This window comes from Artibeus jamaicensis, unplaced genomic scaffold, assembly GCF_021234435.1.
Source record: "Artibeus jamaicensis isolate MK-2021 breed Jamaican fruit bat unplaced genomic scaffold, CSHL_Jam_final contig_444, whole genome shotgun sequence".
Taxonomy (NCBI): Eukaryota; Metazoa; Chordata; class Mammalia; order Chiroptera; family Phyllostomidae; genus Artibeus; species Artibeus jamaicensis.
This window is the reverse complement of record NW_026521831.1, coordinates 9,127,792-9,185,750: the sequence shown is the minus strand read 5'-3', so window position 1 is coordinate 9,185,750 and position 57,959 is coordinate 9,127,792. Positions and strand designations below refer to the sequence as shown.

Below are 57,959 nucleotides of genomic sequence, written 5' to 3'. Positions count from 1 at the left end.
ATGAAAGTAAGGTACTCCCCCATAACAAAAAGATGCAGTCAGCCGAGGCGCTTGCTGAGGGCAGAGAAAATAAGGAATGGGTAGAAGAAAGTAGTTATAAATAGTGACCATGTGACCAGCGGTAGAGATGAGGACTATTTAATACTCAGGAGTATTTCCTCCATATTTTAATAAGAATATTTGTGTGTATGTGTATCTCAAGTATTTTTGTGGCTTTCTCCCTGTCATCCTCTTGTCTTCCAACATGTGTTTATCAGAAGACGGTAGTCACTCAAGGACTTGGTGTTCTTCTTTGGGGAAGGGTTAGCCTGTTCTGTTGTACATGGGACAGTGGTACCATGTCAGGCAGAAGTGTGATTTGGTTACTGCCCGTTCATGGACATTAAGGACAAGATGGGCAGATGTTTATGGCTGCCGAGTTGACAAGGGGTAGACTGTGATAGTTCTGGGATGTGTCAGCACGGCTACCTTCCCCAGAATTCCTGTTCTAGCACACTCCTCATGAAGCTGGGCTTGCTAGAGGAAGCCCCTCTTGAGCTGGAGGGCCAACGGGGAGGCAGGTCCCCTTTTGTGGAATCCACATACCTTCTCCCAGTTATTCAACCACAGATCCAGGTGCTGCCATGAAGGGATTTAGTAGGTGCCATCAAAGACCTTAAGCAGGTGACCTTGAATTAATGAATGAGAGATTGTCCTGGGTGCACATAACTTAGTTCAGAGACTTCAAGCTCTAGCTTATGCTCCCGGGTCCCAGCCTGCTGGGATCTCCTTTTTCTGATCATCTACCCCACAGACTCGGGGCTCACTCAGCCAGCCCAACTGCATGAGCCGCTTCCAGACAAGCAAACTAGTGAGTGCGTGCATGCGCACACACATATACTCGTACGTCTATATACACACATCGGTAGGTAGATGATTGATCCATAGATGATAGAGACGTAGACGTAAGTTGGATGTCCTACGGGCTCTGCTTCTCTTGAACCCTGATACAGTCATAACATTTGGGCAGCTTTAAAAAAAGAAACATTCTTTTCCCCACTGCAGACAACATAGATTAGTAAGAGGTAGGAACTCGGTAGTTAGATTTCCTGGATTCTTATTCTTGTGGTCTTCGTTAACTTTGAAAAAGTTACTGAGCCTCTGTAATGCTGTTTCTGAAAACTTGGGTTAACCGTAGTGCCTCTCCCACACTGTGTTACGTGTGTGCATTTACACACATATACTTTCTCTCATTTAAAGGAGCTTACTGTGCACCCTGTTATCTCTTGAACGCAACAATACATCTTTGGAGCCTTTTCCTTACCTCTGCCCCTTTCTTTGTTAGTGGCTGCCTCTTATCCCACTGGGTGGATGTACATAATTTGTATAACCAGCCACCTATGTTGGCACGCGTTTCAGTCATTCCCAATCTCTTTCTGTCACAAAGAGTATTTTCATCCACTCCTCACGTCACACATGGGTAAGCGTGGCAAGACACATTTCTGGGGAAGACGTTGCTAGGTTGAAGGGGAGGTTTCAGTGTCTCAAACCGCTGGTCGCTGCTGTCGTAGAAGCACACGCTCTCACCGGCGGCCTGGGAGTGCCGTCCTGGTCCGCCTCTGCCCCGGCTGGAGCTTTGCACTGTCACTGCGTTTGAGTTCCTCCTACTACACACGCCCCTTTCTCCATAAGTGTTCATTCACAGGGTTTGCCATTTCTTCCGGATTGTCGCTATTTTCTTATTGACTTGCAAGCACTTTTTCCATTTACTCATTTTAGAGAGAGGAAGGGAGGGAGGGAGGAAGGGAGAAAAAAAGAGAGACCGATTTGTTCATTTACTGATGTATGCATTCATTGGTTGATTCTTATATGCGCCCAGACCAGGGGTCCAACCCCCAACCTTGGTGCATTGGGATGACACTCTAACTAACTGAGCTGCCTGGGGAGGGCAAGCATTTTTATATGTTGAGGAAAGTAGCCCTTGGCCTCTGATGTGAATTGCAAAAAAAAAAAAAAAAAAAATGTCCTCAATCTGTCCTTTGTCATTTGACTTTTTATGGTGATGTGATTTTTTATAGTCAAATAAATGGGGTTTTCTCTTTTATCTTGGTAATTTATGGTTTCACTTTTCATGTGACTTCTTCAATTCACCTGGAATGATTCATTTTGGTATGATCTGTGAAGCAGAGATCCGACTTGTTTTTTTCAGGTGGCTGCCCAGTTGTCCTGACACCGTTTGCTAAGAAATCTTTTCCTTCACTGTTATTTACTGAAACGACCTTTATCTAATTGCTGTGCATATTTGGGTTTGTTTCTGGGTTTTCTACGTTGTTCCTTTGAATTTTTCATCCATTCATGCACAGTACCTCACTATTTTCGTTACTGCAAAAAAAAAGATTTTATATTTAGTACGAAGCTAGTGCCGTTTCATTTAGTACATTTAATATAGGTAGTGCCCTCTTTTCAGTCTTCACCTGGTAATTATCTCTTTCTTTGACCACGTGGCTTTTAGAAGCAGCATGTCCAATTCCAAACAAAAACCAAAAACGTCCTGTTACAGGTTGGGGTCAGTTAGATTAACTTAAGGAGAATTGATATTATGATGCTGAATTTTCCAACCCAAATGTGGCAACGCCTTTACATTTCTTAAATCTTTCTCTGCGGTGTTTTACAATTTTCCTCATATAGATTTGGCACGTTGCACGCTAAGTGAATTCCTTTCTTTTCGTCTTTTCAAACCTGTACGATGGGGTGTCTTCTGTCTCTGCTTCTAACTGGCTGCTGTTTGAATACACGAAGGTTTATTTCTGTGCCTTCTGTCTCGATGACCTTGCTCACTTATCCCACCACTTAGCCTCTCCATTGATTCCAGGGGTCTGCAAATATTGGTCTAATCTTCTTCCTTTAAAATTGTGTTTACTCTTTATTTTTTGCTTCAGTCTAATTGCCATGGCCAGTGCCTCCAGAACGAAGATGATTACGATGAACTCGCCCTGATCTCATTCCTGCCTGTAACGGGGGTGCTTCCAGTGCTTCCTCGTTAAACACGATGCCTCACAGGTCTTCTGCAGCCTGCAGTTGATTTTGCAGTGACTGATCTGTTTACATCATTCCATTTGAATGGGTTCAGTTCATCTTGGCTCATTGCACCCCAGGACACTGATTTTAATCTAGGCTCTCAGAGAGGGAAAGACTTGGTGGGGAGTGAGCGGCTCAGTGGAATGGTGTGGGTAGCAGAAGATCTCTTAGAGTAGGCACAAGTGCAGAAGGCTGCAAACTTTGAAAAATGGAATACAAAAACGGTATCAGGGGGAAGCAGTGATAGAATCATTGTAAAATAAAAATGAAAATAAAGTTTTATACATGGGGCACGATTCCTTGTTATTTAAACTAAAACAAGATGATTATTATAAAAATTACTGGCTGGCATATTTCTAGTAATTTCTAGAGCTTCTCAATCAGTTTAATTTCAGTTCTTACGAAGAACTTGGAAGTAACTGGATAAAAAGATTACCTACAAAGAAATACTGAATTTTGCCATATATAATGCACACTATTCTGCCAAAATTTTTGAGGGAAAAATAAGGATGCACATTATACATGGGTAGTACTAATTCCATATCTATATAAATTTTTAACTATTTTATTTATATAAATGTTTTAAATTTTTTTATTCATGGTTAGGCATTAAAAGTGTAACTCTAGAAAGCAATAATGATATCCATATGCAAAATAATACCCTGGAATATAATAATCAGTTTTTTCTCTAAATATAAAATTTAAAAATTGAATTAAAACATTAGAACAAAAGATTCTTTTCCTGAGAGTTTGGGCCAAAAACATTGGTGGGCATTGTACACAGGAGCACATTATACACAGCAAAATACAGTAGCTAGAAAGACAAGTGACTTTAGGGATAATGAAAGCTAGGAGACAAGGGAAAGACCTTCAAAGTGTTGAGAAGAATAACTGTCAGCTTATAATCATGTACCCAGCATAATTATCTTTCAAGAATGAGGGTGAAATAGTCATTAGCAGACAGAAAGAGTACGTTTACTATCACTAGTTCCACACTAATAGTATCTATAGTATGGACTTTAAGAATGAAAAGGACCCCAAGAAGATTTTTATAAGCCCAAGAAAGAATGGGGGTGTTAAGAGGACATAAGGGGAAAGAAGTCAAAGTGAAAACCTATGGTCTGACTCACAGAACTGCTGGCAGGGTTCAGAGGCGCCAAGGCCGCCGCTAAGTCTCATGCCACAGAAGACATGGGGGGGGGGGCGGCACATTGTTGCTGCTGCGACGGAAACCACCAAACACCTACTGCTTACCACGCACCCTCCCCCGGCACTGAGTGCCGGCTGTGGCCTCTGCAAACTGGATGTTGCTGAGGTGCTCTGCCCTTTGCACTCACTGAATAATACATGAGTAATGGGGTAGGAGGAAGGACAGAAAGAAAATAGGTCCAAGATGAGAAAACTACAGCTAACACAGCGATTTTCTGCGATACGGCAAAACAAGAATCAGAAACTCTAGTCTTGCAGTCTCCAAGCCATTACACACTTATCGCAAACCAGATTCCGGATCACACGGCTCCTTTGGAGATGAAAACGGGCCCCTGTGAAGAAGTCGCCGGGTGCTGGGGGCCGGGGCTGGGGCATTCCAGTACACGGCAGTGGGACTGGCTGCAGGGCAGGTCACACTCGGATGTCAATCCACAACCAGCCCTTCAGGGAAACTGGCCCTTCACATCAGGTCACTCTCCTGCTCACACGGCCGAAGGGTGGAAACGTAACACGTTCAAGTACTCAGAGCAGATACTGTCGGCCCTGTGCCCGCATCCACTGGGATTCGCTGACCTTCCCTGCAGGCTGCTCCTGGGTGCTCCCCGTGTCTCTGCCGGCTGACTGCCCAGGCTGCCAAAGGCCACTGTGCCCGATGGCCTGAAGTTCCCAGGGATTCATGCTTCCCCAAGGGCCACCCTGAAGCCCAGGGCTCTCAACTGGGGGCAGTGCTGACCTCCAGGGGTCAGAATGTCTAGAGGCACTTTTGGCTGTCCCCACTGGGAAGGGTCTGGGATGCTGGCATCTAGCAGGCAGGAGCCAGGGATGCTGCTGAACACCCGACTGTGCCAAGGCTAGACCACCGCAACACGGAACAAAGAACTATTCCCCAAATGGCAGTGGTGTCCGGGTTAATCTATACCACCCTACACAATGACCCACAGGCAGGGGAGCACAAACACTCCAGTTCCCCGGGACCTGATCTGGGTGCTTCTGGGGTGCGCGCTCCAGAGTGTTCTCCTGGGTCAGAGCTAAACTGACCTCCTTGGAAGTGTGCCTGTTCTGCTTCCCTTGTTTAGTTTCCCTCTCTTCCCTGTCCCCCTCCCTGCTGCCCTGCCAATTTGTCCTGAGAACACTTCCTAATAAACCACATTTGGGCAATAACCCATAGCAATAAACACAAATGGATATTCAAGGAGAATAAGATTTTACACACACAGCATGGAGGAGGTTACTAAATGGTTGACGGTGCTTTACAAAACCCACGTAGTTTGACAAGCCCCTAAGCAGGGGTTCAGAGCTCAGGAAACCCAAACCAAGAAAGCATGGCATGGTAGTAAAAACAACTAGTGCCCCGGTGACTAAGGAGTCAGGAAATCTTAAGTAAAGCACAGCACAGAAAAAAAGAGAAAATAAAAATTAGATACTTGCTAGGGTCTTTTATCTAATGTTCTCTTATGTCTTGGAGCAGTGGTTCTCAGCTGGAGACATTTGGCAATGTGTGGAGACATTTTTTGGCTGTCATCCTGGGGTCAGTGTGCTGTTGGCTTCTAGGGAATCAAGGATGCTGCTACATCCTACAATGATCAGTCAAGACCCTCAGTCTCACCACCCCTAACAAAGAATTAGCCAGCCAAAATGTCAACGGTGCTGAGGCTGAGAAACGCTGTCTCCCACGTTAGGTTGGATAGGAGCTACAGGAATCCCTGGTGGCTCAGATTTATGAGCCATCGAAAGGACTGGAGCATGCGTTCCCAATGCACCCGACACGCAGCACAGATGACAAGTGCTCTTCTGCACAAAATTTGGAAGGGCGTATCTGGAACAGATCTTGAAGTGCGAGGTGGCAGAACTAAGCACTCATCCAAGCAGCTAGAGACAGAGGAGAGCAGGGGTCTGAATCTTGGCAAGTTGGACATTATTCTGAAGAATCTACTCTCAGCCTTGTATTGGGATTTAAATACACTATGAGTTCGCATCCTGGAACCCGGCAATTGCCAAAGAAACCCCCCTCATGTGTTCATTAGCCTGTGGACACAACTTTGGGGGCCGAGTTTTCTCCTTGAAACATCTTCCTGAAGCAAAAAAGGAAAAGGTTCCCCCAAATCACATGCCAGTAAGAGAGAAAAGTATTTATAGCTGGCTTATCTGAGTTGATAACAATTTAAATGTACAACCTATTTGCTTATGAATCCGGGTTTGTTGGTGTAACTGGTAGTAAGAGGACACCACACTTAACTTTGACTTCACTTTCCTGTTTGGCGCTGGCCTCTCACGCCCTCACTAAACAAAGTGTTGGCAGTGAAATCCTACATGTCACGCAATTAGCCAACGTCGCATCTTGCTCGGAAAAATTTACACTCCCAACAAGAAATTCTAGGAATGAAAGCATGCTCGGTTTTATTATTAGAAAGGTACCCTGTTCCAGTAACCATAGTAAGTAGGCTAAAATGAAAACATTCATTCCTGGATTGATGATGTCTCTCAAAGGGATTTCAGAACAAATGTACAATTTTTGCCGAAGGCCTGACATAATTCTCTCTCACCTTTGATAATGACATATTGAAATGTGCATCAGAAAATCTTCTAAGGTGCTTAACATTTTGACAGACTAGTGGGGGTCAGTAAAGGTAGGGTGACAGCTGAAATGGAGTCAGAAGTTTTCAGCTGGTTCCTGAGATGGGGGACCTCACCCCGTCCTTCACCAGAGTCTTGCTCCAGGAATCGGGCAATGAGGGGCGTACTCTCCTCTCTCTGGTGTTTTCGGTAGACCCCTGAGTAAGAGATGGGCCTAGATACCATCTTCCACGGCTGACCCCACAAGGCTCTGTGACTACCTGTTATCAACTGACAAACAAATACACGTTTAACCCTTTTTCAGATCCAAGATCTCAAGGTTCAGTATTTGCTCTCAAGCGTATAATTGCCTATATTTTAGTCAGTAGCAAATCAATCATTTTAGGCTGTGATTCACAATGCTTGTAGTGACGAAATGGAAAAATTTTACACTAAATAGCAATGACTTTTTTAACCCATAGATGATCATGCCTTGGGAACATTGTATACCATCGAAGAGAGTGGAATTAACATTAATTGAGATTGAACTCCAGTTGAATTAACATTGACTGAGATTGAACTCCAGTTGAATTAACATTGACTGAGATTCAACTCCAGTTTTTCACTATGGTTAAGAAAAACGCACTTATTCTGAAAAGGGAGGGGCAACTGAGCATACTGATTCAAAGGAAGGCTATTTTATGGCCACTTGTGGCATTTAAGAAATAATAATAAATGTAAAAACAAGGTCTCCTTAATTTCTTCCCAGTTTGACATGTCAATCTTTGCTTGAATTTAGAAATAACAAAAACTCAAAGCACATCCTCATAGCAAGGTATTTTTCCTTTCCAATCATACCAGAGTAAATACATAACTTAACTAGGTAGAACTCTAATTGGTTAAATAATGGTAAATAAACTATATCTAAAGATTCATTCTACTCTAAGATTCTATGATTCTAAGATCAATCAGATAGGCTACATAACTATTACTATTTTAAAATAGGAATTCTAGAGTGAAAGTCTACACTTACGTCACATGTCATCAATTACTGAAAATCAGGATCGGAAGAGGACAGAGAAAATTGGCCTAATAATAGTTCACGAAGAGCTGAAGTCTCGGGGGTCTAATTGCAGATTCAAACAGTGATATAATGTGGCAAAATGAATGTAATTCTGGGTCACATTCATAGAAGTGTTCCAGCTAGACCACAGAAGAGAATAATCTTGTTGCAAGTGCTATACAAACCATTAATGCTGTAGTTCCTTAATTTCATAAAATAAGTCATTTGTAATGCTTCTTTCACAAGCAAAATGGCACCGCACTGCCAATATTGATTCACGCATCCAGAGCCCTAAACTCAAACTTGCGTAAGGCTGAGAAGAGGGATGGTGTGATTGTGAATTTATATGTCGACCAGGAAGGTGTTTTCAGAGAAGAATAACATTTAAATCGGTGGGCTTCAAGTCCAGGAGACTGCCCTCCATAATGTGGATGGATTTCACCCAATCCCTTAAAGGCCTAAACTGGAAAAAAAAAAAAAAAAAGAGCAGCCTCTGTGAGCCAGGGATGAGAACCGCACCACCTGCCCTCCTGGGCCTCGGAGCCTGCCAACCCGCCCTGCAGATGTGGGACTTCCCAGGCTCCGTAAGGGGGAGCCAATTCCTCGTACTGTACACATCTATAATAAATTATTTTGATTACAAATTAAAAAAATTCCTTTGTATTAATATATTCATAAAATATTTTAATTTTATTAAATACATAATTAAAAATATTTTTCTTCCTCCCCCTGCCCCAGCTCAGAGAGAAGATTAAGCGAATCTATCCTAGTCCAAGACAACACTGAAGAATTGCAATACCAGGTCAGACTCTACTTTAATCATGGCATGAAAATATTTTAATGTATGTTTTATAAATAATATTGGTTCTGTTTCTCCAGAGCACTGTAATGCAGAAGGCTTCCAGGAGAAAGTGATTTGAAGCTGAGACTGTCACGCTGCATGGAAACCAGGAAGGTAAAGTGGGGTGGAAAAGGGAAGGCGCTGACCGAAGTGTTTAGGCAATGGAAAAAACAACGCAGACAGAGCTGGAAAGGGCAGGACTGTACACGAGACACGGAAAACCCCAGACCTAAGGTAATGATCCCAGGTTCTGGAATTTCGTCACAGTCTGTGTTTCACTCTGGATCCTGAGAAAAGCATTCCCAGGGGACAGGGATTTACATATCATCAGATTACTTTTCTTTTTCTCAGGACAGACTAGTGTTTCAAGAGATTTCTGGCATGTAATTAATCTCTCCTAGTATTAACTGTTGCTATTTAACTTGAGTCAGATCAGATTGGAAGCTACCCAACTGCTAATGGCCGTCCTGTTACAGCTCAGGCCGGCTCAGCACTTCTTCCTACCCAGAGCTTTCTCACAGACTCGCACGGAGGGCAGCCTACAAACATACGCCAAGCAAATTTAAAACATGAAAGTTTTAAAGGACTGTATATAGACTTAATTATAAAATGGAAAAACAGGATACAGAAATGCAGTCTTCTCTGGATCCCCCATAAACAGACACCCAGTACACACCAGTTGACTTCAGAGCTACATTTACCTGGATCAGTCTTAGGTTACCTAAGATGTACCCACCTAAGATAGGTAGGTTCAGTTACCTAAGGAATTACCTAAGGTAGGTAATATCAGTTACCTAAGATGAACCATGTCTCAGGAGCTTATAGTTTTCCTTGGGGAAGGACATTAATTAACCTCTTCAAATGGGCACGGGGATACTCATGACCAAACTGGCTTGGTGATGGCTCCTGTTTTATCTCCATGCTTACAACTTTGTATGTATTTTCCCTCGTTATTATTATGCCATGATGAAATTATTTGAAGTCTTAACAAACATAGCCTTCTCCATAAGTAAGCTTCCAGCTGGTTTTTATAGATACACTATAGTAACCCTTCCCTCCCACCGAAAAAAAATTATTAATAGTCTCTGTTATTGTGAGCACATCCTACAGGAGCAGGAAGGTTAACCTCGGGTTAAGCAAATTCCTCAGTGGTTTTAGCTCTAGAACTTGCGCCTCTCTAGCAGACACTGCTGTGATATGCTAAAGTGATAATGAATGAGGATGACAAAGGACTTTCAGGTAACTTGGCACCACCAGCCCACCAAAGGGGTCAAGATTTCCCTGGGTGAAGGAATCTCTTCTGTTAATATTTGGTAACATTATCAACTAATGTTCCCATAATGAAGTACTCCTGACACTTGCAGAAAATATTGTGGCAGTGCAGGGAAGATGGGTAAATCTTTCAAACATATATTGTAATATAAAACTACAGTTCTTTCAAAACAGCTGTACACCACACTTGGAATGAAAAGACTGTTTCTCATTACCTTCTTCCTAAGGCAGAAAAATAGACACTGTGACTTTCAGAGAAGCAAACGGAGATGCTGGGCAGCATGAGCAGAACACTTCTAACCCTTTCAAATGACCCTGAGACAAAAATGGAAAACCCTGCTGGAGAGGCGAGGCCCACGTGGAGAGAGAGAGGCAGGTGTTTTCCAGCAACCATTTCCCCGTATCTTTGGAAAACAGATCACCACTTGGAAGCTCTGAGCTCCAGTCATCCAAATCCCAGACGGTTACAGACTCGCATGACCTGCGACGTTCTTCCCCGAGCCCAAGAGGAATGCTGCGCTGATAACCTTCCCTTACCTCCCTGGCGCTGGGAAGCCTCCCAGCCCAGCACAGCGCCTGCCCTGTCTGGCTCCATAACCCTTCCAACACCAGTGCCTTATCACCTGGCACGGCTCCTACAGTGTTAAAGCTATCGCAGCTAATGCAGCGAAAATGAGTCCAAACGTTTCTCAAAAAGGAAGCAAAGTGCTTTGTAATGAACCGTGTCAAATACTTCAAATGCTATCGATAGAACCCAAACTACAAACCTGGAGACTTCATTTGTACATCACTAAACACACATCCGCGAGTTACCAGAGTGGTGGGAACGTCTACACCTGCACCGCGATGACCTGGGTATGTCTGGGAGACGCCATAAAATGTGATTAGAACTGAGCAAGCTGAGACTTCACTGATTAAATGATAACCTGCTGGGCCAAAGAGTCTGTAAATAGGGGGAGACAATTAGAATGAAATACAGCAAAAGTGAAACTCGAAGAGGCGGGATCAGCTGTGTGAGTCCCGTGTTCTCCAGGAGAAAGGCACTAAATATGGGCATCAGACAGTGAGGACCTTCAGCAGTCTCCGGTCTGGGGCAGGATGTTAAACTGTCCGTACCAGATAACTGTCTACAATCCACTTCCCTTTGCTCTGATTTAATGCTCCAAACAATGATTTGGCTTCTAAAATTCAATTTCGTAGGTGCCTTGACACAAAACAGAGATTGGTTGTGAAGGCAGACATAAATATTTCTGTCGTTGGAAGGGACTACCCTCCCTTTGTAAATTAGGAAACCAGTATTGTAGTTTGAACATCAGACTTTGGAAAGTTTTGTTAGCTGAGCCAATTCCCCTAATTTATTAGTGTTCTGAGCAAATGAAAACTCAAGCCCTGCAAAACTGTGGGCCCAGACGCTGTGCTCCCAGACTCCATCCAGGGGAAGCTGTCCTGGGCCGTCTTGGTTGCCCCGAGTTATTTGCACCTCCCCTCTCAAAGAACATCCAGGTTTTTCTTGGGTCTCATGGCAAACAGCAACAAGCACACAAGGTCTGGAAAAGAGTCATTTCTGCACAGGAATAATTTGACTGAATCAGTGTTTTACAAATGTGGCCCAGAGACCAAAAGGTTAACATAACACCTTCCAACATCCTATTTTAAAAACAAAAATAGATGGGTACCTAGTTTACTTTTCTCACTCCTAGGACATGAAAAATATCTAGGCAATAACATTAGAAACAAACACTCCAGGAACCCAAAGGGACAAATTACATTTTAATGTGTGAACTGCCTGAAGATAAAGCTTCAAGGCTGAGGCTTTACAATATTTCCTGGATATAACACCGAAGGCGCAGGCAGGAAAACCAATAGTGGTCAAATTGGACTTCATAAAAATTTTAAAATTTTGTGCATCAGAAGATAATATCAACAGAATAAAAAGGCAGCCCACAGAATGAGAGTATATTTGCAAATGATAAGGGAAGAACATCCATAACATATAGAGAATCCCCAAAACTCAGAAACAACAACCAAAAAACTTCAATCCATAAAAGGACAAAGAACTTGAATAGACATTTCTGTAAGGAAGATGTACAGATGGCCAATAAGCACACGGAAACATATTCAGCATCACTAATCATAAGGAAAATGTAAATCAGAAGTACAAGGCGGTACCACCTCACACCAGTTAGGATGGCTGTTATCACAAAAAACAAAACAGCTGGCCACAATGGAGGTGTAGGTAGACACACTGTGACTCCTTGCACAACCAAAAGAAAGACAACAACAAATTTAAAAACAAAAACCAACCAGAACTGACCCAAAATCAAACTGTATGGAAGTCCACCAACCAAGGAGTTAAAGGAGACACATTCATCCAGACTGGTAAGAGGGGCAGAGATGGGCAGCTGGGCAGAGAGGACTCACAGTAAGGTGGCAGCTTGCAGACCAGGTGGTCCTCACATTTGCACGCAGATAATTCTGGAGGAACAACCAGAGAGCGAGACAGACCCAGCAACCCAGGCTCCCAGGGCCGGGAAATAAAGCCTCAAACCTCTGACTAAAAACACCTGTGGGGGTTGAGGCGGCAGTGGGAGAAACTCCCAGCCCCACAGGAGAGTTTGTTGGAGAGACCCACGGGGTCCTAGAACCTACACAAACCCACCCACGCGGGACTCAGCACCAGAAGGGCCCAATTCGCTTGTGGGCAGCAGGGGAAGTGACTGGAAGTGGGGAGAGAGCTGAGCGAGCAGTACTGTTTTCTCTCGGACCCTCCCCCACGTGCAGCATCATAGCAAAGCCAGGTGGGTTGCCCCGCCCTGGTGAACACCTAAGCCTCCACCACTTACTATGTAACAGGTGGGCTGAGACAAAAAAAAAAAAAATTGGCCCAGATGAAAGAATAGATCAAAACTGATCTTTTGTATGGGCCATTTTTTTGTCTTGACGCGCCTGTCACGTAGTGAGGGGCGGAGCTGTAGGTGTTCACGGGGTGGGGTAACCCAGATGCCGGTTGTGACACTGTATGTGGGGAGGTGTCTGAGAGGGAACAATGGCATTTGCTCCTGTCTCTGCCAGATTTCAGTCACTTCCCCTGATTCCTACAAGCAAATTGGGCCCTTCTGGTGCTGATTCCCAGTGGGTGGGCTTGTGTAGGTTCTAGGACCCAGTGGGTCTCTCCAACAAACCCTCCTGTGAGGCTAGGAGTCTCTCTTGCTGCTGCCCCAAACCCCAGAGGTGTTTTCAATCAGTGATTTGAGGCTTTATTTCCCGGCACTGGGACCCTGGTTTGCATGGTCCACCCTGCTCCCCAGTTTCTCCTGGTTTATCTGCACTGAAATGCAGGACCGCCCAGTCCACAACCCACCACCTCTGTGGGTCCACCAGCTGCCCCTCTGCCGTGACCCCTCTCTGCCTGGCCCGACTCCACCTCTCCTACTGGTCTGAATGAATGTGTCTTTAACTCATTGGTTGTTGGACTTCCACAGAGTTCGATTTTCTGTCAGCTCTAGTTGTTTTTTGTTTTTTAAATTGTTGTTGTCCTTCTTTTGTTGTGCAAGGAGGCACAGTGTGTCTACCCATGCCTCCATCTTGGCCGGAAGTCGTGAAGATGGTAAATTTATGTCATGTATATTTTACCATAAAAATTGATCCCCCCTCCAAGAAACTACATAACTTAGGTATGTGTATGAATTTGACTATGGTCTACATAGTTCATTAATTCCCTAAGGACTATTAACAAAATCACCTAGGGGGCTTTTTTCAAGATTCACCACCTACTTGCAGATTATTACCTCTGTGACTCACTGTTAGTGATGAAAGTGTGTCAGAACCCGCAGGTATGTTGGGGAAGAAAAAAGAAGTCAAAATGATCTTGTTTTATATATCCGGGTAATACTCTTAGGGAAAAAATGAGATTTTTAAAAAACTCTCTCAGCCTCCAAGAAGGAATGAGGAAAAGGAAACCTTGGAGAACTTCTTATTGTCCACACAGCGAGGCGAGAACAGAGGCTGGACACGGGGAGCACCTCTGGCCTGAGAGCTGTGTATTCTAGGCCAAAAGAACAAAGCCATCATTCCTAGCATTTTTCTGTTGCTCTGTTACTTTTTCTGTAACATACTTTCGTTTGGACTGGGAAAGGGAAAGTTTCCCCCTTTGTTTTTTCTCAAGGTTAGTTTTTTCTAGACTGGGAAAAGAAACAAACTTGACTGCAATCAAATCTGTCATAGTATTTCTATCACTCTTCCAACCCGTCTGAATCATTTATTGCCCTCACTTTCAAGAAAACAGATGTTCTTTTTTCTGCAAGACACAGGACATGTGTGTTGTGTGCAGAGATGGGCGCATGTGCATGCGGGGACACGCAGGCACACGTACACACCATAAGCCAAATCCTACCACTGAATGTGACCCGCTTGACCCCTGATCTCACCATTTCCCTGCAGAAGCCCGCTACCTGTAGCCCACCCCTCCTTCTGCCTTGCCCTCATGTTTCAAAAACAATGAAAATATCTTTCAGGAAGAATAAATGAAATGTTTATAGAAAAGTCTCAAGTACTGTTCAGTCTCCCAGAGAAGAACTCTGCTTAGTTCAGAAACAACCTAGTGTTAACATTTTAAGAAAATGTCCCTGACGCCTTTTTTTGTCTTCTGTTTTCTTTCCTTGCAGCCCTAAAAGATAGAAAAGATTTAACACACGTGACGACACTGAGGGGTGGAGCTACGAATACATACAGGAAGAAGGGAAATGCAGAAAATGGGACATATTTTGTCTTTGGCCTTCCCACATACTCTAAAAATAACTGACTACAATGCAGAGATGTCCATGGTCTTTTTTGTCTAAAGTCAATAAAAATAAATGACATTTAGAAAATCAACTTTCTCGGGCGCTCACAATCAAAAACCGGCAAACTTTCGACCCTAAACAAATTTCCACACCGAGGCGAAACCAGCGGCTGGCGGAGCAGGGTTGCGCAGGAAAACTCGGCCAGACACACTCAGGCCCACAGAATCCAGGCGCAGGGTCGGACCTGGTGAGCGATCCAGCGAGCAACCAGGCGAGCGACCTCGGGGGAGACAGCCGGGCCTGGGGCTGCATGTTGACTGAGGTCGCGCATTTGTGCGAGGGTGGACAGGCGAGGGAGTGGGCGGTTGGACCGGGCCAGCAGGTCCCCACGGCAAGCCGCAGTGGAGGGCTCCGCCATTTCCCTGCTCTGGCCACGCCCCCACATACAGCGTCACAACCCAGCGACCTGGGAATCCAAGCCACCGCTTCTCACACTTAAAGGGCCCGAACAGACCAAGAATGGCGCAGGAGGATCTCAGAGCCCCAGAAATAAATCTAAGCGATGAAGAAATAGCAAAACTCACAGACGCACAGTTTAAAAAATTGGTGATCAGGATCCTCACAGAACTGGTTGATTATACGGACAAATTAGACAAATATATGAAGGCGAAACTAATTGAAATGAATGGAATTGCACAGGACACCAATAGCAATGAAAAGGAAACTGGGACTCAAATCAATGGAGTGGACCAGAAGAAAGCAAATAATGGCCAAACAGAAAAGAGTCAAGAAGCAAGAATTCAAAGAAATGAGGAGAGTCTTAGGAACCTCCAGGACATCTTTAAACGCTCCAACATCCGAATTATAGGGGTACCAGAAGGGGGAAAGGCACAGCCACCAGTGGAGAACTTATTTGAACAAATAATAAAGGAGAATTTCCCCAATCTGGCAAAGGGAAATAGACTTCCAGGAAATCCAGGAAGCTCAGAGAGTACCAAAGAAGTTGGACCCAAGAAGGAACACACCAAGGCACATCGTAATTACATTAGCCAAGATTAAATGGAAGGAGAGAATCCTAGAAGCAGACCAAGAGCTAAGGGGACAGTCACCTACACAAAGGAGTCCCCATCAGACTGTCAGCGGATTTCTCAAAAGAGAGACCCATAGGCAAGAAGGGGCTGGAGAAAGAGGTATTCCAAGTCATGAAATCTAAAGAAAATCAACTTTCTCTCTGTCATCTTTTAAAGCCAAGTAAACATTGATTTACAAGTGGGTTGGCCTTAAAAATTGCTTAAGCTTAGAGTAGCTCAAGGAAAATAATGTCTTTAAGTATACATTGTTTGGGGAAAAAACCCTAGATAATAATTCATCAATATAAACAGGAGTATTTGAAATAAACTAAGATATGAGGAAATTAAATGATGACAATTAGTATCACAGGAAAGACCACAGGTTTTCTGATCTCCTATTTGCTCATTCACTGCATAAAACCCAATGTTCTGATATATTCACTATAATATAAGCTGTATGAGGGCAGAGTTGTTGCTTACTAGGTGTATTCCCAGCACCTAAAACAAGAGGCACACAGTAGCTATGGGGTAAATATTTCTTGATAAATATTCCTATATTCTAGGTAGATAGACATGTATGCTAGAGGACTCTTCTAGTCTTTTCCAGATACAACAAAGATTGTATTATAATAGACCACACTAGTTTTCAGATTTTCTACGAAGAAAGAAGAAATTGAGCATGCATTTTGATAAACAGCAGGGAGGGGGAGGGAAAGGGGAAGGAGGCAGAAGGTGTAGCGTAACAATTCTGTACTCATTCCTCTGAGGGAAAGCTGAGTTACGACCAGGTGACTCATGGAAAACTATGCAGTATTAGGACACACATGAGCAACTCACTGAGAGTTCCCTCTACAACGGCCCTGACCTTGCTACTTTGCCACCCTTAACCGCGCTCCGTAAGCTTTTCTCCCTCTGAGAGGCCTCTCTCCTCTCTGGCTGCCGATCTGTTCTTCCCAGGGTTCCTTTTTATTGTAAGAAAACATGACTCGACGGTCCTCCCCACCCTCCTCATCTCCAGGTTCATTCATGACCTGTGAGGCCAAGTCCTCAGTCCCGAGATGTATACGCAGTTAGACTGACTTCTCTACCCCCTCTTTCCCAAGTCCCTCTCTTAAATTCTGCCAGGAAAGGTCTCCAAAATTCTCCTTTTGTCCTTCCAGATAGAACTGTCGCCCAGACCACCTTCTATTTATTCACCTTCCTTTCCACAGACGTCTCATGGATCCTGTTTAAGATGCTAAATACAATAACTTAAATATAAGGCTATTCATATTCGACAGGAACTTTTCAAAGCTGGACACGGTTAAGTATCTCTCCAATTTTATCAAACTTACCTGGCTCCCTGCAAAAAGCAAATGTTTAAAGTAAATTAATATTTTTTTGCGCTTAGTTATACACATATTAAGTTATTAACATGCAATATTAAGGTAAAATCAGATGACTCTCAACAGCAATCTACAAAATTTAGCACTAATTATGTTATGAATACTACTCAGAATATCAGGAAAAATTTTTTCTAGGTCTGTCTTTCCTAGGCCATACCTCATAGTGTGAGGCTACCATGTTTCTCTTTTCTATTATTAAGAAATACGTCAGTGGATTTTTAAAAGCAAATGTACCAAATACATACAATCCAGCATTCTCTCTCAATCAGGAGATACTGTACTGGCCTTTGCCACTTTACTACGCAATAAACCATGACTCACTGTGTTCATTCATTTCTCGGTTTATTCACCGCTGTATCCCTAGTACCCCAAATACTCCTATCAGGTCGATGAATGAAGAAACAAATATTTACTATGTACCTCTAATGTGCCAGGTACTGTGCTACCCTCAGAAATGTAATGATGTGACTCAGCTTATGTAATGACTTAATCACAATTATGATAAATGCTATAAAGGAAAATCACATGACCATTGAATTTAATACTGCCTAAGATGTAAAAAAAAAAAGACTCTTCTCTTGAGAAACATATTTAAGCAACATCTAAAACACAATCAGGATTTAGCAGAGGACAGAATAAAGAGGACAACTACTCCTGTGTGAAGATCCTGAGGACACTCGGGGTGCACTTCCTTCTGAGACCTGAAGAAAGGTCAGCGGGAATAGTCCAAGATGAGGCTGGAATGGAAAGCGGGGCTCGGACCACGCTGGGCCTGGGAAGACCACGTTAAGGATTTTGGGTTTCCCACCAAGAGCAGTCGGAACTAAGGAATGGTAGCCATAGCTACACTTCAAGGGTATCACTCTGGCTGCTGGGTGGAGAATGGATGAGAGAGAACAGGGAGGCAGGAAGACCAGTTTGGGGGCAGGTGCGGTACTGGAGGTGGGAGACGATGCTGTCACTGACAAGGGAAGTTACGGTCAAGTCCACTCAGAGGTGTTTCTGAATAGGGTAATGGATAGAGTGATGAGAGGAAGAGGAATTCCGAAGTGGCTCCTAGGTTGGACAAACAGGTGGGGGATCATCCCTTTTACTTAGATGGAGACCAGTGAAGGCCAAGTTTGTGGAAGGAACACGAAATCAAAAGCTTGGCCTGGGATATGTTCGAGAAATAATGTCCACATCATCCAAGCGACAGTGGAGCTCATTAGCAAGATTTGGGTGAGGACCTGAAGTTGACAGCCTTCTGCTGGCAGACAGCAGGTGAAGTCAGGGGGACAGCAGGTGAAGTCAGGAGAATAGTTGAGATCACCCAGAGAGACGATATAGAGTGAAAAGAAATGTGTGTTTTTGAAATATCCATAATGGCCATAATATAAAAAGTTGAAATTTATTACAAATTTCTGAAATCCTTCACAAATAAGCAATTATTTCATTAAACATACAATGGAAACTGTTGCTGGGAAATACAGTATCAGAGAAATTCATATAATTGAATTCAACCAAAAGGTCAGTTGAGGTTATTTTCAGACCACAATTATACAACATATGTTTAAAATCCCACTGGTTCCTTAACAGTCTGATAAGAGTTGGAACTGATATACTTCGGTGGTAATTTCTCTAGGAGTTACACTAAAGAAATCATGCAAAACTAAATGAAAGCCGAAGAGTGATGTGTTTTGACACAGGCTGCAGCTATTTAACTGTATTCATCTGAAAGCTTCTAAGTAAATACACTGTCAGGGAACAGTACTGTGCAAACGATCCGCTGGCAACACGAACCTTCCGGGGCTTTCTCTGGCCACTCAGCGTTATTTTGGTTCCCTTCTCATTACGAGTGAGCAATGGTCAAGAAATGCCTAAGCAAATACACAGGGAAGTGATTTTTGCACAGTATCTCATATTTTTATGACGGGCTTCTAGTGTTTTCCTCATGAGTAGCTGTGAATGGGACAGGGTATTTCTTTTTCTTTGTCCACATAAATCTTCTAAGAAACAGCCACAATATCTTTACTCAGTACCTCTTCCCCCAAGGAAGGCTGACGTCAACGCTAATGAACACGTTTGGGATCTCGGCTGTGTCAGTACCTGTAACTGAAAGGACTCGTTCTGTTTTTATGGTTCAAGTACAGTTGTCTCCATTTTGCAAATTAAATAATTAAAAGTTGAGTTACATACGTAACTGCAAATAATAAATTTAGGAATTGAAAGCGATAATAGAACACAGAAAAACTGCTCAAAAAAAATCCTAGATTTCTTAAAACAATAAAATCCATGATTTATTATCTAAAAGCCAATACACTTACTTTTCTGGTAGCTATTAAAATAGCTGCATTGGCAGAGGACTTATCAAGTAGTAAAACATGTCATTATGCACTCATCACAACTCACAGAAAACAAGAGTGAATCCTAATGTAAGGTATGGACATCAGGTGATACGGATACATTGATGTAGGTTCATGGATTGTAACAGAGGTACCACTCCGGGGCGAGCTGCTGGTAGCCAGGAAGGCTGCGCATGTCTGGGAGCAGGCGATATAAGAGGATTCTCTGCACCCTCCTCTCAACTTTGGTGAGAACCTAAAACAAAGTCTATTTAAAAAATGTGTTTTAAATAGCTGCCATTTGTCTAAACATTCAAAAGACTACCATACAACGTGATTTATCTTAAAAGTCCATTTGAGAATTGAGCAATGTATCATTTTTCACAAATCTAAAAAAAAAACAACAAAAAACCATTTCAGCCCTGGCTGGATAGTTTGGTTGGTTAGAGTATCGTCCTGATATGTCAAGGTTGTGGGTTCAATCCCCAGTGAGGGCACGTACAAGAATCGATGAATAGACTTCCAGCCAAGATGGACACATAGGTGCAGACATTGTGCCTCCTTGTACAACCAAATTTAAGGACAACAAAGATTCAGAAATAAAAACAAAACCAGAACAAACAAAATTGAACTGTATGAGAGTTCTACAACGATGAGCCATTCATCCAGACCAGTAAGAGGGGCAGAGTCAGCGGTGGCGAAGAGGGGTCCCGGCAGGAAAAAGCGGTGGTTGGTGGACCCGGCAGGCGAGGGACGAAAGCCCAGTAAGGCTTGTAAGGCAGCTGGCTGACCACAGACACACATTCACATGCAGATAAACCAGGCAGGTTTAAAAACGGCCAGTGAGACAGACTGAGCAACCCAGGGCCCCAGCTCCAGGAAATAAAGCCTAAAACCACCAATTGGTAAAACTTTCAGGGGTTGAGGTCCCGGGAGAGGTGCCCAGCCTCACAGGAGAGTTCACTGGAAAGACCCATGGGGTCCTAGAATGTACACAAGCCCACCCACCAGGGAACCAGTGCCAGAAGGGCCCAATTTGCTTGTGGGAAGTGGCAGAGGGGACTGAAATCTGAGAGAAAGTAGAAAAAAACGCTATTGTTCCCTCTCTAACCCTGCCCCCACATACAGCGTCACAACCCAGTGACTGGGTCACCCCGCCCTGGTGAACACCCAAGGCTCTGCCCGTCATAAGTAATGGGCGCAAAGAGACCAAAACATTATGGCTCAAGCAGAAGAACAGCTCAAAGTCCCAGAGCCAATACTTCTAAGTGACCAAGAGATAGCCAACCTATCAGATGCACAGTTCAAAACACTGGTGATCAGGATGCTCATAGAACTGGTTGATTTTAGTCACAAATTAGATGAAAAAATGGAGGCTACACTAAGTAAAATGAAGCAAAATGCACAGGGAACCAATAGTGATGGAAAGAAAACTGGGGCTCAGATCAATGGAGTGGACCAGAAGGAAGAAAGAAACAACCAAACAGAAAAGAATGAAGAAACAAGAATTCCAAAAAAATGAGGAGAGGCTTAGGAACCTCCAGAACATCTTTAAACATTCCAACATCCGAATTATAGGGGTACCAGAAGGGGAAGAGGAACAGCCACAAGTGGAGACCTTATTTGAGCAAATAATAAAGGAGACCTTCCCCAATCTGGCAAAGGCAATAGACTTCCAGGAAATCCAGGAAACTCAGAGAGTCCCAAAGAAGTTGGACCCAAGAAGGAACACACCAAGGCACACCATAATTACATTAGCCAAGATTAAAATGAAGGAGAGAATCCTAGAAGCAGCAAGAGCTAAGGGGACAGTCACCTACAAAGGAGTTCCCATCAGACTGTCAGCAGATTTCTCAAGAGACCTTACAGGCAAGAAGGGGCTGGAAAGAAGTATTCCAAGTCATGAAATCCAAATACCTACAACCAAGATTGCTCTATCCAGTGAAGCTTTCATTTAGAATGGAAGGGCAGATAAAGTGCTTCTCAGATAAGGCCAAGTTCAATGAGTTCATCATCCCCGAGCCCTTATTATATGAAATGTTAAAGGGGCTTATCTAAGAAAAAAAAGATAAAAATATGAACAGGAAAGGACAGTAAACACACATTTATTAACAACCACACTTAAAGCAAAAGCATTGATGGTGGGGGGAAAATAGTGGGAGGGCAAGAGTAGTGTGGGAAATGTAGAAGCTAAAGAACTTATGACACATGGACATGAACTAAATGGGGGGAATGTGGGGAGAGGGGCAGAGTGGAGAAAAATGAAGGAGGGGAATGGGACAACTGTAATGGCATAATCAATAAAATATACTAAAAAATAAAAGTAAAAAATATTTAAATGTATACCAAGCTAATAGGTAGAAAATATATCTCATAAAAAAGAATTAATGAAGAAAGGCATAAGTAAGTAGAACAACAAATCGATATTTCTTTCCTTCTTTCTCTCTTTCCCTTCCCCTTTCTCTGACTCTCTAAAAGTCAATAGAACAAACCGCACAGAGGGTCCCTGTCAACACCACCCATGTACCATAAACTCTAGGCAGCAGGAACAAAGTGCTTGTAAAGTATGTGCATTTTATAGTTTCAAGAGCTAATATCTAGGATAAGGGGAATTAAGTGTTTATTTGGAAAAATCTTAGTAAGTCACACAGAACAGAGGAACCGGAATGAAGAGGGCATGCTTAAGCTAATTCAAAGTATACTTCTGGCCTAAAATATCGCCATCTATTTCCTGGCATGTGTGAGACAAGGTAAGAGAGAAAAAATGGAAGACCGTGAACACAGAGCGCTTGGTCTACTTGTTAGCCAAAGGAAAGTCACATTTCTGCATCCTGAGACAAAATGTGTAGCAAGAAGTAAACAGTGAAATAGAGACACAATCCGTAATGATCACTGCGACAGTGCTCAGTCTTCTAAGTGCGTAACGGCACTAACAGAGACTCGACATACTAGATGAAGAATACCTCAGTAAGACGTTTTTAAAAACCTGTAATATGGCAGTAACTATCCATGGTTGATATTCTTATTGTTTTTTAAATTTATTTGGTTGCCCTAATAATACAACCATTCTATTTTATGGTTTATTTTGGAAGAGTTTTTAAACATTTCCTTTACTTTGGACCTTTGATACAATTCATACCATTTTTTATCAAGTTCAATTTTCTAACAGGTCCATTATATACTGTAATTATGACCCCCATCAATAACTTGAGAAATATATTGATTTGTCTCTTCCCATTGGTAGCAAATTGAGATCACAAGTCTTCTGAAAGGATGTCCAATTCTTCACCAAATAACGTGTGCGGCCTTCAGGATGGATTTAATCTGTGCCACTGGATGACAAGCTTCTCAGGATTTGTAACTGTCTCTCTCCACTGGTTTGCTGCTCCGATGTTGCTGCTGTCTTTGCTGACACAGATCTGTAAAGGAACAGTGCAACCATTTCACTTGACACAGTAATGGCAAGTTCAGGTCATTAATCTTATCAGTAAGACAACTGGAAGTCTGGTGTACACGTATTCAGTTAAACATCTTCCCACTTTTCCGAAAGTTTGCTTGATTTCTCTATATGAAATGTAAACGTGAAAACATTTAACCTATTGAACATGGCGGCGTAGGCAGACATGGCTCACCTGTTTGCACAACCACATCAAAATTACAACTCAAACATAGAACCGCCATCACTCAGAACCATCAGAAACCGAGCTGAATGGAAGTCTGACAACTACAGAATTAAAGAAACTGCATCCATCCAGACTGGCAGGAGGGACACAGACACAGAACAGGCTGGTCCCTCACCCACGTGTGGTGGGTAACATCTGGGGAGGGGGATATCTCAGGAGCAAGGAATCCTAGACTCACTCCAAGCCCCCCACCTAGGGTTCCAGTGCCAGGAAAGTAAGTCCCCACAACTTCTGGCTGCATAAACCTGTGGGGATTGAGTCAATAGAAGAAACTTCTGGGGCCTCACACAGCTCTTAAAGAACCCACACATAGAATCACCTACTCAGACTCACTCCCTCTGAGCTCCAGCACCGGGAAGGCGACTTGAAAGAAAGGCACCAGTGGTGCACAGGGAGGAACTGAAGGGACCGGCATCAGGCGAGCAGAGGCCATTGTCCCTTTTCTAACACTCTCCTCACAGAGCCAGCAGGCTGGTGCCCTATCTGAGACTCCATCACCCTGGCTAACACTGTTTGACCTACCTTGGAGATCCCCAGAAACCCCAATTTACAGAGGCCCACCCATGCTGCTTTTCCATATGAATGGCTGGTCTTGACTTATACTTCACAACTTCCTAAATCCTCTCAAACAAGCAACAGCTGGCCTCACTGAGTCCCAGCCTGGCACTAGCAGCAGCCAGCTGAGATTCACAGCTTGGCTTTGCCTTGGAATCTCTAAGCCCAGAACAAGGAGTAGTCACCTCAGATAGCTTTATAGCTCATGCAGGGTGGCCCTGGGCAAAACACAGGTGGGGGATGACCTTGGCCTGCACCACCCAGGAAACCTCAGGGCCAGTGCACCCAGCGGACAGCTACAGACCGAGCTGGAGCACCACCACCCTGCCCCTGCACAGCTGATCCTCCACAGAGGGTGGAGGGTGGTGGTCAGTGGTCACAGCCAGTCCTTGCAGCTAACTGGCCTGGGTAAATCCCTCCCATTGACCTGCTGACAGCAACCAAGGCTCAACTACAAGAGGAGGGTGTACTCAGCTCACACAAAGGAAACACTTGAGTACCCAGCCTGGGTGATAGGGGAGGCTGTGTTACTGCACCCTACATAGGGGATGTTGTAACTGGACCCTACAGGACACCTGCTACATTAGGCCATGATGCCAAGACATGGAGTCAAAGCAGTTCTACCTAATACATAGGAACAAACACAGGGAGGCTGCTAAAAATGATAAGACAAGAAACATGGCCCAAATAAAAGAACAGGTCAAAACTGCAGAAAAAGACCTAAACAAAATGGGGAGAAGTAATCTAACACTTGCGGAGTTCAAAACACTGGTTTTAAGGATGCTCAAGGAACTTAGTGAGGACTTCAGCACCATAAAAAAGATCCAGTTAGAAACAAAGGATACACTTAACTGAAATAAAGAACAATTTACAGGGAAGCAACAGTACAGTGGATGAAACTGAGAATCAAATCAATGATTTGGAACATAAGGAAGCAAAAAACAACCAATGAGAACAAGAAGAAGAAAAACTCCAAAAAACTGAGGATAGTATAAGCAGCCTCTAGAACAATTTTGAGAGGTCCAACTTTCACGTCATAGGGGTGCCATAAGGAGAAGAGAAAGAGCAAGAAAATGGAAATCTACTTGAAAAAACAATGGAAGAAAACTTCCCTAATTTAGTAAAGGAAATAGACATGCAAGTCCAAGAAGCACAGAGTTCCAAACAAGATGGATGCAAAGAGGCCCACTCTAAGACACATCATAATTAAAGTGCTTAATGTTAAAGATAAAGAATCTTAAAACCAGCAAAAGAAGAGAAGTTAGCTACCTAAAGGGGAGTTCCCACAAAATTGTCAACTGATTTCTCAAAAGAAACTTTGCAGGCTAGAAGGTATTGGCAAGAAATATTCAAAGGCATAAAAAAACAGGAACCTACAGGCAAGATTACTCTACTCAGCAAAGATATTATTTAGAATCGAAGGACAGATAAAGAGCTTCCCATACAAGAAAAAACTAGAGGAGTTCATCATCACCAAACCATTATTATATGAAATGTTAAAGGGGCTTATTTAAGAAAAAAGAAGACCAAAACTATGAATAAAATGGCAAAAAATACAAATCTATCAACAATTGAATCTAAAAAGCAAACTAAGCAAACAAGAACAGAGACAGAATCACAGATACAGAGAAGATTTTGATGGTTGTGAGATGGGACAAGGATGTGGGGGAAGGGTGAAGAGGTGAGGGGATTAGGAAGTACAAATAGAGCTCTGGCTGGTGCAGCTCACTGGATTGAGCACGGGCCTGCAAACCAAAGGACTGAGGTTCGATTCCCAGTCAGGGCACATGCCTGGGTTGCAGGCCGGTTCCTGGCAGGGGACACATGAGAGGCAACCATACATTGATATTTCTCTTCCTCTCTTCTTCCCTTCCCCTCTAAAGATAAATTAAAAAAATTTTTTAAGTACAAATAGGTAGTTACAGAATAACCACGGGGATCTAACCTACCCTACAAAGTGCGATACTAATCACATCTTGTCAATATTTAATAGAGATTTTGGAATTTAAATGTGAGTCAAACGATTGTAATTAAGGTAAAAGCGCAATAGACAGCTCCCACTACTCCACTCAGAGTTAAGAAGGGACAAAAGGAAACAAGTCCCTGTAGGGTCTGCATGAGGCAAACATTATATTGTCTTACACAAAGTACTAAGAATTTTAAAACAAATTTATCCAGACACCCATACTGACTATTTAAATAATATCAAAACTACTATAAAAATGTTTTCTGCAAGCCAAATCTAACATAGTTCAGTTAACAGCAGAGTTGAACACTAAACTGAACATAAAAAGAATAAAGTTGGATATCTTTATAGCCTTAAGAAATGTAATTCAAATACTCAGTGATCCCTCCTTCATAAGGATAGTCAACAGTACTGAAATATTGACTGGTCTCATTGGTTTTAAATTTAAACAGCACAAAAAAGATCTATTTTCCCACAATAAAAATGTAAAGTTTATTTGAAAAAAACTCATTTTGAGATAAGCCTGATTGCTCAGAAATTCCAATTCCTTGTGTTTAAGCAGAACGTCTGACAGGATTCGATTTTTGTGGCAACACTGAATTTTTCGTCATGATGCTGAGACTTGTACTCCACCAAAGTCCAATTCGACCCTGTATTCCTCCTGCGGACCAGCTGTTTGAATGCGTCGAAAAGCGCAAGGAAAGAATTCAAAGTAAAAATTACCCCTACTGACCTGCCCCACGAAATGCCGCCTTCTCACAGAGCTCCGGCTATAAAGCTTGATGAGAAAAGTGATTTCCTTTTCGCTCTGTACAAGTGGGAAAATCAGAGTCTCCCCCCACTTGACTCTTCCACCGGAGGCCTTCAGTAAACGCGTCTTCTTCTTATAAATCAGCTCCCCTGAGCTGAACATTGCCACTTTCACGAAAAAGCCTACAAAAGAAGAAATTCCGATATATAATATTTTATCTAAAACACCATATAAAGGTATGTATGTTTGATGTACAAATATGAAGAAGCCACTTTTTCAAGTTCTGATCAGCTATTGCCATAACAGAAAACATCTTTAGTAAACTCTTTAATTTCTATCGCACTCCATAATGAACTACTGTAACCCCAGACGAATTTAATCTCCCTCCAACATGAGTGGCATTAGAGACCGGAACTGCAGGCATAAGCAATGCTCAGCAGCTGGGAAGGGCGCACCGGAAAGGGTTACACAAAAGAGGGGGGCCACCTTTTCTGGACGGCTGGAGGAACTGACTTCACAGCTTCACAGAGGTAAAACTGCTTGAGGCTCTGGAAGTTCAACACATGCTCACTAGAGAAAATCTACTACTTAAATAAATTGGAGATGTAGAGCTTCCAGCAATGGTAGAATAGCTTCTACAAACTAACCTTCCCATAGATAACAGTGAGAAACTCGGGGGGAAACATAACAAAAACTACTTCCGACACTAAAGACTGACCAAAAACAGAAACTGGGAAGGAGTCAGCACTTGGAAGATGGGAACTGCACTGAGTGAAATTCGGGTTTCTGTGGCTTTTCACCCAAGCAAACTCCCAAGCCTGACTAACACCAGCGGCTACAGTGTAAGCAGACATACAGACTGACTGAGTAGTCCCAGGGTAGAGCTGAGACTGCCGGGTAGCAAGAGAGGAGGGAGCCGCAAAGACTGGCAGAGACCTGGCGGAGACGGAGGGGCTGAGACTGGCCTCTGGATATAAAACGGAGGTCACTGGCAACCCTGATTAGAATTTTGATTGAAGGAAGACACCTGTTAATGTAATGAACTACATTGTAGGTTTCCACTGCTGTCTCTGGTTCCTAGAATTAACACTTTGTAGTCCTGGTCATTTCTTATTTTAATACCAAGTTAGACATTTTTTGGCGTATTTTTTATGATTTTTTCCATCTGTCTACATAAGCGATGGCAGTCTATAGCTATTTTTGCATTAACTACTCTTTCTGCTTTGACATAAAGAATATGTTAACCCCATAAAATAATTTTTTCCACCTTTTTTTCATGCTTTGGAACAGCTTATATATAAAATAGGAATTATATATTCCTTAAGTTTGGTAGAATCTGCCAGTAAAATCATCTTGGCCTTGTACTTTTATTAAAAGTTAACTATCTTTATACAGACTTTATTTTATTGAGATTTTCTTGCTTTTATTATTTTTCATCAACATTTCCTTTTTCATTGTTGTTCAAGTACAGTTGTCTCAATCTTCCCCCTCACTCTCCCCACCCCAGCCACCCCGTTTCCCACCCTCGATCCTACCCACCTTTGGTTTCGTCCATGTGTCCCTTACGGATGTTCCCAAAAGCCCCTCACCCTTTACCCCATTATTCCCTTCCACCTCCCCTCTGGTTACTGTCAGTTTGTTCTTAATTTCAACGTCTCTGGTTATATTTTCCTTGCTTGTTTTGTTGATTAGGTTCCACTTATAGGTGAGATCATAAAGGTATTTGTCTTTTACCACCTGGCTTAGTTCACTTAGTTTTATTCAGATTTTCTTCTCTAGTGAACTTGAACAATTTTCCTTAAAAAAATCACTTATTTTTTGCTTGCTTGTTTGTTTGGTTGATTAGGTTCCAAAATACAACCAGAGACACTGAAATAAAGAACAATCTGGCCAAGATGGAGAAGTAGGTGGAGGGTCCACCTCGCCTCTGTGCACAACCAAATCTAAGAACAACTATTTTTAACAGCAGTCACAACCAAGCCACATGGAAAATCGACAATACGGAGTCCAAAGGACAACTAGATACTCGGCTGGACCGGTACGAGGAGTGAGGCCAGCAGCGGAGCAGGTTAGCAAGAAAAAATTCCCGGGGCGGTGTGCGGAGCGCGCAGGCAACCGAGGGCCCTGATCGCCAGTGAGCTGGCTGCCGGAGCGCACACGGAAGAGGTGCGGTGGGTCGGTCGCACGCATTTACGTGCGGAGAAACCAGTGAGAAGGGAAACCCGCGCGGTGCAGCAGGCTCGCAAAATTAGGATCGGATAAGCAAGCCCCAGGCGTTTGAGTGTCTGGATGCGCTGGGCTAGCGGAGAGGAACGCCATCGCTCCCTCTCTGACCCCGCCCCCACACACAGCGTCACAAACCAGCGACCTGGGTCGCCCCGTCCTGGTAAACAACTAAGGCTTCGCTCCGCTCACTTAACAGCACGAATAAACCAAAAATGGCTCTAGAACAACTCAGAGCCCCAGAACCGATAGACCTAAGTGATGAAGAAATAGCCAGTCTTTCAGATGCACAGTTCAAAACACTGGTTATAAAGATCCTTACAGAACTGGTGGATTTTAGTCACAAATTAGAGAAACATATGGAAGCTAAATTAATTGAAATGAATGCTGATACAAAAGATACCAATAGTAATGGAAAGAAAATTGGGACTCAAATCAAGGGAGAGAACCAGAAGGAAGAAAAAAATGATCAAACAGAAAGGAATGAAGAAATAAGAATTCAGAAAAATGAGGAGAAGCTTAGGAACCTCCAGGACATCTTTAAATGTTCCAACATCCGAATTATAGGGGTACCAGAAGGGGGAAAGGCACAACCACCAGTTGAAAAATTATTTGAACAAATAATAAAGGAGAATTTCCCCAAGATGGCAAAGGAAATAGACTTCCGAGAAATCCAGGAAGCTCAGAGAGTCCCAAAGAAGTTGGACCCAAGAAGGAACACACCAAGGCACATCATAATTACATTAGCCAAGATTAAAATGAAGGAGAGAATCCTAGAAGCAGCAAGAGCTAAGGGGACAGTCACCTACAAAGGAGTTCCCATCAGACTGTCAGCCGATTTCTCAAAAGAGACTTTACAGGCAAGAAGGGGCTGGACAGAGGTATTCCAAGTCATGAAAACCAAAGATCTACAACCAAGATTGCTCTACCCAGCAAAACTTTCATTTAGAATGGAAGGACAGATAAAGTGCTTCTCAGATAAGACCAAATTCAAGGAGTTCATCATCACCAAGCCCTTACTATATGAAATGTTAAAGGGACTTACCTAAGAAAAAGAAGATAAAAAAGATGAACAGTGAAAGGACAGCAAACTCACAGTTATTAAGAACCACACCTAAAACAAAAGCAAACTAAGAGGATAGCTAGATCAGGAGCAGAACCATAGAAATGAAGATCACATGGAGGGTTAGCAACAGGGGAGTGGGAGGAGGGGAAGGGGGGAGAAGGTACAGAAAATAAGTAGTATAGACAGTAGATAGAAAATAGATAGGGGGGAGGGTAAGAATAGTAGGGGGAAATACAGAATCTAAAGAATTTGAGACACATGTTCATGAACTAAAGGGGGGAAATGGTGGGGGAGGGGTATGCAGGGTGGAGGGGAAGGGAGGGGGGAATAGAGCAAATGTAATGGCATAATCAATAAAAAAAAATAAAAATTAAAAATAAATTAAAAAAAAAAAAAGAACAATCTGACAGTAACCACAGGTGTGGGGTGGGGAGGGATAATGTGGGAAAACAGGGGAAGGGCCATCAAGGATCACATGTAAAGGGCACATGGACAAAGCCAACGGGGGGTGGGTTCAAGGGCAGAAGACGGCGATGGGTGGGGCGGGCAGCTGTGGTGGGGTGAAGATGGAGATAACTGTACTTGAACAACAAAACTAAACTAAACCAAAGTAGAGCAGATCTCAAGGATATATATTAAAAATAATTTATTTTAAATAAATTTCAAAGGCACTGGTAGTTATAGAAAGGACTGCCTTATTTATTATGAAATCTCTTCTGAATTTGAAATTATATTCTCATCCTTGTTCATGTTCTCTTTACTTTTTGCTTGATGCAGCCTACCAAAGGTTTGTCTATTTTCATGATCTTTTCAAAGAAAAACTTTTGGTTTTATTGATCGTCTTTTGTTGTTGCCTCAATATTTATCAACTTCAACTCTGGCTTTAATTCCTTCTTTCCTTTGTGATTGCTGTTTTTCTAGCTTGGTGAATTGAACACTGAGTTGTATTTATTTTCAGTCTCATTAGTTACCATGGACGTCCAGATAACTTCCCTTCTGGTAGGAGGAAGGGGTGCTCTTGCCCCACCCTTCACCCACAGGGCAGAACTGACCTTGACCTTGAGCTCCGTGGAGGCCACTGCAAACCAGGCCTGTGAAGCCGGAGTATCAGAACCCCTGGTTGCACCCAGAGGGTGGGGAGGAAAAGAGTTCCAAGGGTTGTGTTTGATACTTTTGGTTTTTGGGAATTAAGTGTCTCACTAGCAGAGTATCCAACGAAGGATGCTGGATGAACTCTGAAGGCTGTAAGACATGTCTGACAGTCCTCCAGACCCTGTGGCTACTAATGAACCAAACAAGGAACAGCCTCCAATGCAGAGAGGTTGCAACTGGGTAAGAACCAGGAGGCTGGTGGATTCAGGCAGAGACAGTGGCTAAAATCTGAAGTCCAACAAAGTGATTTTAAGTTAAAACATAACTGCTTGAGTTGAATTATAAAAGTAACTAAAATTTTAATCTCCCTTGTAGGAAGTGTAGAAAAAAACATTTCTTACTAATATTTTCTTTAGATTTCACTTTGAACCACTGACATACTTACTCAAAGTCAGAGGTGTTGATGAGCTTGGAAGGCACTGTGCCTCAAGAATTTGCAGCTGAATCCTGCTGTTTACTGCTTGAAAGCAAGTCCCCAGTTCAAGTTCTGCATGGCACACCTGCATGTCAAAAAAGTGTCATTTGGTAATTAAGAATAAAGTTTCGAGATATTTCAAAAATTCAAAAATGAAGAGCTAAATTAGAAACTGTGAGGTCGCTGCTTTGGATCGGCACACAAAGTTATACATTATTAGGTTTAGAAGAAAAAAAGGCATGGATTTTGTACAAACGAGGTGATGACCTTCATAAACTCTGAAAACACAAGTTGCAGCTACACACTGACCCTTCAAAATCAGGGAGACTGAGAGACAATGCCAACTGGAAACAAATGAAACTCGAAAGCAGTTTAGTAGAGCAAACGTCAGTGCCATGAACACCAAAGAGCAAGCATACTGTCAAAAGACTTACATGCAGTCATTGGAATTATTTTTTTAAGAACGTAGGAAATATGATTTAAAAACACAGTGAGAATCATTCTTATTTTTTCTAAATGTGTGAATCAGAGTAGGTGCCACCAAAATCAGGAGATGACAGGTCACCACAGTGCACAGGTCTGTGGGCTGGGAGCCGAGTCACCACACCGAATGGGGGCAAGCCCACGTAGGGAGCTGGCGAGAAGGAAGCGAGTGCACGTTACAAGGTCAAAGAAAACCTGAGGCAAACGATGAAATGAAGGAGGTGTAGAGAGCAGGCAAAGTAAAAATGTGCTTCTCCTCAGTGCTGCCCACCAAGAGCAGAATAAAGCCAGTAACTTGTCTGAAAGAGGACAGGAGCCAGCCCACTGACAGGGCCTCAAAGGTTCTTGGAGTGAACAGTACAGGAGAGAGACGTAAAGCTGTCTACACATGAACACGTTACCCTTCCCGTGTTGAAAAGACATGGATGGGGATGAGGCGGGCCAGGCCGCTGAGAGGTCCCACGGGGCTCAGCAGAGACGGGCAGCGAAGTCTCTGCTCGTGCTGATTCCGACAAAGCCACAGCCCAGCCAGGTGGCACTTTATGAGACCTTCATACGTGATAATCGCCCGGCAGCCCAGTAACTGGCTCCCAGCTCCCTAAGAAAGAACCTCTCTAGGTGTGGTCCACTGACTGAATCTTGGGCATTCACCTAAAACGTGGTACTGAGTTGTAGAATTGGTTGTGCCATAAGAAGTCAAGAGATAGTGCAAAGTGAAATCACTTAAAAGCATAAACTGAACTGTTGAGGCTAAACTGTCCTACGCTAAGTCTAAAATAATGAGAAACTTCCCTATTTTGGTGAAAAATAATGCTATGCTACATTCCAATACATAACTGAATGTACCACCTTTGTACTCAATCAGAAAAGAATGAATTAATACATCTTTTCACACGGACTAATTCAGTAGCCATATATAAAACAAAACCTTTGCTGATATAAAACTTCTGATACACAATCTGGTAGAAACTGAACCATAATCATTCATTCAGATTCTCCAAAGCAGATCAGATTATAATGTCTCAATTTCCCAGAAAATACCTTTGCTGAGTCTGATATACTTTACCACTCTCACGAATTTCAGTTGTAATTCATGAATTATCCACTTGTATATGTGTGCCTTCTATAAAATATTGTTGAGGGTTACTATCCACTAAGCTCATTCCAAATATGCAAGTGACAAACCCCTATCAGCTACAGAACAAACTTCCTATATTTGAACAGAAAATACTCTAATTTGGCATGCTTTCATTCACCATTTATTCTTCCAGTCTATCCACATACAAATAGTCAAGAGCATGAGAGGCCCTCACTAAGAGCCCAGCAAAACATGAAGAAAGATGTAAGCTCGAGTTGAAAACAACTAACTTAAATGATTCTAAGTGATAATAAATATTATAAAAAACCCACTGGGGGACAGAGACAAAAATAATAGACAAGGGAATAAAGAAATCAAGAAATTTCAGCTATTCTTGATCAATTATAGTAATCCTTGGCTTTTAATTTTTTGAACATTTAATTTCCCTCAAATTCAGTGATTCTGAAGCCAGGCTGCACATCAGCATCACCTGCAGAGCTTCCGCAACTTACAGATGCCTCTGGTCCTACGCCCCCAAATATTCCGAGTTCACTGGTTCAGGAGTGGGCATCTTTTAAAGCCCCTGTGGTGATACTAATATGTACCCAGGGTTAAATATCACTTCAAGTCATCTTAAATATTTTTGAAAAGTAGATAAAATATAAACCCTATATAAATTTAAAATCACATAAACTTTGACCTTATAAAAGCTTATGGCTGATTTCTATAAGTGTTATCCTAACATAGAAGCTACTATATAAGTAAGTTATTAGGGACCTTTAAACAATTTAAATGTTCAGGTGGCTAGTTGAGAGAAGCAAACATCAGCTCTCAAAAATAAACCAACACTGTAGCTAACCAAGGTCTTTACAAAAAATACCAGCTGTGTAGCTGTGCCCTGGCCGGTGTGTCTTAGCTGGGGGAGCATCGTCTGGTAAACCGAGAGGTCGTGGGTTCCATTCCTGGTCAGGACAATACCTAGAGTCAGTCCCTAGTCAGGGCACCTGTGAGAGGCAACCAACCAATGTTTCTCTCTCACACCGATGCTTCTTTCCCTCTCTTTCCCCCTCTCCCCACTCTCTCTAAAATCATAAGCTATCCATAGGTGAGGATAAAAAATACGTACATTCCAGCTGTCAGAACTTCCTTTATACCCAATTTATGGACAGATATATAGCTGACTCATGATTAAAAACAGCTTTCTTAATCTATTTGAAGCAATCTCTGATGGAGTTTACGGTTCATGATTCTTTCCTGCTTTTCCTAAGTTATCTGCTACCAAAAAAATTTATAAACAATTAATAATTTTAGATGATTCATAGTCCAGGGTTATTGACACACTACTATCACGTACAGAAATTTTCGAAGGTGGCATTATATCCAAAGAGTAGTCCATTTCCTGCGTGCCGAGGGTTCTGAGTGACAGCGAGCATTCTCCAATGGTTTTCTTCCTGGGGGTCTGGGTTTGAACCTTAAACACAAGCCTTCCAGTTTGCAGACTTTGGAGTTTAATAGCAAATACAAAAGTTTCCATAAATTCAATAGGCTAAAAAAAAGAAAAGAAAAACATATAAATAAAAGGACTGAAAAAACAGTGATATGCCAAAACAAAATAAATAAAAATGACATTTTATACTCTGGGAAAGGTAGATCAGAGTTTTTACAACAATAAAAATTTTTTATGTAAATGAAAATGAGAATTGCCATAACTTGTTTTTCCAGAATTTATCCTGGATACTCCTTTCTTATTTTCACATGTCATCCTGTTAATTACTGAATCAGGAATTCAGGTCAATACCAACAGCAAGTGTATCAGAATATATATAGCTTTTCCCCTTCTTGAAAATGGGGCTGTTTCCCATCTTTGGTTCTGGGGCATCTTTTTTGCTATGTACAATTCTTCACCAGTAAATAAGAGTGGTTTAAGAATCCCAGCCGAGCTCTCTCAGTACTCTGAATCTAGCTTGTTCAAGTTACAAGACCTGAATTATTTCTTGAAAGGAGCGATTCTTTGTCTAATGTCCTTCCCATCTATCTTAGACTTCAATTTCACTTTTGGCGGTTTGTTCCACTCTTTGCAATCTGAAAATCAATCTCCTTAACAGAGAAGACGAAGGAAAATATGAGTATAAAGTTCCTCCCTCTCACATTAGCGTCCATCCCACACTGCAAGTCCATGTTTTCCACGCTCAGAATATTTTCAAATGTGCTTTTTCTTACTTTTAACATTTTTAAACCTTGGTTTACCATGGGCTAAGACCTTATTCACACTAGACTATTTTTTGCTATGCACTCTCTTCTTTCCATCTTTAATGCATCCTTTTGAAAAGCATCTTTTTCTTTCCCTTTGGAAAAGTAAGATAGCTGGGCGACTAACATCAATAGTTTAGATGCTGTGCCCAAATTTTCTCTTGTAATTGTTTGTGCCTGTGGTCAGAATTGTGTTTCTGAGAGTCACTCAACCATTCAAGCTTTCTTTTCCTGCTAACTTTTCCTAAATTAGCTTAGTTTTATTTGAAAATCAGAAGTGAAATTGTTAAATAAGTGTCAGGATTACAACCAGAGATGACTTATTTCCATTTAGAGTTTCTACAATGCATATTTGCATAATGTGAAATCTTTCTATATATATGTATCGATTTGATTTCTGGATTCTCACTTAAGAACATTTTCGCATGTGCTTGAAAACTCTTCCTGAACACTACTTTTCATAGCTTTCTAGTATTCTATCACATGATGTTATGATTTGAATTGTGTCCCCCCCAAAATATATCAAAATTCCTAGACCCTCCCCAAAATATGTTGAAGTCCTAACCCCCAGCAACTCCGAATGTGACCTTATTTGGAAATAGGGTCACTGGAGATGTAATCAGTAAAGCTAAGAGGAGGTCATGCTGGAGCAGAGGGACTGGTATCCGTCCAAGAAACCATGCACGTAAAGACACTGAGAGACAGGGAGAACGCCCTGCAGGGATGGAAGCTGAGACTAGAGTGAAGCCGCAGAATGTCAAGGACCATCAGCCACCCAGAGAAGCTACAGGAGAGGCATGAAACAGACTCTCCCTCAGAGAAGGAAGCAACCCTGCTGAAACCTTAATTCCAGACTTCCTCCAAAAAATGTGAGAGATCAGTTTCTGTTTGTTCTAAGCTATCTAGTTTGTGGTACTTACTTACAAAAACCCTAGGAAACTAACACATGTGGTGTTCATGAGTTTTCTCAACCATTCCCCTATATGAGACATTTAGAATGTTTCTAGTTTTATTACTATGAACAAATTGCCAAGAATACTATATATAAGAAGTCTGTCTGGAAAAAGTCCAGCCATTGTTAATATAATGAGAAAGGTTTGTGTGACATCAATTTCATGTGGTGGCCAAGGAGAGTGGACTGGAACACACATGAGTGAACAATGACAACTTCACTGCACTAGTCAGTAGGGGTGAGCATGTGTCACTGAGTGAGCATGTGTACTGTGTAGCCACTGCATTCAAAATGACTGAGAGAAGAGTAACAAATATGCACCCAACTTTGCATTAAGCTTGAAATTCCTCCGTGGAAACTATTTGGACGATTCAGAAGGCCACAGCTGTGGGCAACTGGTGATTGGCAGCTTCATCACTGCAATGCCCCCACTGATGCCCACGTCTTGTGCAGAGTGTTTTGGTGAAACATCAAATCACCAGGTGACTCGGCCCCCCTGCAGCCCAGATTTGGCGCCCTGCGACTTCTGGCTTTTCCTGAAACTAAAATCACCTTTGAAAGGGAAGAGATTTCAGACCATCGATGAGATTCAGGAAAATACCACGGGGCAGCTGACAGCAACTGGAACTGCGTGAGGTCCCAAGGTACCTACTTTGAAAGGGACTGAGGCCCTTCAAAGGGTCTAAAATAACTTCAACTCCTTAACAGTTAAGGAGTAGTTACATTTATACAGTCCTAAAATTATATTCGGCCCTTTGAAGGCAACCACGAGGCTGATGCGGCCCCCGGTGAAAATGAGTTTGACACCCCAAACTGACGGAATTGTACCTGAGTGCAGTGTGCCACTGCGACATCCTTCTGAGTAAATAAAGCTACCGTACTGTTCACAACCTGCATGAAAACCCACAGTTTTTCATGCCAAAAACTGTAAACTTTTGCCTGCCCTGAATACATATCTTATATATGTATATAACACATGTTTTATATATATAATTTTTGCATGGAACAGATTCTAAGTATAATAACTATATTTAAAAAGTATAAATATTAATTGCTTAAGGTTTTGATGTGTATTATCATTAAAATAATTTTCTGAAAGTTTTATTTTCTACAGTACTTATACAATTTTTCTGTTTTTTTAATTTTTCTTTTTTTATTGTTGTTCAAGTATAATTGTTTCCATTTCCCTCCCACTACTCCCCCACTTTTCTGATTTTAATAAAAGAAAAAAGAAAGACAAGGAAGATAGACAATAAAGAAAAACAATATGTAATTAATTCTACATTTGAATTACCTTAGTTTTTAAATGTATGTTTTTGTGGAAAATAACTTCGATTCGCATGGACAAACACTAAGCCTTCAACCCACATCAGAAGACAAAAATAAAGATATATTTAAGTTAATATGAAATCTGGAGCCTATAAAACCAAATCTCCCAATTATAATAATGGGAAGTATTTAAAAGTAATTAATTGCAATCATGCAAGTATTTCTCAAAGCCATATGGAATGAGGGGAAAGAGGATAAAAATACAGACATTTATTTTTCTTTTGTAAGAGAAAAAGCAAAGAGTATTCTTATATATTGTTTATCTCCTATATATTTTAGTGATTAAAATTTTCTTTTTAAATGCACTTTAATATTAGACAGAGAAATAGCAAATATTTTTTCAGGCTCAAAATTGTCATTAAAAAGCAAGAGATACATAATCTATAGTTTCCCCCAAATAAAACACTTTCTTATTCCAATTCTTTACATGGGTTAAAGTGACAAATAAGAGAGAAACATAAAGAGAAATTGAAACACAAAGAGCCACTTACATTGGAGGCTTCCTTGGCTGAAGATTTGAAATGCACCGGTTTGGGCAATGTTAGCGTTCCCTTTACAGAAATAGTAGGAGCATCGCCACAACTAGAGGGCCAACTTAAATCTTTGCACTAAAAGAAATTTAAATACAGTTTCAATTTTACAAAAGACACTGCCATACAAATATTTTATGTGTTTCTTGAGTTAATGGCTTCAGGTACAAACTGTAAAAGCAAACTTTAGCCTACTGAGACTTCCTGTTTCATCTACATTAAAATACTGGACATTTACTGTTCTGGGTATCACATTAATTTCCTTCTTGAGGTTAAAAAAATCAAATACTTTCATTACACCTACTAATTTATTTTCTTTAGCTTCTTTACTGAGTACAGTTTTCTGCAAAATACTATAGAACCCTAAATTCCAGAGAAAGTGACGGCCCGTTTCCCCAGAAGAGAGCAGCAGGACATGCTTACATCACAGTCTAAGTACTGAGCCCTGAGAGAAAAACTGGTGTCCACTCTGACAGCGCACCTGTAAGACTGTGATCCAGATCTGCTCTGCGGAAGAACTGTAAAACACTCTCACGCTCAGTCTCCCCAGGTCCCCTTCATCTCCCGAGAGGGTGATCGTGTCTGAATTGGAGAAGAACAAAGGTATGTGAAATGCTATGCACGCCTTCTAACCCAATTAAGCTTTGATACAATCTGACTTTGAGGGCAAAACTGAAAAATGCTACAATTATTTTTTAAAGTTGACAATTTCATAAAACACATCCCCGCCCTCTGCCACTGTTTTCCTGATGCGCTACGAGGAAGATATAAAAAGTTAATCCAATTATAATGACCTGAAAATTTTAAGTTTAAACTAAGAAAGACTTCCCAAATAACACTGATATGGCCTTAATACCGACGGCTTCAGAAAGTTCCTTCACTGATATACTTTAAAACAAACAAAGAAAAGATATTTCACTCCTTCACTCTTTTAAAAGATGCATTCATGCCTGCACACTAAAAACAGACCCTCTGATGCAAATCCTCGTATGCAGATAACAGTGCCAACGCAGACAATCACCTGGAGCCTCTTTCACTTTATCGTATGTACTTTCCGATTCCTCCTGGGCAGAACTAACTCCCCCGAGAACATAAGAGCAGGACACTTCGTTCCTTACCCAGGCTTCTGTTACTCCCCTGAGAGTTATTCCTCGACGAAGAGCTGCTGGGCACACTGGACAGCGAATCGTGTCTCTACAAAAAAAATTCTTTTTCAGTCAGAAACGGTGCATCAGACTTTGAGGATTCTGAAATAATACCTACCCTACCACCAAACTGCATGCTAACCATTTTGACATTTACTGATAAAAACTTCCCACTTTTCAGCCTGGGCGAGTCGCTCAGTTGGTTAGAGTGTCAACCCAATATGCCAAAGCTGCAGGTTCAATCCACATGCAGGGCACACATAAGAAGCAACGAATGAGTGCATCAATAAGTAGAACAACAAAGCAATAAGTAATACAAAAAATTTTCTAGTTTCCCACTTTTAGATAGAAAAGAGGAAGAAAGACTTTGGTGTGTGTTATCAGAAAAATCTTAAATACCATACTAGATAACATGTGGAAAAGCCTTTGTTGTTTGGTTCAGTTTTATAATAAGGGTGAAGAGGTTATGGTTTATGTTTCATACTCAAAAGTACTAATGAAAATCAGGAGGTATTTGGAAGTGCCCTGTTACCTAACAACCTGCAAAGCAGAAGTCACCAAAGCACAGTCCCTCTGGACCAGGAGCATCTGCACCACCTGGGAAACTATTAGAAATACAAACTCATTGTATTGAGTTTGTATTAGTAGCTCCACTGCGGAGCTACTAAGTGAAAAGCTCAGGGAGTGAGGTCTGGCCTTCTGTATTTTAACTAGCTCTCCATACAATTCCAACGCATGTTAAAGAACTGGTGCTTAAAGAATTAAGTCTGCAAAAAATTAACTCAACTGGGACTATTAAGGGTTATTTAGAATATGCTTCCATATTAATAAAGTATATGTACATACATTCACATAAAAAAGTCCACAAGTATATACACACAATATTCACTTTTACTCTGTTTTAGGAATGCAGGAGAGTTTTCCTTTTACTTTTGCTTAGATCCACTTTCTAAGTTTTTAATAACAATCACGGTTCACTTGTATTAAAAAAGGAAATATTTTTTAAATATCAAAAATTCTCAATTTTATTTGAAAAATAGCACAGTGTTAATATTAATGAATAATTAAAGTTCTACATCTTGATGGAAATACTAACTTTTATTAACTACATAGTTATGTTCATTAAAGGACGCTGAATCAATAAGCACCTTTAACGACCTGCCACTTTAAATTCCCAGTGTCACTGCACACCAACTGAACCCGTAAAAGAGACCCGTAAAAGAACAAAGTAAAAACCACTGCCTCTTGTAATCAGTTGAACGCTCCCTAAAGTAATGCACACGGGAAATGCCAAGTGTCTATCTGAGGAGATATTAAAATAGATACTTCTACCAAAGATGTAAAACATGTTGTTCCTGATTGAAGTCAAAGGTTTCTGAGGTTTTCACTTGAAAATAAATGATCAGATATAATTAAATTACTGTAAATAATTTACCTGGGTGAACTTGTGCGATGAACTTGTAAGATCAAACATAGACTTGCTCAGTCCAGAGGAACCAAGGAGCTTGCTGGTCCTTAAGTCGCAAACTGAAAAGGGACACAAGTAAATAAATTACTTATTTTTACAGTAAAGAAAAAGAAACACTGGGTTCTACTTAATTATAATGGACTAAATCTTTTTAGGAATACACTACAAATACTATATGGAAATCTACTTAAGAGATAAAACCTAGCCAAGTTAATTATTTTTCAACTATTTCACTTTGAAACAAAAACCAACAAAAATCAAATGACACATTTTTACATCCACATCAAACATCAAGTGGGCAAAACTCATTCTTTTTTAAAAAATTTAATTATTGTTCAAACAAAACTCATTCTTTTTGCTCACATTCCTCAACTCTTCGTCCCAGAAGAATCTAAGAAGGTCTCTGTGCTGAATGCAATTCAACTATATAATGAGCACTTGCTTTTAAAAAATCACTGCCGAATCCTATGTGATCCTGTATCCTGTGATCCCTCCTCCTAAACTGTACGATCCTTGAGGGATGGAACTCTGCACACCAATTGTGTATTCCAGCACAGTGCTGAAATAAATTTGAAAGAACTACTTCTGCTTTATTTTTAGTATCTCATCCTGAATTCGGGGTTGAGCCAGCAATGCACATACATGTACATCTGTGTGAATATATACATACATAAAAGACTCAAAGAACAATGAGCTTTCTGTGAATTGGGTATGTACAAGAAAGACTGTAACTGATGCAGTATCAAATATGAAACCAAGTTCTAAAAATCATTCAGGCATTTTCTATATTCTTCCTTTGTATTTCTAATCATATCATGAGTTTCTAAGTATCAATTTCACAGAATACAGCAGAAAAGGAAAAAGCTAGTATCTGTTGTAGAATCGGTGAATGGATAAATTATACACAAAATATATCCAAAATAATCTGTAAATAAAACTCCTTTTGAAAAAGGACAAATAAAATGGATTTAGAACTCACTAGCACACATAACTTAATAATCTTTCCATTTTTATATTAGATGTAATACCACCAAGAAGTCCTGATGTTTATATCACTTCTGAAGCCTGCTTTTCTCTTATTTGTAAATTGTTTTTTATAAGACTCAAGCCTTCCAGGGTCTTAGATTTAATTTGACTTGTCCATTTGCTAAAAAACACAAGGAGCCACCTCTCCTACACCAGGTGGAGACGTGAAGAGAAGAAAGGAGAGTCTGATAGGAGTCTGACGGGCGCTGGTCTTTTTGACTAAACCTCTTTTGTACATGTTCAATAAAAAGCTGAACTCTGAGAAAGAAAGAAAAAAAACACAAAGAGGAGAAAAAACAAAAAAACATCCAAACCTGATCCATATAGTCTTGTGGCTTTTAAACACGGAGGAATGCGCCGACTCAAATCTGGTGAAACGCGCCGACTCATATAGAATGGGTTGTACACGTCATAGCTGGGTCCAGGATGGGATGAGCTGGAAAGTTCTGCCTTTCGATCTCCAAAAGATGCTCTGGCAGATCCTGAAAGCAAATGTTTCTAAAGTTTTATGACATCCTTTACTTGAAGTTATTAGCCAATAGTTGGTGCATTCAAGGCAAAGGAAAAAAAATTTGTCTTGAATAACATTCAATACTGACCCACATGTGGTTGGGATCTAAATAAGCACACATTGACTGGGCTCTAATTGTGTGGAGGATTCTGCCAGGGGTCAGCCATGAAGCCTGCTCTCAAGGCAGTCTGGGAGACAGCCACCATTTTTCTTTGCCCCTAAGCACACACTCCCAAATGTTGTGCATAATTCTATATTTTATAACCAGAGTTTCCTTGTATTTTTCTGCTTATACAAAAGACATCTTATAAGTAAAAAGACTATCTTTTTTTGGAAGTGTACTCTTTTCATGAAGACCAGGACATTTATACAAATGACCACATGCCGAGAAACACAGAGCAAGTCTCAATAAATGTTAAAGCACTGATATCCTACTGAGTATGTTCTCTAACACCAATACATTGAGGTTAGAAATAAATTGCAAGATAAATAAAAATAGTTACATTAAACATTAAGGACCAAAAATAATTTAAAAAGTAATCTTCAAAGAAAACAAGACTGAAAGATTTGCTCTGCTTCATATTAACAACAGAATATTGGCACAATGATAAGATCAAGGGAACAGAATAGAGGACCCAGAGAGAGGCACCATTTTACGGACAGTTGATTTATAACCAACACGGCACTGCACAGCAGTAGGGAAAAAATGGTCTTTTCACTAAAAGGTGATAAGAGAACTGAATATTGATATAGAAAAAAACCCTTCAGCCCAACTAAATATAGCCACAAAAAATTAATGTGCATTTTAGCTCTAAATTAAATGTTAAAGGCAAACCAATAAAACTTCTATATTAAGTAAGTCTATAAGAAAATCTTCATGGCCTTAGGGCAGAGAAGCACTCTTAAAGGGAACACAGCATTAATCAAAAAATGTTAATAAACTCAACTACATTACAATTGAAATTTTACAATCTGTCAAAAGAATAGTTAGGAGAGTAAAGCAGTAACCCGCAGAGTGGGAGAAGGTGTGTGCACTGAAGATAACCGACAAAGGGCTCACACCCAGAAGTTAGGAGGAATCCCCCCAAATCAGGGAGAGAAACAAGCCTGCCTATGTGCAAATTAGCTCAGACTTCAGCAGACACTTTGGAAGGGTCCGTCCAACCAAAGAGCCAATAAACATGACCCGGTGCTCATCTCACTGGTCACGACAAAAATGTAGATGAAAATGCTAGTAAGATACAACTTCATGCTCACCACAATTATTAAAATTAAAAAGCCTGACAGTAGCAAGTGTTGCCAAGAATGTAGAGTGATATGAACTATCAGACTCTGCTGATGAAAATGTACATTGATATGGTCACTGTGGAAAACAGTTTGCTAATTTCTACTAAAGCTAAAGATATTTATACCATGTGACCTCAAAATGCCATTCTGGGACGCATGCACAACTGAAAAACTTACATATTTACACCAAGAAACAAGAATGCTGACAAGCATCGTTACCCATAATAGCCAAAAACCGGGAAAAACTCGTGTCCGACAGTAACACAGATGGACCGCGGGATACACTTACTGTGTATCCTGCACATGGCGTGTTTTTTTTATGACACATAAAAACATACCATGGCTGAGATTCCGCATATCTAACAAGCTCTCAAGAAATGAATGGGCACCCCCACTGCTGGTCTGTGGTCTACACTGTGAGTGACAAGGGCAAGATCAGCATTGGCCAACAGAAAGATAATAAAACAAGAATGAAAAATGAAGGGCTTTGGGCAAGATGGAGGCATAGGTGGAAACACTTTGCCTTTTTGCACAACCAAATCTAAAAACAACAAAGTTTTAGCAACAATAAACACAGCCAAGCCACAGAAAATTGAACAATACAGAGTCCGACAACAATGAACCACTCAGCTAGACCGGTAAGAGAGGTGGAGCCAGCAGCAGAGCAGGTTGGGCAAAAAAGATCCCCCGACCCAGGTGCGCAGGCAGCCAAGGGCGCGGATCCCAGGTGTGGGGTAGTGATGGGCGGACCCAGTGAAGGCGCAGGGCAGCTGGCTGATGGGTCACACATTTGCACGCAGAGAAACCAGCGAAGAAGCCAGCATTGAGACAGACTGGGCAGGCCCCAGCAGCAGGAAGGAGCAGAGGGAACTGCTATTGCTCCCTCTCTGACCCCGCCCCCACATACAGCATCACAACCCAGCGACCTGGGTGGCCCCGCCCTGGTGAACACCTAAGGCACCTCTCCTCATATGTAACAGGCACAGATAAAAACATGGCTCAAGAACAACTCAGAGGCCCAGAGCCCATAAATCTAAGCAATGAAGAAATAGCCAAACTTTCAGATGCACAGTTCAAAACACTGGTGATCAGGATGCTCACAGAACTGGCTGATTTTAGTCACAAATTAGAGGAACAGGTGAAGGCTAAACTAATTGAAATGAAGGGAATTGCACAGGAAACCAATAGTGATGGAAAGGAAACTGGGACTCAAATCAAAGGAGTGGACCAGAAGGAAGGAAAAAATGACCAAACAGAAAAATATGAAGAAACAAGAATTCAAAAAAAATGAGAGGCTTAGGAACCTCCAGAACATCTTTAAATGTTCCAACATCCAAATTATAGGGGTACCAGAAGGGGAAGAGGAACAGCCACGAGTGGAAACCTTATTTGAACAAATAATAAAGGAGAACTTCCCCATTCTGGCAAAGGAAATAGATTTCCAGGAAATCCAGGAAGCTCAGAGAGTCCCAAAGAAGTTGGACTCAAGAAGGAACACACCAAGGCACATCATAATTATATTAGCCAAGATTAAAATGAAGGAGAGAATCCTAGAAGCAGCAAGAGATAAGGGGACAGTCACCTACAAAGGACTTCCCATCAAACTGTCAGCAGATTTCTCAAGAGACCTTACAGGCAAGAAGGGGCTGGAAAGAGGTATTCCAAGTCATGAAAACCAAAGACCTACAACCAGCATTACTCTATCCAGCAAAGCTTTCATTTAGAATGGAAGGACAGATAAAGTGCTTCTCAGATAAGATAAATTTCAAAGAGTTCATTATCACCAAGCCATTATTATATGAAATGTTAAAGGGACTTACCTAAGAAAAAGAAGATAAAAAAAGATGAACAGTGAAAGGACAGCAAACTCACAGTTATTAAGAACCACACCTAAAACAAAAGCAAACTAAGAGGACAGCTAGATCAGGAGCAGAAACCATAGGAATAAAGATCTCATGGAGGGTTAGCAATAGGGGAGTGGGAGAAGGAGAAGGGGAGAGAAGGTACAGAAAATAAGTAGCTTAGAAGGTAGATAGAAAATAGATAGGGGAGAGGGTAAGAATAGTATGGGAAATATAGAATCTAAAGAAGTTGAGATGCGTGGTCATAAACTAAAGGGGGGAATGGGGGGAGGGGTGGGCAGGGTGGAGGGGGATAAATAGAACAACTGTAATGGCATAATCAATAAAAAAAAGAATAAAAAATGAAAAAAAAACCCACATCATGGTGCGCTGCACAGAAACACTACTACGTGTCATCCACTGGGAACGGAATGGACACATACACTGCGTACATATAAAAATAAACTGAAGCTGCCCATAAACAGAAGAACATATGCTGAATATGCGATTTCATTTATATACAAGTTTGAAAACAAGAAAAACAAAAGCCGTAAACTGTAACATTTAGGAATACTTAGGTGGGAAAAGGAAGAAAAGCAAGAAGGTGACAACTGTAACAACTGGGTCACCGATCACCCTGAAGTGACTGGAAAGGGGACGGCGGGGGGGCTTTGGGAGTGCGCTGATGCTCCCTCACTCGATGGTGACTGCACACATGGTTTGCTTTGTGATAAATCAGTAAGCTGTGTATTTCTTTGTTCCTTTTTCCTTCGTGTTTTATATTTATTTTTTCTTTTTAAAATACATTTTCTTGATTATGCTATTACAGTTATCCTAATTTTTCCCCCTCTGTCCCCCTCCACCCAGTAATGCCCACTTAGTTCATGTCCATGGGTAGTACATATAAGTTCTTTGGCTTCTCCATTTCCTATACTGTTCTTAACCTCCCCCTGTCTATTCTGCACCGACCATTTATGCTTTTTATTCCCTGTACCTTTCCCCCCTTGTCCTCTTTTCACCTCCAGGCTGATAACCCTCCGAGTGATCTCCACTTCTGTTCCTTTTCTGCTTGTTTTCTTAGTTTGTTTTTTACATTTGGTTGTTGATAGTTGTGAATCTGTTGTCATTTTAATGTTCATAGTTGTGATTTTTTTATATAGTTCCTTTTAACATCTTATATAGTAATTGTTTGGAAATGATGAACTCGTTGAACCTGACCTTATCTGAGAAGCACTTTATCTGCCCTCCCATTCTAAATGAGAGCTTTGCTGGATAATCTAGGTTGTAGGTCCTTTCCTTTCGTGACTTTGAATACTTCTTTCCAGCCCCTTCTTGCCTGCAAGATCTCTTTTGAGAAATCAGTGGACAGTCTTATGGGAACTCCTTTGTAGCTAACTACTTGCTTTTCTCTTTCTGCTTTTAAGATTCTGTTTTTATCTTTAACCTTTGACATTTTAATTCTGTTGTCTTGGTGTGGTCCTCTTCAGGTCCACCTTGTTTGGGACTCTGTGCTTCCTGGATTTGTATGTCTATTTCCTTCACCAAATTAGGGAAGTTTTCTTTCATTATCTTTTCAAATAAATTTTCAATTTCTTGCTCTTCCTTTTCTCCTTCTGGCACCCCTATGATTCAGATGATGTTTAGAGATGTTACAGAGGCTCTGTATTCAACCCTCATTTTTTAAATTCTTTTTCTTCTTGCTGAAAATGTTTTTTTTCAGATTGAATGCTTTTATCTTCTTTATGTTCCAAATCATTGATTTGATTCTTAGCTTCATCCCCTCCACTGTTGGTTCTCTTTATTTCTTTTAGATTTTTCCTTATTTTACTTAATGCAACCTTCATTTCTGCCTGGGTCTCCTTTATGCTGTTGCAGTCCCCAATGAGTTCTCTCAGCATCCTGATAACCAGTGTTTTGAACTCTGCATCTAATAGGTTGCTTATCTCCATTTCTTTAGTTAGTTTCTGGAGTTTTGTTCTGTCCTTGATTTGGGCCATATTTCTTTGTCTCCTCAATTTCGCAGCCTCCCTGTTTGTTTCTGCGCATTGGATAGAGTTGCTTTGACTCCCTGCCTTAGTAGCATGGCCTACTATCGAAAAGGCACCTGTAAATTGTATGGGGCAGAGCCTTAGCTAATTGCCGGGGCAGGGCAACATGTTTCACTGTTTTGTGGCTCTGTGTCAGGGGAGGGCTTGAAGAGGGGACAATGCTGCAGCCTGGCCTCTGGAGATTTGCCCGGGAGGAAGCTGTCTTCCAGCACTCGCCCTGTTTCCGGTCACTTGTGCCCTTCCAGCTGCTGCCCCAGTGCTGAATCCCAGAGGGGGTGAGTCTGCATAAGTCCTGAGAACTTTGTGGGCCCTTTAAGAGGAGCCTCCGGAGAATCCTGCAGTTTCTTCTGCCACCCCAACCCCCACTAGTTTTTACAGCCTGAAGTTATGGGGACTTATCACCTTGGTGTTGGAAGCCTAGGCTGGGTGGTCTGGTTTGGGGCTGGGATTGCTCGCTCCCCAGGTATCTCCCCTCCCGAGGTTCACACACACACACACACACACCCCACCCCACCCCCCGTCTCCACCCTCCTACTGGTCTGGATGAAGACGGCTGCTTTCAATCCTTGGTTGCCAGACTTCCACAAGGCCCGGTTTTCAGAAAACTCTGGGTGGTATTTGTTTTTTGGTCTAGCTGTAATTTCTGCTGTGGTTGTGCGAGGAGGCAAAGCGTGTTTACCGCACCTCCATCTTGACCGGAAGACCACATGTTCTATATTTAAATCAATTTTTGATAGCTAATGATCACATTGGAAATTATACATACACATAAAGTTGTTTTTAAATATTTAAATTATTACCATGTTTTAACTCTTTTTGTCCCATTTAAATGGAACCAACAGTATAAACCAGTCTTTTCTGAATTATGCTAAAGAATAAAACAGTTTCACACTGAGTGTAGAAAAGAAAAAATATGGGATGATGACGTGAGAGATTTTATACTCATCCTGATTCAAAAAACTGTGTGTCCAATCCAAGCGCAGTGCACAGCCATGGGGGTGCCAAAGGGGCTTATGGCGCCAGAGAGCCTCGTCGAGTCTGTGCCCCTACAGCACACACCTGAGTCATGCAGCACGTGAACGCTGCTATGAAAGTGTGTTTATGGTAACGAGTAGAGCACTGTCGACAGTAGGTGGCACCAAAAAGGACTCCCTACCTTTATGGCTGTATCTAAAACGGAAAAGTCTGATTTCATGTTTCCTTTGTAAGTAAGCCACTACTGAATTCCAATTTTCCCCTCAAACAGCATACAGCGACACCCCTTTTTAAGTTCAGGAAGAATGCCTCTCAATTTAGAGAACCACAGCGCTGTAAGAGTAAACGTAAAGTAACAAAATTCTCTACACCTCTCAAAAGCCCTATGTAACATTTCAACATTAAAATGCATTCTCTGATGGGCAGGTGGATGGGCAATAGGTAGACAGGTGATAAAGCGAGCCCAGTAAAATGTGAACAACAGGATCTGCTACCAAAGCAGCTCATCATCAAGCAAGCAATGCAACAAAACGAATTTCAAATATTTGAACACAACTTCAGTCACTACTCATGCAGGTCTGCTAAATCTTTCTAGATTCCCCTATGGGCTCATCACCGACAGAGGCACATACACACACAGCTTACACAGGTTTGCTTCTTTAATTAGGTACGAAGGCCACCTTCTTGACTACAGTATACAAAGTAATTCTCTCTCCAGTGTGCTAAAAATCAGATGGCTTCACTACATTGTTCGTGAGGCTATAATTTAAGCATAAACAAATTTCTTACTTATTCAACTCAAAAGTAATGTTTTCTAGTGATACAATTAAAAAAAGAGAGAAAAATAAAAACGACCACATATTGCCAGATAGGTATTTCTTACTTATCTTCAGATTATTCAAACAAACAAACATAAAATACCCCAAATGTCTAAAAATAGATAATTTATTAGATACATTGTGGTTCACCCATATAATTTAATACTATGGAGCCATTAAAAAGCAATGAATTTGAAAACATGTTCATAATATACGATGTGAATAAAACAAATGACAAGACTGTTTATATGGCTTAATCCCAATGTTGTTAAACAAGTACGAGAGGAAGAAAAAATCAATTAATCATGGTATCCTGTGAGCCAGAGGTTTTAAAAACTACTTTTTAGAGATACTGCTGATACATAAAAAATAAGGCACAGGGTCCATCTTTCCTCGTTTGTTTAAACAAATACACCACTCCTACCAGGCCCTCTCCTACGGATACAACACTAAACTCCAGACCAAAACCAAGACAAACAGACGAAAACCCTGAGGCACTGGAGGGTGAACAACTGCAGAACCTGGACAGGATTTGACTCTTGGAAAAAAAGGAATAGGACACAGTTAGTGACCTGTTTTTAATAACTTTTAGCCTTAAAGGGCAGGCCAAAGTTGGCACTGAGCAAAGCGGATAAAACGCCAATAGAAAATCCAGTCTTTTGGCCTGAAGAACCAGAAGGCAAAGTTCAGAGCAATCATAGTGGCAAGAGAGTGAGGTAGGAATCTTGGAAAGGAGAAAACCCCGAATTATGTGACTAAAGTCTGCTCAAATACCTAGCTGATCCCTGAGCCGCACATGTGCGGGAGAGACTCCAACTAAGGACGATAAAACTAAGCCGAGCTAAGAGCTGCCACTACCAAGCTGCAGAGTCCAGCCAAGTTAATTGTCTGCTGAAAAAAAAGAAAAGAAAAAAACCTTCTGAGTAATAAAACAGATTCTAGAGTCTCTACAACATAACATCCAACATCCAGAATACGGTCTAAGGTTACCCCCAAAGAAACAAGAGAATATTACCCATTAAAAAAAAAAGGCAATACACAAAATCCAAACCTAAATGACCTAGATGTTAGAATTTGTAGACAAAGATGTTAAAGCTCACCCCTGACTGGTGTGGCTCAGTTGGTTGGGCATCGTCCTGCAAACTAAAAGGTAGCCAGTTCGACTCCTGGTCAGTGCACATGCCTGGGCTGCAGGTTCAGTCCCTGGTGGAGGCGCATGTGAGAGGCGACCCACCAATGTCTCTCCCTCTCTTTCTCCCTACCTTCCCCCCTCTCTAAAAATACATAATTAAAATCTTTTTTTAAAAGCTCAATGACATAAAAGAAAATAGGCTCACAATAATAAAAAATAACAATAGCAAAGACAGAACTATAGAAAAGAACCAAATATAAATTCTACAGCAAAAAATTACAATGCCTAAAATATAAAATTCATTGGATGGGCTTAACAGCTCCATCGATAACAAAGTAAAAACACAATGAACTTGAGATTAGATCAGTATTATCCAATTGTAAGAACAGAGAGAAAAAAAGATTGGGGGAAAAAAGTCTCAGGGATACCTATAACAATATCAAAAGGTCCTACGTATATGTAATTAGACCCCAGAGGGAAAGAGAAAGGATGGGGAAGAGAAAAATATTTGAAGAAATAGTCTAGATCTTGATAGGAATTTTGATTACACTGGTATATGCATTTGCCCAAACTCAAAAATTACACACTTAAAACCTGGGCAGCTCATTATGTGGAAAGTGTTTGTTGAAAGAAGAAGGCTAAACTGACATTGAACTCTAGTAAATGATGTATATATGCAAATATTTAGAGGAAGTCTACTGATATCCACAATTTACTCCGACATGCATTCTCCCCCACAAAATGGATTAGTAACACAGAGCGGAATGGATAGATATGTGATAACAAGTATAGGAAAATGTAAATGTAAGAATCTATGTGGTGGATGTAAGAGGTCTGTCCAGAAAGTATCCAGCCACATAAGATGAAAAATGGAGTGACATTCACTGAAGAAGATACGAGGTACGACAAACACTGTACGTAGGATAATGACGCCTCAGTCCTCTTCAACGTAGGCACCGTGGGGCCTCACACAGTTCTCCCAATAGCCATCAGCTGCCCCGTTGTATTTTCCTGAATCTCATTGATGGTCTGAAATCTCTTCCCTTTCAAAGGTGATTTTAGTTTCAGGAAAAGCCAGAAGTCGCAGGACACCAAATCTGGGCTGCAGCGGGGCTGAGTCATCTGGTAACTTGATGTTTCACCAAAACACTCTGCACAAGACATGGGCATCAGTGGGGGCATTGCAGTGATGAAGCTGCCAATCACCAGTTGCCCACAGCTGTGGCCTTCTGAATCATTGAATAGTTTCCACAGAGGAATTTCAAGCTTAATGCAAAATTCGATGCAGATTCATTGCTCTACTCACTCAGTCATTTGAATGTGACGGCCACACAGCACGCATGCTCACTCACCGGTGTCTACTGCCCCCACTGACTGACTAGTGCAGTGAAGTTGTCATTGTTCACTCATGTGCATTCCAGTCCACTCTCCTTGGCTGCCAGGTTACATCAATGTGACGCAAACCATTCTTGTTATATTAACAATGACTGGACATTTTCTGGACAGACCATGTAGTTGGGTATTCACCATTAAGTTCTTTTAATTTTTCTGTATGTTTGAAATTTTTCATAATAAAATTTTGAGGGAAAATAATCATTGTAGCTGACTGCTTCAATCCACTAAAACAAAATTATTTTTTTTTAATACAAGAGTTACATGTTGTTTCCTCTTCGTTAGTTCAGTGGCCCCTACAACATCAGCCAAAATTCAGTCAACGAATCCACCTCATTGGAGCAGCTGGTTAGCCTGGTAACTGTATCTGCAGACTGGGAAGTGAGGCGGTGTGGGAAGATGAGAGGGGAGAAAGGCTACTTCATGCTTCCTTATTTCTTTTAACACTAAACTTTAGAAGACAGTAGACAAATGTTCTCCATGTTTACTAATCAAATGCAGAATGATCCCTCTATTTTTCTTTCTAGGTGTGTGAAGAGTAACTGATGTGCTATGGTTATATTATTCCTTTAAGAGAGACCAAACCTACATACAAATGTCTTGTATTATGATCAGACACTATACCTTAAGTTCTTCTAGAGAAAGAACAAAACGTAAAAAGGGAAATACAACATCTGTGTATAAAAGGTGTATCTTTATGTTAAAGATACAAAAAAGCACCATAATAGCATTTAAAGGCTGTGTGTTGATTTTAAACTCTGCCATTTTATCTCTTACCTTCAAGTTCTTCTAGATGTGAAGGGGTTCCTTGTATCCTGGGCTGAACGTACGACAACTTAAACGTGGGCACCACGAAGGGTACCTGTTTGCCATCCGGTGGTAATCTGGAAAGTAAGTAATCCTCAGTGCAGCCGACCTGCGGCTTCACAGAGACGGCGCTCAGCGGGGGCACGCACACGGGAGCACGGTGACAGTCTGGGACTGCTGCTTTCAGGTCCCCTTCTGCTGAGACTGCGTGGGAAAGAAGGGGGCGGAAAGACAAAGGTCACATACATGCATGCTGATTTGCATATAATAATCCAAGCCTAACATGCTCGGTACTTACTCAATCATTTTAGAACAAACTGCTGCTACATAAACTACTCTGGGGCCCGCCTACCAAGCACATCTGGACTCGACATCAATTCTGTCCAGCCAATACTTGAGCAATGAGTATGCTATTGTCAAAGAATATTAATTTATTATCATGATAAGCTTAGTTTATAGAGTCTCATTACCACAAGAGTTCATAGATGAAAAACAAGTTTATTTTCAAGTTAATTACACAGTACTTTCAAGTAAAGTCTAGTCATTTAAAACTACTCTCAACAGAGCAATTCTTGTTGTGAATGCTAATGGTAAACATCAGTCTTAAATACATAAAGCAACTCTAACAGAAGCTAAATTGAGGTCTCTGAGTCTATGAAAATCTTCACCCAATCACAAAATAAAACATACATTGACCCAAATATTATAGCAACCCTCCCTGTGCTGGCATCTCTGACCTACGTTGTTCACGCTCTAAAACAACATGTGACTCCTAAAACACGTGAGTTAGGATGGAGAGGTTAGGGACACCCAGAGTTAATCTGGGAATAATCAGTATTGTCTACAGGATGAATAAAAGTGCAACTACCATTGTGTATTGATTTATAAAATGTTTTAATGCAAAAAAGAAGCCTTCATACTCAAATATACTTGGAAACTATGCTCTAGACTAAGAAATACAAGAAAGCCAATGAAAAGTGAAGTTCTGGTCATAGCCCTGAAGAGGTGAGGAAACCAGGCAATAGGAAGGGAAATGGCCAGGACTCCTTGACAAATGTGGGTCTTGACAAGTTTGTGGGCCTCTTTCCTCCTTGTGTCCTTCCCCTCCACTGGTCATTCACCCACAAAAGGCATTTTTAATGCACTGTTTATAAAATGGACATTAAAACATTTGCCAGAGTACGCTGTCCCCCAAACACACACCGTACTTCCCTCTCTACCTTGGCCTACATTTCATCCACCTGTAACATTCATGCCCAATGCTCAGCTTCTCTTACTTCCTTCTCCCCACTCAGCTTGCTAAAATCCTCTTCATACTTCCACACCCACTGCCATCTTCCTTTTGGGATCGTCCCGGGGCGCCTCCTGCTTACCTAATGTGCCTTATGTCTCTACCTCTCCCATTAAGTTAGGATATATGTCTCATTTACCCTGATACGACAGAATGCCACAAATAAATGTTTGTTGAAGTCAAAGTAAAATGCAACTTACAGTTGTGCTTTTCTGTTTCACCATAGAAACATCCTCTACAGCAAGTCTTCACAAATTCTGTTGCCATTACATTCAATTTCTAATACCGAGCACAAGATACAAATTTCCGATTTTAATATTAATCTGTTGTAGAAGAGAAAACAATTTTAAATGGTCATGCTCAATGCTATTAGGTATCACTGCATACAATAAATCATATTATCCACCTTTCTAAGATGTTCAAAAGTTTAGAGGACAATAAATTTTTGTTCCTGTATGTAATTTTTGTATAACCTTGGCTCCTTATATGTTAATAAAATAACATGCTTAAAAATTACTAAGTGAACAATTTCAATTTTAATCTGGAAAAAAGAAAATCTCAACTCTCAATATTCTCTTTAGCCTTACATATCTCAATTGATGACTAAGCAAAATTTGAAACAAAATGGCACTCATAGAAAAAGTGTGAGAAAAACTTCACCTGCTCCAGATCGATTCCTTTGGTAACCCAAAGACTCTATCATGGGGGCCAATAAACAAATGCCTTCATACTTTGTGAGACAGTTTAACGCTTAGAATTACACTAATAGAAAAATATATCTTAAACATGGCAACACACACACACAACACCAGCTAAGTCATAAATAAGATATATTAGAAAAAGGGGAGTCTGTTTAAAATTCATCTGAAATATAAGACTGTATAGGAAGTTCATGTCCAGGAGACACATTTATTGCAGGGACAGTGCACCAATGACAAGGAGTCACATTTCGCAGACAAGCTAGACCGGCATTCGAGAGCAAGGCTCCCGACTTTCCAGGCAACTGTATATTACTATTTAAATGGTGTGCTTTCTTCTACTCTGTTTTATAGCTTTATTGAGGTACAATTGACTTACAGTAAGTGGCACACATTTAACATACAATTACATGAGTCAGACATAGGCATACGCTGAGGAAAGCATCTTCACCACCAAGAAAATGAATACAGCCATGATCCCCCAAAGCTTCCTCATCACACCCCTTTTTAACCCAGCCTTCCTGACTTTCCCTTGCCCCCACTCTTGAGTAACCACTGATCTGTGTTCTGTACTTTAGGCCAATTTGCATTCTCTAGAAATTGGTCAGGTACAGTTTGGACATGATTTATGTACGTATTTTGCTTTAGCAGATACTGCCAGAGTTCTGTAAAATGCACCGATTCACACTGCTGCCAGCGGAGAATGAGAGTCCCCCATGGTCCCACAAGCTTGCTCACCCTCCACGATGGCCCCATTTTAGCTCTTTTCATATTCCTAAGGAAAATATATCCAAAACTGCTTGTCTGAACAACAACCAAAAAAATGTAAACTTTCGATGGTGACTGAAGTGGAATTCATTACAAAGAAATTTTAATCTAAGGGCACTTTCCCTGGAATGCACAACAATCATCGAAGCAAAGGCCCTGACTAATGCATGCCTCGTGGATTTAGTCAAAACGTATGATTTCTGCAGCAGAGTTCTAGAAGAGCCGCTGAAACACACATGAAAGAATCATAGGATTGAAAGCGAGCTGGGTAGTCAGTGCCCTGGACTCAGTGAAATGCAGGCCAACAACTGCACCTCGACTTTAACACTGGTAACAACCCCCGAACCCAGCAGATCAAAATGCCACTAAAATTGTGTTGTCCTTTGGCCAGCGGCAGGGGGGGGCGGATGGAACGCCCTTCTAATACTGCAGCTCCATCAGTACGCTCTGATACTGGCTCTGGGCTGCTGCTGAACCATGAGGGAGGAACCGTGCTATGAAATGCATTTTGATGTAAAGGTATTTTCCTTATCTCCATCTGACTCTAAAGTCCCCTCTACTGCCTTGTCACTTCTTTGAAAAAAAAATAAGGGCTCAACCATCACTACCTTTATTTCTTCATCCTCTACTCCTCAAAGACACTCAAATTTGGCTTCCAGCCATATCATTTTATTTAAATTATGTTTGCTGAAATCAATGACCCCTCCTTCCTAGCAAAGCCAATAGGCACTTTATCAGCTCCCATGTCCCTGATTCTTGGAACTCGTCTGACTCTGAGATTTCTTTCTCCAACCCATTTCCTCTCTTGGCTTCCATGACCCCACGGTCTGCGCCCTCTCCTCTCCTTTCTTCCCTGGCTGGGCCCACCTACCCCTTAAACATTGGCATTCCCCTTCCTTGGTCTTCCTCTGCTTGAATGACTTCTTCCTCTCTCACAGAATTAACTTCCACCAGCCAGATGCTTCCAACACTCACAGTCTGATCCTGACTTCAGAATATCCTGACACCAATAAATTGTATCAATAAAATGCCCCCCTGGACAGCCCTGCCACATGTCTCGAGAGAACCTCGAACTCACCTTGTCTCTACCTGATTAGTCTATCAACTTGTTAATTTTATTCATAAGTTAAATTTATGAATTGAATTATTACAATAAATAATTCAAGAAGAGCCAATAAAACACAAGAGATCCTTAAAATAATTTTCTTAAAGGGTAAAAAAGCTCAATTTTTTATGAAGTCTTTTCCCCCACTTATGAAGGTAAACTCAGTCATTAGTAAAAACAACAAAATACAAAAGATGATACAAAAGCAACCCTGGAATCCCAGCTCTCAAAAGCAAGCAATAGCAACATTTCCTTCTGAAAAAACAATTTTTAATCTTGAAAGAGGTACACATCAAAATACTAAATTGGTAAATAGGGGATGGTGGTGTTATTAACTCTATATTTCCAGGCCTTTTTTTTTTTTTAACTTAACTCTATTAACTGCCTACTTGGAGTTAGAATCAGTATACTATATTAAAAACAAAAGCATGCTGTGTTTTAAGTATTTTACAGGAATCAGTGCTTTTGGCTTGGCATCTCTCTCACCCGTACCTGGACATCTGTGTGCAGTGGTATATTCCTTTACTTAAAGGAAGCCATTGCAAACATACACAGACGCACAAAACACTGGGAGAAACATGCGAAATCTAACATCTAGCTGGGTAGACCATGTGTGTTTTGCAAAAGCCATAGTAAAGTGACGTTTTAACACCTCTCTGCCACTTCAAAAAGCTCAGAAACACTCCGCTAATCAGTTCTCATCTGACTCTCCAGCGAAGGAAGTGCTTTTCCCCTTCCCCTTTCCGGGCCCGGAGCCCACCCCAGCGGGGGGCTCCCCTCCCTCCGGTCCAGGGGTCCCCCAGAGTGGACCGGTGAACCCCACACCCCGTCCTGTTCCATAGGGCGAGTCACTGCCTTCCAGGACGCGGTGATCGCAGCTGTCCAACAACCGTAAGCCTCCCTCGGGCCTCCGCAGAGCAAACTCCAACACAGTCACCGGGGCCGCAACGAAGGAGGCATTTTTTAAAAAGTTTAAGGAGACCAAAAAAACGTGCAGAACAGTCGTAGGACCCTCAGCCCCGCGAGGCACCGGGCAAGGGGTCTACGCGCCGGGGCCCAGGCCGCTCTTACACCCACACCCAACCCCCCCCCCCCGCGCAGGACCCCGGAGGCCAGGACGGGGGTCACTCGAGACCCGCCACGCAGCGCCCCTGACAGCGCACCTGGGCCCTCCGGCTCCCTCCCACGCCGGGACGCCGGGGCGCCGGGGTCTCCACGCGCGGCTCTCAGGGCGCCCTTGCTCCAACACCTTGCGGAGGCTGCACTGTGCGGCCCGGCAGGTTACCTGCTCCAAGCAGCGGACGTTCTGCCGTCGCCGCCCCGCGTAGCGAGTCTCGGTTCACAACGCCGGCGGCGTCCATGGCCCCGCCCCCGTTTCCCCTAATTCACCAACTGCGGTCGGACGGTGCACGCGGAGGGGCGGGGCCGTGCCGAGCGGCGCCCTGGATCAGTGGGTCCGCGGGTCCGCGCACCTGAGCGCACTGCGCCTGCGCCGTCGACTCCTTTCTCCAGTCCGTCTGTTACAGCCCCAACTCTCAGTGAGAGACTCACTTTGAGAAGGTCTAAGGTGAAGCCGGGCAGAGTCTGGAGTGTTTTGAGGGATCAGAAGGGAGATAAAAGATAGAAGAGGAGAGGGAAAAACCATTGGTCTAATGAACC

General features: G+C 41.7%; 1 protein-coding gene and 1 non-coding gene across 4 annotated transcripts; both read right to left on the bottom strand.

The window, feature by feature from the left end:
• Positions 1–8,617: 8,617 nt before the first annotated feature.
• On the bottom strand, positions 8,618–8,710 carry LOC119038016 (Z30 small nucleolar RNA). The gene has a single exon (XR_005080343.2). It is a non-coding gene; the product is annotated as a Z30 small nucleolar RNA (small nucleolar RNA).
• A 9,897-nt stretch (positions 8,711–18,607) lies between these two features.
• Positions 18,608–57,685, bottom strand: TC2N (tandem C2 domains, nuclear). 3 transcript variants are annotated; one of them, XM_037130340.2, is made up of 12 exons: positions 57,586–57,685; positions 53,930–54,052; positions 52,409–52,642; positions 41,942–42,109; positions 40,569–40,660; positions 39,107–39,182; positions 38,470–38,570; positions 37,950–38,066; positions 34,282–34,473; positions 31,337–31,451; positions 26,493–26,692; positions 18,608–22,974 (listed from the first exon to the last, which is right to left on the bottom strand). In XM_037130340.2, exons 2-12 carry the CDS (start codon positions 53,994–53,996, stop codon positions 22,864–22,866), a joined length of 1,473 nt encoding a protein of 490 aa, XP_036986235.2. In that variant the 5' UTR covers positions 53,997–54,052; positions 57,586–57,685; the 3' UTR covers positions 18,608–22,863. The 3 variants fall into 3 exon arrangements, with proteins under 3 accessions (XP_036986235.2, XP_036986236.2, XP_036986234.2); XM_037130341.2 differs by having other exon boundaries at positions 53,930–54,008; positions 57,464–57,673; XM_037130339.2 differs by having other exon boundaries at positions 57,464–57,672.
• Between the last annotated feature and the right edge of the window lie 274 nt (positions 57,686–57,959).

Excerpts from the sequence above, each read along its gene's own strand:
- TC2N (XM_037130340.2), bottom strand. The coding sequence starts at position 53,996 with ATGGCAACAGAATTTGTGAAGACTTGCTGTAGAGGATGTTTCTATGGT. Across the intron at positions 52,643-53,929 it reads TGAAACAGAAAAGCACAACT|TCTCAGCAGAAGGGGACCTG; the intron begins GTAAGTTGCATT and ends TTTCCCACGCAG. Across the intron at positions 34,474-37,949 it reads CAGCCAAGGAAGCCTCCAAT|CCTATTGAATTTATGGAAAC; the intron begins GTAAGTGGCTCT and ends TCTTTTTTTTAG.